This window comes from Arachis ipaensis, chromosome B3, assembly GCF_059453495.1.
Source record: "Arachis ipaensis isolate K30076 ecotype BB chromosome B3, ASM5945349v1, whole genome shotgun sequence".
NCBI classification, from domain to species: Eukaryota; Viridiplantae; Streptophyta; class Magnoliopsida; order Fabales; family Fabaceae; genus Arachis; species Arachis ipaensis.
The window spans coordinates 103101612-103173700 of record NC_142438.1 but is presented as its reverse complement, the minus strand read 5'-3'; the positions used below and the strand labels follow the sequence as shown (position 1 = coordinate 103173700).

The 72089-nt window shown below is 39.0% G+C and overlaps 1 protein-coding gene and 1 non-coding gene across 2 annotated transcripts; both read left to right on the top strand.

The window, feature by feature from the left end:
• The first annotated feature begins 42121 nt into the window (after positions 1-42121).
• Positions 42122-51209, top strand: LOC148571855 (uncharacterized). The gene is made up of 3 exons (XM_088507327.1): positions 42122-42480; positions 42751-43020; positions 51104-51209. Exons 1-3 carry the CDS (start codon positions 42122-42124, stop codon positions 51207-51209), a joined length of 735 nt encoding a protein of 244 aa, XP_088363453.1.
• A 9927-nt stretch (positions 51210-61136) lies between these two features.
• Positions 61137-61243, top strand: LOC148571854 (small nucleolar RNA R71). The gene has a single exon (XR_015908623.1). It is a non-coding gene; the product is annotated as a small nucleolar RNA R71 (small nucleolar RNA).
• The last annotated feature ends 10846 nt before the right edge of the window (positions 61244-72089 follow it).

Below are 72089 nucleotides of genomic sequence, written 5' to 3'. Positions count from 1 at the left end.
GGAAAAGGGAGAGTGCCTCTGACATGGACCCTGGCCATATAATATCGGATGAAATGTGGAAGATACAGGTCCTTACCCTCCATCACACACCAGATGAGGGTGATCATAGCAACGGGCAGCTCTGTCTCATGAGTGCTCGGCATCACATAGTTGCTCAGAATCTGGTGCTAGAGCCGAGCCTCATCATTCAAATATATCAGCTTGATTCCCTTAGGCATCACTGTATTCTTTCCCATGACCCATGGGACAGTAGGATCAAGGGTTAGTCTCTGCTTGACAGCATCCCAGTCAAATATCATAGATCTCATATCCTTTTCAGCCTTTTGGTAGCTGTCAGGCTGATCGGACTTAGGATGAAGGTGGAGGATGTCCTCAATAGCTTCCTCAGTGACCAAAATCTATTTTTCTCTGAGGTGCACTGCATCCAGGGAGGTCTTGAAATAGTTACAGTAAAATTCTCTAACCCAGGAAGCATTGACCTCCGTCAAGTTTTGTTCCAAGAAGAACCGGCCTCTCTGTTTTATCTGTTCGGACGTGTACTACTGTAGTTCTTCTGGAATTTTTAGAGTTCTCTCCAAGTACAGGTTCTTGGAAGTGGCAAATACTAGATACTTGAGCTCACAGTATCTGTTTGCAAATTTGACTTGGTCTGTGGCGGTGAGGAGCTGGTCAGCCTTTTTCTGTGGGGTAAAGTTCTTTTCCTACCAGGAATCATCATGCAAAATGTCGAGGATGGTCATAGAGGATTCGCCTCTTTTCCTTTTGCTAGTGGTTGCTTTGCCCTTTCCTTTGCGTTGAGGGTCAGACATCCTGAAAAGCAGAAATTCCAGGATATAATTGAAGAACAAAAGCAGAAAAATAAGTAGGCAAATAGAATAATAGCAATATAAGCACAGAGTGGCAAAAGAGCAAGGGAAGCATGAAATGAGTCAAATATATGTGCATTTTGGATTGTGTTCAAGTGGAAAAGTCTGAAAATAGAAATCACAATCCAAAATATATGATAAGTGGAATTCAAGTTAATAAGGAAAAACAATGATCACGCCCTGAGTTAGAAAGTTAAGGTAGTCATGTAAAAAGAGAAGTCAGAAAGTTGAAATGTTTAAGAAGTGAAAAGGGAGCTAGAAAGTTAAAGCAGTGAGTTAGTAGAAAGAAAGTTAAAGTAAGTGGCATGATAATCGTTTTCCTAGGTAACAAGTGATTCACAAATTTAAAGAACAATCAACTCATATTCAAGCAAGGATATCAGGTTATTGATGATAATTCATATAGATACAAGAGTAGCAAAAATTAAAATGAAATAATCAATAATGCAATTTATTAACCAGGGAATCGAAAGGAATAAGAATGCTATCCCGTGCATGCATGAATTGGTTAGGTTGTAGCCAGGGAGTGCAAAATTCAAAATTGCCAAAACCAATACATGAATGGAAAAATGAAACAATTTGCAGAAAATTGGGCGGCATTTTGGCTAAAATTGGGTGTTCCCAGGAAATAAACATTAGGAAAAATCAGTTCATATAAAATTAATTACAGCTGCAAAGAGACACAAATATCATGAACATGAAAGAACAGTGTAACAGCAACATGAAACATGGAAGAACAATATAGGAACAATATGATCATCATAGCAAAATTGGAATCGCGAAATAGAGAAAACAAGTAGCAGGAACAGCGCAATTATCAGGCCTAAATCTACTAACCACATCCTAGCTACCTAACCACCTAGAATCCACTACAAACATGCATCTCTAACTATCCTAATTTGAACAGAATCTGAAAAATATGCAACTAACTAACTAATGAACTGGTAAAGGGAATGGTGTTCGGTGGAACCTGGTGTGGGTAGGATCAGAATATGAGACAGAGAGGGGGGGGGGTAGTGGCGCTGGTGGCTGTACGGCGGTGGCACGGTGGTGGTGCGGATAGGGGCAGTGGTGGAGGGTTGTGTTTGTGTTGGGTTAGGTTTAAGGGAGGGGTGAGGAAGAAGATTGGGGGCGAAGGTATTGGGCTGTGATGGTGGTCGGCGGTTCTGGGCAGGTGGTAGAGTGGTGGCGGTTCGGAGATGGGGCAGCAGTGGGTGAAGGGAGGGGGAGAAGAAGAAGAGAAAGAAGGAGGGGGGGTTCCGGCGAGGGTGGCATGGTAGGGTTGGTTGGGGATGGTGACGACGGCTTGGTGAGGGTGGTGCGGTGGTGGCAGGGGAGAGGAGGAGAAAGTGCAGAGGAGGTTGGGGGTGGTGTTTGGGGGACGCGAAATGGTTAGGGTTCGCGTGGGTAGGGGTTAGTGTATTTGAATCCACGCGAACGCGTGGAGCATGCGATCGCGCAATAGGGGCAAAAGGGAACTGACGCGGCGGCGTCATTGACGCGATCGCGTGAATTAGGTAAAAGATACGTGATGCGGATGTGTGATATATGCAAACGCATCGCTGTAAAGTGTGCTAGACGCACAGTTCCGGCGTCGTTTTGGCACAACTCTCTGTTCACTCTATAGGGGCAAAGATTTTCACGCAACGCGTATGCGTCGCCCATGCTTTCGCGTGGTGTGTATGAATTGTAAGTGACGCGTTCACATCGTTGACGCGGATGCGTGGGCCCATTTGTGCTAAACTCACACTAGCCGCATGATTCCAGCCCAACTTCTTGGGCGTTGGATCATTACGCCGATTTCCAATCGACGCCCACGCATGGACTGCTCGCTCGCGTGGGTTGATTTTTTTATGCAATTATGCAGTATGCAATATGCAATGCTAATGTAAATGCTATGAATAATATCCAGGTTCAATGAAAATAAAATAATATAAAAACAAACAAAACGAAATAAAATTGAAAAAGGAACGATCATACCATGGTGGGTTGTCTCCCACCTAGCACTTTTAGTTAAAGTCCTTAAGTTGGACATTTGATGAGCTTCCTGCTATGGTGGCTTGTGCTTGAATTCATCCAAAAATCTCCACCAGTGTTTGGAATGCCAACAGCCTCCGGGGTCCCAAACTAGGCATGTAAAGCCCTCAAGCAAGTTAAAGCAAGTGATTAGGCTCCAGGAATATTGATTGTTAGAATGAATTCCGGGGTCCCAAACTTTGTTTTTATAACCGTCTTTGTCTTGATCCACATTTTTCCAGCTGGACGGTACGTAATTTGTATTCTTACCAAGATGACCAAACGCCTTCCGAAACCCATTCAATTGAACTTGATACCAATCCTTGCACTTCAAATTGAAGCGTGGAACCTTATTGAATCTTGCACGCCAGCTCTGAGTACGAGCCATTTCCCTCTTACTCTTAAAGCTGCAAAGAGCTCTAAGCTGGCCCTCTGTTTCAAGCAAACCATATTCAAGTGGAAAAGTAAAGATAAAGGTTAAGGATTGTACCCACTTGAAGCTTGTATTGGGCGGTAATGGCCTTGGGGTAGGTGTTTCCAGTGGTTCTGCAAGCTCTACTCCCTTGTATTCTTCTGTGAATTCCTCCACTTCTTTGCAAACTTCTTTAAATTCAACCATGTCTTGATTAAAGTCCTTGATTTCTTCCTCATCATCACTCAAGTCATAAGTTGGAGGTTGAGAAAAATCTACCTCAGCATCATCTTCGTATTCACTCGGGGAAGATTCTTCCATCTCAACGAATTCACTTGCGGATGCAAGTTCATTACTTAAGAGAACCTGATTTGTGATTATCATCATCAAGGAAACTTGCGTCTTGGGTTATTCCGTCCAGTTCTTCATAAAATACCTGCTTTAGGGGTTGTGCACTATCCTCCTTGGCATTAATTTCGAACTTCTCAGCGGAATCCTTTACAGTTCTCGATTCCCATGGATGTTCAGCATCTCCTAAATCTTCAACCACTTCTTCCTCTGCAACTATTATGGCTTCCTCCACTTGTTCCAATACAAAGCCATGCTCCTCATTGTCCACCGAAGTTTCTAGTGTCTCCTTCATACTACGCTCTTCTTTGGAAGGCTAATTTATTTACTACCCCAGTTAAGGCAATAACGAGTTCCAGTACGTCCCTTTGCATCTTCGCTTGTCCTTGAAGAAGAACACAATGGGTGTCATTCATTGGAGATTAGGGTGGATATGAGGGGTCATTATTTTGGAGGAAAGGTTCATCATAAGAATGTGGTGGTTCTTGGGAGTAATTGGATTGGAGTCGGGGTGGATATGGATTAGGGTCGTAGGGAGGTGTTTGGTTGTAGGGGGCTTGTGAGTGTGGTGGTTCAAAGCTATGTTGAGAGGGTGGTTCAATAGCACAGAGTGGGACTTGTTGGTAACTACAAGGGGATCCACCATATCTATTGCCTTGGCATGCATTGTAGAATGGTCTTCGTCTGTGGTACTGTGGAGGGTGTTGTTGCCTAAAGGGTTGATCAAGTTCTCGTGGCTCCATCCATCTTTGACTGTTCTGACCTTGATGCATGTTCCTGCTATAGCTTCCATTCCCTTCAACAATATTAGAACCAAACTCAAAGCGAGAGGGGTGAGAATTCATAGTAAATAATAAAAATTAAAAATAAAAACAAATAAACAGGTAAAAGAAAATATTTACAATAACCAATAATAAGGCACACAGTTGCAACTCCCCGGCAACGGCGCCATTTTTTGACGATCTGATTTCTATCGGTAAAGAATTTTCACAAATATTGTCGCGCTGTAAGTATAGTTTCTAAACCAACAGAGAATCCTTTCGTATAAAAGTTTTGGTTTTCACTTAAGCAAACCCAATAAAATTTATAACCGAAGTATTTAAACCTCGGGTCGTATCTCAAGGAATTGCAGGGAAGTACGATTTATTATTGGTTATGGAAAACAGTATTTTTGGGTTTTCGAAAAAGGTTTGAATGAGAAAAAACAGATTGCAGGAATTAATAAATCAATAGCTAATAAAACTCTTGGAACGGTATGAAAATTAGAAGTCCTATCTGATGCCAGGGCATTTTGGCCAGTTTCACTGACCTTTTCTTTACTGTTTTTAGGGTAGTTTCATGCATTTTCTTAGGAAATAAGCTAGTTTTGGGTAGATATTCACTTACACCTGGATTCAAGCATACATTGTGCATTTTACATGATTTCATGAGGATTTTGCATGAGTTTAGTGACAAATTGTATGCTGCATTACCCATGACTTGGACTAGAACTTTGATGCACTCTATTGCCTGATTTCAGGACCAAAAGAAGCAAGGAATGGGAGGTAACTTGCAAAGTTAATGAGAAAAGTGACTGCCAATAATGCTCTCGAAGCCATCATTACCTACGTTAAGAATCACGTTAACTAAGTTAACGTGAACTCTAATGTGAAGAAGGAAATTTGAGCCAACGTTAGTGACACTTAACATTATCACCAACGTTAGCCAATGCTCATAAGTGGCCACGTTAGAGTCCACGTTAATTTAGTTAACGTGGCCTCTAATGTTAAAAGGGGGAAAGGAAGCAAACGTTAGTGACATTCAACATTGTCACTAACGTTGGCCTAAGTGCACAATGCCACGTTAACTCCCACGTTAACTTGGTTAACGTGGGAGCTAACGTGAAGAGGCAAGGGTGGTCGACAACGTTAGTGACACCCAACATTGTCACTAACGTTGGAAGCAACCACACAACCCCAAGGAGTTACGTTGACTTCCACGTTAACTTAGTTAACGTGGAGGCTAACGTGAAAGAAGAAGGTGATGGCCAACATTAGTGACACTCAACATTGTCACTAACATTGGAAGGAGCCACACAAGCCACTATGAGCCACGTTAACTCCCACGTTAACTTAGTTAACGTGGAAGCTAACGTGGATGAGTAAAAGATGAGCCAATGTTAGTGACACTCAACATTGTCAGTAACGTTGGGGATGGCTAAGCAATGCCACGTTAAAGAGCCACGTTAACTAAGTTAATGTGGGCTCTAACATGAGACATGGGGGCACATTGGAACGTTAGTGACAATGTTAAATGTCAATAACGTTCTCGAAGGATGGCAAGCCCACGTTAAAGAGCCACGTTAACTAAGTTAACGTGGGCTCTAACGTAGGAGCAATGGGGGCTTTTCAACGTTATTGGGAAAGTTAAGCCCCAATAACGTGTGCGAAGGACCTAGAGGCAACGTTAGTGGCAACGTTTGTGCCACTAACGTTGAAGTTAATGTGGCTTTTACTTAGGAACGTTAGTGAGAAAGTTGATTGTCACTAACGTTATCGAACTCATATTTTTACTAAACGTTAACACCCCTAACGCCCTGAGCTAAAGTCTCTGCCCACTTCACAGTTTCTCTCTGCAAGTAAAGCCAAGCCCAAATGAAGAAAAGAACTGCTTCAAACTCAAGATCCAAAGGCCCAAGACTTGAAGAGCCAACTAGAAGATGAGAAGAGTAGTATATATAGGAGTAGCTTTGAATTATTTTGGGAGTTCCGGGAGTTGGAAAATAGCATAGAACTACTTCCTGTATTTACTTTCTCTGCACTTCTAGTTTTCATTATGTATTCTCCATCTTAGTTTTCATTTTCCAGAGCTATGAACAACTAAACCCCTTTCATTAGGTTAGGGAGCTCTGTTGTAATTTGATGGATCAATACTAGTTTTTATTATTCTTCTTCTATCTTTTCTCTTGATTTTACTTGAAAGCTTTCGATCTTCATCCAATTGGGTAGTGATCTTGGAAAAGAAACTATTCATACTTGGATCTCTTCTGAACCTTGGAAGAGGAATGAAGAGATCAAGCTAGAAATGCTTTCTCATGCTGGACCAAATTGGGTTTGGATGGATATGTGACTATAATCCTCTCAATACTTGATTTGGGAAATGCATGTGGTATAATCAATGACTATACTTCATCTCTTCTCATGAGCAATTGACCAAGGAATTGGCTATTGATCAAGATTTGAGAGATTCAATTACAAGAAATTGTAATTCAATTACTTAAGATTGCCAAGGAGATCAATGAGTGCATTGATTGAGGAAGAGATGTAAATGAGATTGATCCGGAGAATGCAATATCTCCTAAGCCCAATGAACTCCCCATTTCTGATCTTACTCATTCTCTTTAATTTCTGTCATTTACATTTATGAGCAATTCCCCCATTCCCATTTAAGATTCTGCAATTTACTTTCTGTCATTTACTTTCCCGCATTTAACTTTCTGCAATTCTCAACTCAATTTCTGATTCGCTCAACTAGAACATTTCTCTAATTAAAGTTGCTTGATCAATCAATCCTTGTGGGATTCGACCTCACTCTATTGTGAGTTTTTACTTGACGACAAATTTGGTACGCTTGCCGAAGGAAATTTGTTATGAGACAAGTTTTCCGTGCATCAAGTTTATGGCACCGTTGCCGGGGATTGATTGTGCATCAACAATGATTAGATTGGAGGATAACTAGATTGAGCATTTTATTTTTTTTTTATTTAAATTTCTGTTTGAGTTATTTACTTCCTGTTTTAGTTAATTTCTTCCCTTCCCCCTACTTTTTCTTTGTTATTTACACTTCATCGCACTAATCCACTAACTGTTTGATATATTGCATCACTCACACTAACAGTAATTCTGACAGATATACTTTCTGCACCTATTCTCTTTGCTTGTACTTGTTGGTTGTATGACAGGGAGAAGAAGCGGGGCTTCAACTTCCTTTGATTCTGAACCTGAGAGAACCTTCCTTAGACTAAGGAGGGAGGCAAGAGAAAAACGTGTAGTAGGTGGTGAAGAAAAGGAGGAACACTTTGAGGAATACTTTGAACCAAACATGGAAGAAAACATGGAAAACCATCATGAAGAAGAGGCTCACAACCATGGCGGAAGAGGTCGAGCAAATCATGCTGGGGAGGATAGAAGAGTTTTAGGCTCTTACATCAATCCAAACCCAGGAAACTGTGGAAATAGCATTCAAAAGCTAACCATCCATGCCAACAATTTTGAACTGAAGCCACAGCTCATCACCCTTGTGCAGAACAACTGTTCGTTTGGAGGAAGTGTCCAAGAGGACCCAAATCAAAACTTAACCACCTTCCTGAGAATATGTGACACAGTGAAGTCTAATGGTGTTCATCCTGACGCCTATAGACTGCTCTTATTTCCATTCTCACTCAGGGATAAGGCAGCCAAGTGGCTGGAATCTTTTCCAAGGGAAAGCTTGACAACTTGGGAAGACGTGGTGAACAAATTCTTAGCAAGATTTTACCCTCCTCAAAGAATCAATAGGCTGAGAGCTGAGGTCCAAACCTTCAGGCAACAAGATGGTGAGACTCTATATGAAGCATGGGAAAGGTTTAAAGACCTAACAAGGAGGTGTCCACCTGACATGTTTAACAAATGGGTGCAGCTGCACATTTTCTATGAAGGGCTCTCTTATGAGTCAAAGAAGGCCATAGACCATTCATCCGGAGGATCTTTGAACAAGAAGAAAACCATTGAGGAGGCTATAGATGTCATTAAAACAGTAGCAGAGAACGACTACTTCTATGCTTCCAAAAGAGGGAACATAAGAGGAGTAATGGAGCTAAACAATGTAGATGCTCTGTTGTCCCAAAACAAGCTCATTACCCAACAGCTGGCTGACCTCACCAAGAAGATGGAGAGGAACCAAGTGGCAGCAATCTCCACTTCATCAACAACCCAAGAAGGAGTGAATGAAGAAGCAGAGGGTAGTCAGGAGCAAGCCAACTACATTGGGAATTCACCTAGGCAGAACCATGATCCTTACTCCAAGAATTACAACCCTGGATGGAGGAATCACCCAAACTTTGGGTAGGGAAATCAACAAGACCAAAGCCTTGATCAAAGACGCCCAAATCTAAACAATTTCACATCTAGACCATATCAACATCCCAATAACAACACCTCTCCACATTCATATCAAGGCCAGAACAACCCTCCTCAACCTAACCTATCATCATTTGATGAAAGAATCTCAAGGATTGAAAATCTACTTGAAGGCATATGCAAGGATATCCAAGACAACAAGGTGTTCAAGGAGGAAGTGCGAGCCAGTTTCAAGAACCAGGGAGACACAATCAAGAGGTTGGAATCTCAAGTAGGATATCTCTCTGAGCAAATTCCCAAACCCACAGATGAATTCCCAAGTGACACAGAGAAGAATCCGAGAGGTGAAACAAAGAAAGTAAGATGGGAAGATTGCAAGATGGTCACTATAAGTGATAAGGAGACTGAGGACAAGCCAAGCAAGCTGTCAGAACAACCTGAAGATACCTCAACAGAGAAGGAGGAAAAAGAATACCAAGAACCAGAAATATCAAAACAGGAGCTGCTGAGACTCTATGCACCTTTTCCCCAACTGCTCAATGGTGCTGTGGAGAAGAGAATATACTCAAGATTTCTTGACTTGTTTGCATCTTTGCATGTGAACATACCATTCATCAAGACTATCCAACAAATGCTTGCATATATCAAGTATATGAAGGAGCTGCTTCCTAGGAAAAGCTCACTCAAGGGAGGCCAGACTATAGTGATGAACAAGGGGTGCAGTGCCCTCATTCAACCACAGTTGCCTACGAAAAGAAAAGATCCAGGGAGTTTTCATGTCCCCTGTGCCATAGGAGAAACAATGTTTGATAGAGCACTCTACGATTTGGGAGCAAGGATCAACTTAATGCCCTTAGCCCTGGTGAAGAGACTGCAGATCAATGAGATATTGCCCACAGATGTGGTCATCAGGCTGGCTGACAAAACTCAAAAACAAGCAATAGGGGTGGTGAAAAATGTGTTGTTAAAGGTTGGAAAATACTTTCTTCCCACAGACTTTGTCATCTTGGACATGGAAGAGAGTCACACTCACCCAATCATATTGGGAAGACCATTCCTAGCTACAACCAGAGCACTCATTGATGTGGAGCGAGGGGAGCTAATATTGAGGATCCATGATGAACAACTCAGCTTCAATGTCTTCAAACTCTCCCAAGAAGCTGACCAAGAAAATAAAGAACCAAGTACAGATCGTAACAAAATGCTGATAGAGGAAGCAAACATTGAAGCACAACCAGCCCAACTGGGAAAGCCCTTGGTTGATGAACAAGGAAATAAGCAGCTGTCACAGCTCAAGGAAAAGCTAGAGGAACCTAAACCACCAGAAACATGTGAAGACAACAACAAAATTTCCTTAGAAGAAGAAGCTACAAAGAGCAAGGCAACATCAAAAGGGACAAAGAAGAAAGTACCAAGGGGGTGGAGGAACAAGAAGATCCCTACGGAAGACCTCTCTCCAAGAGATAAAGTGATCTCAGCTTACTTCCCAGATATCCCCCCTAATCTCCCGACTGTACCATCTCAGTTACCTAAGGTCTTCACTATTAACAGAGTCCTCTCCTTGGAACATGTGGAGATCATTGATACAACCAATGGATATAAGTCCAAGGCAAGAGGGGAGGACTTGAAGAATTATCAACCTCCCTGATGAAGAAGAAACGTCAAGCTAGTGACGCTAAAGAAGTGCTTCATGGGAGGCAACCCATGTTTTATTAGCTTTTACTAATGAATAAGTCAATATTCATGAATTCCAACCCAAACTTGGTGAAGTCCTTATATTGCAGTATATAGTGAAGAACAAGTTTGGTGTTCAAAGCGTACCAAGAAAGCATGAATGCAACAGAGAGCATGCTAGTCTTGGAGCTTTGAACAAGACTTTTGATCACAGTGCTCCAAACTAAGTTTGGTGTCACCCCATGGTGCCACCAAAATGCATATAAGAATACACAATTAGTTAGTTAGTTGGAGTTCATGAATAAACAATCTCATCTTTTTATCTCTTTATTATTTTAGCCGTAAAAATTTAAAGTGCTTTCTTTTTGTGATAATTCTTACTTTTCTTATTTTATCTTTATAGGGAAAGGAAAGGAGCATTGAAAGAGATTGATTGGATAATTTAATGGGAAAGGTTCGGCCACTTCATGAAGAGGGCACTACCCACGTGCCTCAAGGGGAATGCATTGGGAATGGTTGCCATGCAACATTGGAGGAAGAACAAACTTGGAAAGCGAACCAACTCCATCATAAAGTTGAGAATCCTCGTGCTTACTCCATATAAAACCCCATCCGTTCATCATACACTAATCCCATCAATCCACACCTTTCATCTCTTCATCACTTCCCTATATAAGTGAATCAAATCCACACCATCTCCACATTCGAAATTTATACCACTTGCACTTCACTTTCCAGCAACCAATTCTTCAACTTCTCACTCTCTAAATCCCACACCTCTTCCCTTCACTACACCCTTTTTGCTTTAACTTCATTCATGGCATCATCAAACTCCAAGAGGCAGAAGAGGAAGGAACCAACGGAGAACATTCCCTTTGACGAGAAGAGATTCAAGACTGCCTTCCATGAACGAGAATTTGAGCGGATAAAGCTCAAAAAGATACTGCCCGAGTTAACATTCCAAATTAATGAAGACGAATTCCCACAGATTCGGGAGAAGATTGAAGAAAGAAGGTGGCAATTGCTCACCAATCCAGAGGGGAAGATCAATGCAAACCTCATCAAAGAGTTCTACGCAAATGTGGTCAGAGAAGACAAAACCAGAGCCTCAACCTTCAAAAGCTATGTAAGGGGAAAGGAGGTAGACTTCAGTCCAAATGCTATAATAAGAACTCTTCACCTGAAATCACCATACTTTGATGAGCCTAGCTATCATACAAGGATAAGTAAAAGCCAAGACAATGATGAGCTCACTGAGATAGTGACTGACATCTGTGTTATAGCAGCTGACTGGGAGAGGTATGGAGATGGGAGACCCCGGTTCATCAAGACGGAAGACCTTAGCCCAGAAGCCAAGGGGTGGTTTGAACTCGTGAGGAGGTCTATTCTCCCAGCTGCAAATAATTCAGAGGTAAATATTAATCGAGCAACTATGGTACATTGCCTAGTACAAGGTGGAGAAATCAACGTGCATGAACTTATAGCTGAGGGAATTCAAGATTCAGCTGAGAAGCTTGAATCAGGTACCAGGCTTTGGTACCCCAGCACCATTCTCCGATTGTGCACAAAGGCCAAGGTGGTCTTTGAGGATAGTAATCCAGACTGGGTTAACCCAGGGAGGCTAATGACAACCCAGCGTATGGCCTATACTACACCTGCTCAGCAACAAAGAAGGCCACAAATAGGGAAACTAAAAGCAAGGGAAGGAACTCACCAAGAGGAGTCTCATCAGGAAGAATATCAACAGGGAGAGCATCCTTACCCAGCTGATCTGAATATGAATCACTTTCTAAGAGCTATTGAAGATTTGGGGATGAGACATATGGAAGGACAAGAGCAAATATTGAACTGGATGAGCCAATAAGAGGAGTGGAAGAAACAACAAATGGAGCAGCAACAGGAACAATACTCCCAGCTCACTCAAACCATCCACCAAGTTACCGAGAGGCAAGAACGTCAAGATAAGCATTTGCAGGAACTCAATCAGCGACAACTAGCCCAGATGAAAGCATTCAATGAGTTCACTGTACTTAATGAAGGACGATAACTATATCGGGAGGAGTTCAACGTCAACACTCAAGCCAAGTTGAACTACATGTCCAGTAATATGCATCAGCTACACTATGCCATCCCTACATATGATGAGGTCCAAAAAGATTTTGTAGAACAAGAAGAGAGGAAAGTGAAACAGCAAAAAGAGACACTCAAGAAGAAGATGGAAGATGGTGGTTTCTGGAAGAAGCTGCTTGGAAAAGGCAAGGGAAGTGGGAGCACAAGCAATCAAGAAGGAGAGCATGGACATCCACAAGAGTAAAAGGTGGTGGAGTTCCTTCTTTGGTCCATCTTTCTCTATGTTTTAAATAAGAAAGATCTTGTATGAAATAGAACTTGCTTCCATTTCAGTTTAAACATTTCTAAATTCCTTCTTTTAAGTTCTTGTTGAAGAGGTTTATGATATCTAGTCCTTATGTCACTGCATCTTTACCGTGCTTACTTGTATGTTTGTCCCTTTAAATCAAATGAAAAAGAGAATGAGTATGTTTTAAAAAAACCAGAGTGGAGCTCATAATATGGAAGTGCATTCATGAGTTTTTGGTGTGATCATAAGTTAGCTAAGTTGGTTCAACCACAAGGTGGGAGGACAACTATCTGTCATGAATACTATGCTTGAGACACACCCCATGAGACTAGCTAAATAAGAAGATCCTAATAAGAAAAAGGGAAAGAACAATCAAAGTTGAGGAATAAGAGAAAAAGACTAAGCAATAAGGCTAGGCACCAATGGTTTTAAATCTTGAGGCATGTGTCTGTGGTGTTCCTGTGTGAGGGATCTACTTGGATGAATAAGCTCTTAGGGGTGCCTTATCACTTGGTAACTTGGGTTAACTAACTTGGGATTATCAGCTGAAAGTCCACTATCAAGAGTAACCCTCACCACAGAACATTTAGTAACCCAAAGAGGTGCTGGACACCAAGGCCTCAAGAAAAGAATAAGAATAAACTATATGCCTGTGGTGTGCATGTATGGGGGAGAGACTTGAGGGAGTAAGTCCTTAGGGGTGTCTCAACACCTAGCACCTTGAACCAACTGGTTCGAGAGTGTTGGCTGAAAGCTTATCTTAAAGAGTTGCCCCCTTACAGAACACTTAGCCTGAAGAACACCAATAAGCCCTGAAATGACAATAAAAGGATCAATGAATAAAAGTCTCATGGGATGTAAGCAAAGTGAGTATTGTAGGGCATGATAAAGGTCTAAAAGCCAGGAATGAACCTAAGTTGCTATGTATGAAACCACCATAAAATCAGTGACATGACTTCCACAAGAATGACTCATTTCTCTTGGCATTTCATTCATCATTCTCTTGTTCCAGTACTTGCTTAGGGACAAGCAAGCTTTAAGTTTGGTGTTGTGATGCCAGGGCATTTTGGCCAGTTTCACTGACCTTTTCTTTACTGTTTTTAGGGTAGTTTCATACATTTTCTTAGGAAATAAGCTAGTTTTTGGTAGATATTCACTTACACCTGGATTCAAGCATACATTGTGCATTTTACATGATTTCATGAGGATTTTGCATGAGTTTAGTGACAAATTGTATGTTGCATTACCCATGACTTGGACTAGAACTTTGATGCACTCTATTGCCTGATTTCAGGACCAAAGGAAGCAAGGAATGGGAGGTAACTTGCAGAGTTAATGAGAAAAGTGACTGCCAATAACGCTCTCGAAGCCATCATTACCCACGTTAAGAGTCACGTTAACTAAGTTAACGTGGAAGCTAACGTGGATGAGTAAAAGATGAGCCAACGTTAGTGACACTCAACATTGTCACTAACGTTGGGGATGGCTAAGCAATGCCACGTTAAAGAGCCACGTTAACTAAGTTAACGTGGGCTCTAACGTGAGACATGGGGGCACATTGGAACGTTAGTGACAATGTTGAGTGTCACTAACGTTCTCGAAGGATGGCAAGCCCACGTTAAAGAGCCACGTTAACTAAGTTAACGTGGGCTCTAACGTAGGAGCAATGGGGGCTTTTCAATGTTATTGGGAAAGTTAAGCCCCAATAACGTGTGCGAAGGACCTAGAGGCAACGTTAGTGGCAACGTTTGTGCCACTAACGTTGAAGTTAACGTGGCTTTTACTTAGGAACGTTAGTGAGAAAGTTGATTGTCACTAACGTTCTCGAACTCATATTTTCACTAAACGTTAACACCCCTAACGCCCTGAGCTAAAGTCTCTGCCCACTTCACAGTTTCTCTCTGCAAGTAAAGCCAAGCCCAAATGAAGAAAAGAACTGCTTCAAACTCAAGATCCAAAGGCCCAAGACTTGAAGAGCCAACTAGAAGATGAGAAGAGTAGTATATATAGGAGTAGCTTTGAATTATTTTGGGAGTTCCGGGAGTTGAAAAATAGCATAGAACTACTTCCTGTATTTACTTTCTCTGCACTTCTAGTTTTCATTATGTATTCTCCATCTTAGTTTTCATTTTCCAGAGCTATGAACAACTAAACCCCTTTTATTGGGTTAGGGAGCTCTGTTGTAATTTGATGGATCAATACTAGTTTTCATTATTCTTCTTTTATCTTTTCTCTTGATTTTACTTGAAAGCTTTCGATCTTCATCCAATTGGGTAGTGATCTTGGAAAAGAAACTATTCATACTTGGATCTCTTCTGAACCTTGGAAGAGGAATGAAGAGATCAAGCTAGAAATGCTTTCTCATGCTGGACCAAATTGGGTTTGGATGGATATGTGACTATAATCCTCTCAATACTTGATTTGGGAAATGCATGTGGTATAATCAGTGACCATACTTCATCTCTTCTCATGAGCAATTGACCAAGGAATTGGCTATTGATCAAGATTTGAGAGATTCAATTACAAGAAATTGTAATTCAATCTCTTAAGATTGCCAAGGAGATCAATGAGTGCATTGATTGAGGAAGAGATGTAAATGAGATTGATCTGGAGAATGCAATATCTCCTAAGCCCAATGAACTCCCCATTTCTGATCTTACCCATTTTCTTTAATTTCTGTCATTTACATTTATGAGCAATTCCCCCATTCCCATTTAAGATTCTGCAATTTACTTTCTGTCATTTACTTTCCCGCATTTAACTTTCTGCAATTCTCAACTTAATTTCTGATTCGCTCAACTAGAACATTTCTCTAATTAAAGTTGCTTGATCAATAAATCCTTGTGGGATTCGACCTCACTCTATTGTGAGTTTTTACTTGACGACAAATTCGGTACACTTGCCGAAGGAAATTTGTTATGAGACAAGTTTTCCGTGCATCACTATCCTAGTTATCCTTATCAATGGTGATGAGAATTATATTTTGCTCCCCACTAAGTCAACCTCTAACTATGAAGGTAAGTCAAGTGGATAAATCAATTTAACACCTAAAGTCCTAGTCAACTCTTAAGGAAAGACTAGAGTTATAGGAATTTAAATCAATCAGCAAAGATAACAATTGTCAATCACGATGAGTCTGACAACTCAAGAGTTACCAATTAATCAACCAAAACCAAAAGGGAAAAATCTAAATTATTTAGATAAATAAAGGAAAGCAATCATAATTTTGAAATATCTCAAATTGCATTAATAAAAGAAAATCAATCCAAACATAAAGAGTTCATAAACTAAATTGAGAAAATAAATAAAAGGAATATTAAACCTGGAAATTGATAAGAAGAAATCCTAATTCCTTTAAGAGGAATCCTAATCCTAAGAGAGAGGAGAGAACCTCTCTCTCTAAAAACTACATCTAAATCTAAAATTCTGAATTGTGAATGTATGATAAGTTGTCCTCTTTTTTTGATTCCTCCATTCTCTGGCTTATATTCTGTGTTTCTGGATTCAGAATTGGGCTGAAAAAGGGTCCAGAAATCGCTGGCGGCGTTTTCTGCAGATTCTGGTATGTGGCGTCTGTCACTTGTTTACGTCATCTGGGAGTTTTCCTTGTCACGCGTACGCGTCGGTCACGCGTACGCGTCATTTGCGTTCTGCTCAAGGCACGCGTCCACGTCAGTCACACGTGCGTGTCGATGCCTTTTCGCGCTAGGCACGCGGCCACATCGTCCATGCGTTCGCGTCGGTGCCTTTTTTTCAAAACTCCATTTTTGTGCTTTCCTTCCATTTTTGTATGTTTCATTTCTGTCCTCTAAGCCATTTATGCCCTATGAAACCTGAAAATACTTAACACACAAATCATGGTATCGAATGGTAATAAAGGATAATTAAAAATTAATATTTTTAAAGCATAAGAAAACATGTTTTGACATATATCATAAAGTAAGGAAGGAAAAGTAAAACCATGCAATTTACATGAATAAGTGGGTGAAGGATTGAGTAAATCACTTAAATTGAGCACAAAATACATCATAAAATATGGGTTTATCAGTGCGCATGCACAAGCGCTGCGAGCACTGCGAACAGAGCGTATGAAAATAGGTTTGCGTACGCATACGGCTGTGCGCACGCATAGATGGGGAAATATAGGGGAAGTGTGCATACGCACAAGGCTGTATGCATGCACAGAACCCTTTTTTTGCAATATTTTTAACGCCTCTAAGGCACCAACCATGATATTAATCAAAGGATTTCAACCCCAAAACACATCACTCTTCAAAAACACATGATTAAACATAAAATACAACTAAATCAAGCCTAGAATGCAATCAAACTATGCTAATCAAAGAGACAAAATTCAATAAACACAAGCTAAAAAAAGAATGGTTGAAAAGATATTACCATGGTGGAGTGTCTCCCACCTAGCACTTTGGTTTTATGTCCTCAAGTTGGACTTTGGTTGGAGCTCACATTAAGGAGGCTTGTGCTTCCATCCATCCTTGAGCTGCCAACCATGCTTGCTCTTCAAAAATCCTCCGGGATCCCAAACGAAGTACATTAAGCTCTCAAGCAACCTCAAGGAAGAAATTGGGATCCAAAATTGTTGGTTGTAGAGATGTATGCCTGGATCCCACACTTTGGTTTCTCTATCATCCTCTTGTTGACTTTCACTTGTACCCTTGGATGAAAAACCTCTCCAAGCATTTTTGAAGCACCCACTTGAATCTTGTGATCCTCCAAAGTGGACCTTGCACCATTTATACTTTGAATTTCTTTGACAACCAAAGTCCACTCCTTCACCATTTAACACTCCAAGAAGCACCTCAAGTTGGTGATCCGTTGATGAACTAAACTTTGTGTGGTTTATAATTCACAAATGAAAGCTCGTTGCAATATAGTTTCTAAACCAAACAACAATCCTTTCATACAAAAATTTGTTTGTCACTAGTACAAACCCCTAAATTTATAAACCGAAGTATTGAACCTCGGGTCGTTCTCCCTAGGAATTACAAATAAGTGTTCTTGTTATTGGTTATGGAGTATGTTTGGGGTTTTGAGATTTTAGACAAGAAATATAAATGGCAAAGAAAATAAACTAACAACTAACAAAGCTCCTGGCTAGATATGAGAACTAGAAGTCCTATCCTGGTTATCCTCCTCAATTGTGACCAAAATTATCCATTGCTACCACTTAGTTAACCTCTAACCATGGAGAAAAGTCAAGTGGATGAATCAACTTGATTCCACAAGTCCTAGCCAACTCCTAAGGGAAAGACTAGCTTTAGTGGTATCTAAATCAATTAGCAACTTCTAATTATCAATCAACAAAGGAATTAGATAACTCAAGCGTCACTAATTACTCCACCTAAGCCAAGAGGATAAAATTATATACTAAAACCCAACCAAGCATTTCATCAAACACTTGGAAGGCACAAAAGGAAAACATAGTAAATTGATAACAAGAATATAATCTAACAACAATTGAATGTAAGAAATCAACAACAACAATCTAAGAAAACAAGATCTACATGAATTACCTCAAATTGCATTAAAAGAAAATAGAATGAACAAAAGTAGATCTACAAACAAAGTAGAAGAAAGTATAACAAACAATAGAAGAATCATAAATGCAACAACAAAGAATTAAGAAGAAGAAGAAGTAGAAGAGAGCATGAATTAAAACTTAGATCTAAGAACTAAACCTAAACCTAATCCTAATCCTAATCCTAATCCTAGAGAGAAGGGAGAGCTTCTCTCTCTAAAACTAAAAACTAACCTCAAATGTGTGTATGAATCTTGTGATAATGCCTTCCCCTTCATTCCTTGGACTTTTTATCCTTTTCCCGCCAAAAGCTCAGCTCCAAATGGGGCTAGAAACCCTCCAAAATTGCCAAGCATGTGTTCCTCTTTAAAAATCACGTCCGGCCTTCGGCGCGTACGCGCATAGTGCGCGCTCGTCCCTGGAAAATCTCTTGATCTGCGCGTAAGCGCATAGTGCGCGTGTGCGCCCATGAGCTTTTCTAAATTTTTGGCTTTTCATGATTTCTCCACTTTTTATGCTTTCCTTTCACTCCTTTGATCCCTTCCTAGCCCTTTTCAACCTGAAACCACTAGCAAACACATCAAGGCATCTAGTGGAAATCAAAGGTGGATTAAAACCATCAAATTAAAGGTCTAAAAAGCATATTTTCACATCTAAGCACAAATATAGAGACAATCACAAAATCTTGCTATTTCATTGAATAAATGTGAGGAAAGGTTATCAAAATGCTCTAAATTCAACACAAGATAAACTCTACAAAGGGGGTTTATCAACCGTCTCCAAGAGAGCATATTGGTATGGGCCTATGAAGCTCATGGAAGAAATTATTACCCACTCAAATTGCCCTTGGGTTGGAGTCACTCTTGTAAACTCTTGCATGAAAACTCCCACTTCTTGGGTGATTACCTCTTCCTCGCCACCCTTTTCAAACTCTTCCATTTCTCTTTCAAACTCAAAAGTGGGAGGCTCCTCAAGATCATTGAGGGGGTTGACCAAGGTGGACAAAAAATTGTTGATGATGGAATCCACTTCTTGATCAAACTCCCTTAAGTCTCAATTCACCTCTTCCATTTCACAAGTTCTACCTTCCTCCTCCTATTGCAATTCTTGTCCTAAATCTTCTTCCTTCCCTTGAGGCTCCATGTCCTCCTCTTCTTTACACTCCTTACTTGATCCTCCACCTTCTTCAAGGGGGATGTCTTGAGTGGTTGAGCGTAGTGAGGCCAAGCGGTTCACCGCTTCGGCTATGGTAGCAATGAACTCCCCTTGCTTCTTTCGGAACCCTTTTTGCTCTTGGAAGAATGCTTTAAGGTCTTGTTGTTCATGGGACAAGGGTTGGAAAACTTCATCTTTGGGTGGGAAAAAAGGTTTAAAGGTAGGGAGAAAGGTTGTAGAGTTGGAAGGTGTGTTATGTGGGTGAGGGTATTGAGTTGGTGTGTAATGTGGTGATGGTTCATATGGTTGGTGGCAAGGTGTATAAACATTGGAATTCCATGAGGGTGGATGGTGTGGTACTTGAAGGTTTGGTGGTTGGGGGTCATGTAGGGGGTATCTTTCATATTCTTGGATTTGGTATTCACATAGGGGAGGTGATAAACCCCGATTTCGTAATTTATCTTGTGCTTATTTTGGGGAATTTTACCACCTTTTTCCACATTTATTCAATGAAATAGCATGGTTTTGTGATTCTCCCTTGAATTTTGCTTAAGTGTAAAAACATGCTTTTTAGGCTTTAAATTGGAAATTTTGATTCACTTTAATTCCATTCGATGCCTTGATGTGTGTGTTGAGTGATTTCAGGTTTATAAGGCAAGTATTGGATGGAAGAAATGAGTAGAAAAGCATACAAAGGGGAGAATGCATGAAGAAACAAAGATTGGGAATGCATCAAGGGACGCGCATGCGCACAAGGCGCGTACGCGCAAAAGTGGTCTCGCCAATAGACGCGCTCGCGCAGATGGAAATTCGCCAATCGACGCGCACGCGCCAATACTCTTACATGGTCTACTTAAAGGCAAAATGCTGGGGGCAATTTCTAAGCTGCCCAGGCCTAATTCCAACTTATTTTTGAGTGTATTTCATGCAGAATTGAAGTCCAAGCAAAGGGGGAGCAATTGTTTGTAGCATTAGCATCATGTAGGTTAGTTTCTAGAGAGAGAAGCTCCCTCTTCTTTCTAGAAATAGGTTTGGTTAGCTTAATTCCATCTTAGATCTAGGTTCAACTACATGTTTTCATCTTGTTTCCTTTATGATTTCTTGTTCCTACTACTTGATTCTCTTAGTTTTCATGTCAATTTCTCTTTTATGTTCATGGATGATCTTGTTGGATTTGATTTACTCTTAATGCAATTTAATGTTTGATGTTCTTTTATTGTTAATTTGAGTTGTTGATCTTGTTTCCTTGCAATTTGTAGTTGGTAGATTTTACTATTTCTTGTCATTTATTATGCTTTCCATTTGTTAGCTAATATTGTTTCCATTGACGCTAATCTTTTGCTAATTTAATTAGTGAGTTGATTAGGACTTTTGGATTATTAGACTTTCTCTCATGGAAGATAACCTATATCTTCTTCCAATGTTGGAGATGACGTAATAAGATAAATTCTTGTTTATTATTGTAACATGATTAACTAGTCTTTTTTGACATTCTCCCTATGTGAAGATGACATGATACCTTCTTCCGTTTGTTGGAGTTGACTAAATAAGATGAATTAATCAATGTATGACTAGGATAGAAAGCCAATGATCTCAATTCTTGCCATGAATGTCTCTCTTTATTACTTGCTTTCTTTAGTTACTTGCTTGATTTACTCTTCTTGTCATTAAATTCTTGTCCATTTACTTCCTTGCCCCTTTACCAATCAAAACCCCTTACCCCTTCATAGCCAATAGTTTACCATTTCATTACAATTCCTTGTGAGACGACCCGGAGTCCAAATACTCCGGTTAATTCTTATTTGGGGTTTGTACATGTTACAACCTAAATTTTTGTATGTGAGGACTCTTTGTTGGTCTAGAACTATACTTGCAACGAGAATTCAATTGAGAAATTCTATATCAACAAAAGTTCAAACATCAAAAAATGGCGCCGTTGTTGGGGAGTTGCAATGGTGTTATATTATTGGCTATTGTATATATTGTGAATAGCTTGATTTTTGGTTTGCTTGTTGGCTTTTGCTAGTTGTAAGACTTTGTTTTCTTTGTTTCTTGTTAGTTTTGTTTTTGTCTTCTCTTATCACCATGAATTCTCATCACTTTGGCTATGAGTGTGATTCAAACTATGTTGTAGGAAATGAAAGCTTTAATGAGGATGTGCATCAAGAATTTGGAAATCAAAGATGGGAGGAGCCTCAAGCCTATGGACAACCTTCTTGGCAACCACCTCCTCTGGTTTCTTATGGGTACAATTCAAATCTTGATGCATGCCAATCTAATGTATGTGATGACCCTCATTGTGGTTGTCAACCACAATCATCATATGCATATGAACCCCCTCCTCAACATAGCCCTCCACCACACTCACAAACCTCATACCACCATTCACCTCCACATGATCCTAAACCATACCCACCATACCAACCACCATATGAATCATACTTAGAGCCACCACCATTCCAACACCAATACTCCCAAGAACCACAAATTCCACATACACCACCTCAAGAATTTCACCAATATGAACCACTTTCTGACTATAATATCTTTCCCTCAAACAATCAACCCTCTCTTCCACCACAACCCTCCGATGAAGCCTTTATGCTAGAATTAAGGGATCTTGAATCTCATATCTTAAGGCAACACAAGGAGAATGAAAAGAAATTTGAGGAGTTAAGAGCAAAAATGGCTATCATGGTAGAAGCCATTGGCAACATAGTCTCATCCCGCCTAAGCCTATGCTATCAAGGTACTTCCATTGTGGAATGTGGAGAAGTAACCAAGGAGCTTAGTGAGGGAGTGAACTTGAAGCTCCAAGGTGAAGAAGAGGAGTTAAAGCAAGAAATGCAACAAGAGGATGAGGTAGAGATTATTGAACAAAAGGAAGTAGTGGATGGAGCCTTAGGATATGTTGAGTACATAGAGGAAGCACAAATTGAAGAGCCTTCTTCTATGGAGTTCGAAGTTGATGTTGAAGAGGAGAGTGCACAACCTCCAAGGCACAATGTAATTGAAGAATTGGAAGAAGTGTTCCAATCAATAGACACTCCTATTTATGATGACTCCGCATCAACATATGATCCTCTTGAATTTGAAGAATCCTTCCCCACTATGCTCGGAATTGATGATGAGGTAGATTTCACTCAACCTCCTATGTATGATTTGAGTGATGGAGAAGAGCTAGAGGACATTGGTGAAGAAGAATGTAAACTTGAGGAAGCTTGGCAAGAGGTAGAGCATGAAGTATCTTGCCAAGTGGTGGAAGCCTTCCAAAAAGGATGGACGGGAGTTGAACGTGTTTTGACAAGACCGTTGGGAACTCCTCCACCTAGGTTGTCATCTAATCCTTCATTTGAGTGGGTAAAACTTCTAACTCTTAGCTTTATTATCCCACTTGAATATGGTTTGTTTGAAACGGATGGCCAACTTAGAGCACTTTGTGGAATTAAGCGTAAGAGGAGGATGTTTAGTGGTTGGCGTTGTAAGTCTAGGCTCATTATGGTTGAAGCTTCAAGGACTAAAGGTTGGACTAGTGCTCAATTGGATGGGTCTAGGAGGATAGTTTGGTGCTTCCATGAGAATTCATCTCTCTTGCCACCCGGAAGAAATCACCATGATCAACTCAAGGACGGGTGTGAAAACAAGGTGTGGGATCCCGGATCACACAAGAAAAATCAACTTTGGGAGCCCACGGTTTGTGAAGAACTCCATCAAAGCTTGGAGTTATTAACCTTGATTGATGAAGCACAATGGAAGTCCAAGTATTGGTGGATGTTCAAGGATGGATTCAAGCACAAGCCACCTTGATGAGGAGCTCCCCATAAGTCCAACTTAAGGACAATAAACAAAAGTGCTAGGTGGGAGACACCCCACCATGGTAACATCTTTTCATTTTTCTCTTTTGTACATATTGGTAAAATAAGTTTAATTTCATGTTTTGTTTGATTAGTTGAGTTTAATTGGGAGTCTAGTAGGTTAAATAAGGTTTTATGATGTTTTGGTAGCTGTTTGGAGGTTTGGAATGCTTGGTTTGGTGCAAAAGCATAGAAAAATTTTGAAAAAAATAGAGCACCATCCACGTGCACGCGTGCTTCACGCGTACGCGTGAATCAAGCAATTTCAGCCATCCACGCGCACGCGTCATGTACGCGTATGCGTGGATTGAATTTTTCCACTTCCCATACATTCACTCGAGAGTTGTGCCTGAAGTGTGCCAACTTTGTGCCCCAGGGCACGCGCCTTGCGCGTACGCGTTGACTTTCTGCTTTGCCATGCACGTGTACGCGTCAACCGCGCGTACGCGTCGCTTCCATTTCACCATTCCACGCGCACGCACCAATGACGCGCACGCGTGGGCTGTTCTGCATCAACCACCTTCTTTTCTTCTCCTCTTTCCATTTCTTTCCTTCTTCTCTCTGCTCTTCTTTTCTTTCCACCCTTCAAACATCATCCAACACTACCAAATATCATGTAACACCATTTCTTTTAGTTAGTTTAATTTTCGTTTAACTTTTGTTTTCCATTATAAGTGTTGGATTACTAATCTTGTTTACTATTTACTGCTGCTGCTTATTGATAGGATGTTAGTTTAACATCATTGTTGTTAATTGTACTTGTTGGATTTCTTTGTTGGGGTTGTATTTGGTTACTTAGTTTGGAATTTTTCATGCTTAACACTTTTGAATACCAAGTACTTGTTACATTGCCTTCATGCATCTTACCTCTTTGAATTGCATGTTTTGGCCACCATGCATTCATCACCCACTGCTAGGCAATTGTATATTATCATTGCATTTTTTTAGGTGATGCTTGTTTATGGTTTACCCTTATTCACATAACTTATTTCATGCATTGAGATTGTAGAATTGTGAAATTGGATCAAAGCTTACGTAGCAACATATTTTGAGCTTTCTAAGCTTTGTGGACCATGCTTGCTATGTGATTGATTTTTATATCCTTTTTTCTAAGTTCCATAGAATCCATGTGTTCCACCTCTATGTCACTTAGGTGTTGCAATAACTTCAATATGTATCATTAATTGTTGTGTGAGTTTCATATACCATTTTGTTCACTAAGTCTACCTACACATCAATCAATGTCCATGCATTATCCAATTTCACAATTGCTTGATTAATTGCTTGAATGCTTTTATGCTTCTTCACTACTTGTTTGGTTGCCTTAACCTACAAGTCTTTTAAGGTATCTCAAGCACACTAGAATGAGTGAAATGTGTGTCTTCTTTTGTATAATTGTGACATGATTTTTAAATACTAGGGTGTGAGTTCTAAACCACATGCAAGTTAGAACCCACACACTTACTTTTCATTATTGTCACACCAATTCACTCACTCAATTCTAGTGATTTTCCTCATTCCAACAATCTATGCTTCCCTGCTTGTGCATTTACTTGTCTTATTATCTCCTGTTTACTATGTTCAGGATGAATCATCATAAGCAAAAACGGAAGTGGGAGAAGAACACGCAGCATCGGTTGACCTACCAACTGAAGGTAGCAACTAGGAAAGTCGCCGTACCCCCTTGTTCATCTTTGGATGAACTGAGGACGGTGCAAACTTTTAAGTGTGGGGAGGTCGTCCAACCGCTCGGCATTTTTGGGTGACAAGTTTCTAATCCCAACACTTTTGCATTTCATTTTTAGGTCTTTTAGGATCTTTGGTTGCATTGCATATGTACATATTAAGCTTAGTCAAAATCATGATATTTTCCAAGGATTTTATCTATAGGGCACCCCAATTGAAAAAAAAATCTTTTTTTTAGAACTTGCTTGAATTATATACTTTGTGGAACATGATTTTTGAGCTAAGAACACAAGCATGTGAGATTTGAGCCTAATTATGTGGTTACATCATATATAACTACTTATTTTCATTCTTGTGTGCATTATTCTCTTTCTATGATTGTAATCTTTGATTTGTTTAATTCTATATGTCTATTATTTTGTGTATATATGCATTTATATGATTGAGGCCATTGTTCAAATAGCTCACTTACCCAAATAAGCCTATCTTTTATCTTCCGTTGATAACCAATTTGAGCCTACGCTTAACCCATTTGTTCTTAATTGTAGCACATTACAAGCCTAAGTGAAAAACAATAAATATCCCTTAATTTGGATCTTTGATTAGCTTAGGCTAGTGAGAGTGTTTATCATTTGATTTTGGGAGAGTTGGGAACATTGGGTAGAGATAAAAGTGTATTTTTGTACTTGTGTTGAGAATCTTGGGAATTGGGTACATACTCATGTATTAATCATGTGTAAACCATATGCATTGATGCTCTTGTACATATATTTTAGTTTGAAAAGAAAGAAATTTTAATGATAATAATAATAATAATAATAATAATAATAATAATAATAATAATAATAATAATAATAATAATAATAATAATAATAATAATAATAGAGAAAAAATGATGAAAATAAATAATAGAAATAGAAAAAGAAAGACAAAGAATTGCAATAAAAATGGGACAAAATGGCCCAAAGCAAGGTTCAATAAAAGTCAATGCATATGGGTGTTGATCAAAAAGAGAATACATGAGTGTGTGAAAAGTGAAGAATGGATATCTAGGTTTGTTTAGAATTGTTTAGGTTTTCATAGGTTAGGTGGGAAGTTTAAGTTAATCAAAGATTTAAATTTCAAGCTCACTTGACCATATGCATCTTACCTTGACCCTAGCCCCATTACAACCTATGGGAAGTCCTCTTGATATTTGTATGCGTGCATAAAATAATTGTTGATTGTTAGATGAAAAACAAATCTTGGAAAGCATGATTAGGAGAGAATTGAGTGAATCAACCTCATACACTTGAGTGCCTAGAGCGGATACACATCCGGTGAGGGTTCAATCGCTTAATTACATGTTTCCACCTATGATCATCTTTTCTTGCAAGTTTGTGAACTCTTTCAATGATTCAATCCAATTGTGGTTTGTTTGATTGCTAATACCTTAGCCTTTGTGCTTGTATGTATATTCTTGGAAATTGATTTATTTTGACTAAACCATTACATCATGAAAATAGATTGCATTTAGTTAGTTGCATTGAATAAATGTTAATACCCTTTGCTTCTTCTTGATTTTAGCATGAGGACATGCTTAGTTTAAGTGTGGGGAGATTTGATAAACCCTGATTTCGTGATTTATCTTGTGCTTATTTTAGGGAATTTTACCACCTTTTTCCACATTTATTGAATGAAATAGCATGGTTTTGTGATTCTCCCTTGAATTTTGCTTAAGTGTAAAAACATGCTTTTTAGGCCTTAAATTGATAATTTTGATTCACTTTAATTCCATTCGATGCCTTGATGTGTGTGTTGAGTGATTTCAGGTTTATAAGGCAAGTATTGGATGGAAGAAATGAGTAGAAAAGCATACAAAGGGGAGAATGCATGAAGAAACAAAGATTGGGAATGCATCAAGGGACGCGCATGCGCACAAGGCGCGTACGCGTAAAAGTGGTCTCACCAATAGACGCGCACGCGTACATGCCACGCCCGCGTGGATGGAAATTTGCCAATCGACGTGCACGCGCACATGGCGCGCACGCGCCAATACTCTTACATGACCCACTTAAAGGCAAAACCCTGAGGGCGATTTCTGAGCTGCCCAGGCCCAATTCCAACTTGTTTCTAAGTGTATTTCATGCAGAATTGAAGTTCAAGCAAAGGGGGAGCAATTGTTTGTAGCATTAGCATCATGTATGTTAGTTTCTAGAGAGAGAAGCTCCCTCTTCTCTCTAGAATTAGGTTAGGTTAGCTTAATTCCATCTTAGATCTAGGTTCAACTACATGTTTTCATCTTGTTTCTTTTATGATTTCTTGTTCCTACTACTTGATTCTCTTAGTTTTCATGTCAATTTCTCTTTTATGTTCATGGATGATCTTGTTGGATTTGATTTACTCTTAATGCAATTTAATGTTTGATGTTCTTTTATTGTTAATTTGAGTTGTTGATCTTGTTTCCTTGTAATTTATAGTTGTTAGATTTTACTATTTCTTGTCATTTATTATGCTTTCCATTTGTACCCACCAAGTGTTTGACAAAATGCTTGGTTGGGCCTTAGAGTAGATTTTGAGAATTCTTGGCTTGGAAAGAGTAATTAGGAAATCTTGAGTTATAAAAACCCAACTCATGTTGATGATATAGAGTTGTTAGCTAATATTGTTTCCATTGACGCTAATCTTTTGCTAATTTAATTAGTGAGTTGATTAGGACTTTTGGATTGAGATTAGCTAGTCTTGTTAGACTTTCTCTCATGGAAGATAACCTATATCTTCTTCCAATGTTGGAGATGACGTAATAAGATAAATTCTTGTTTATTATTGTGACATGATTAACTAGTCTTGTTTGACATTCTCCCTATGTGAAGATGACATAATACCTTCTTCCGTTTGTTGGAGTTAACTAAATAAGATGAATTAATTATTGCATGACTAGGATGGAAGGCCTATGATCTCAATTCTTGCCATGAATGTCTCTCTTTCTTACCAATCAAAACCCCTTACCCCTTCATAGCCAATAATTTACCATTTCATTGCAATTCCTTGTCAGACGACCCGGAGTCCAAATACTCTGGTTAATTCTTATTTGGGGTTTGTACATGTGACAACCTAAATTTTTGTATGTGAGGACTCTTTGTTGGTCTAGAACTATACTTGTAACGAGAATTCAATTGAGAAATTCTATATCAACAAAAGTTCAAACATCAGGAGGGTTTGTCTCGTTGTAGTATAGAGGAGGTGTTTGCCATGAGTGCTGCTCATATGCAATTGGTTCCTCCCTAAATTGATTCTCCCACTCCATGAAGCAATCCCAATTTGAATTCATCATACTCAACAAAATACTCACAACCAAGCTCCAAGCAACAAGGGTAATAAGTCATAGAGAAAGTAAAAATTAAAAGCAAAAGACATAAGTAAATAAGAAAAACAAACACCTAAGTATTAAAAAAAATAACCAAATAACCAAAAAGTAAGATATTTACACTATCAACATATTCACAACAACCAAAAGATAGCCCTCAATTACGTCCCCGGCAACGGTGCCAAAAATTTGGTGAGAAGATTATTGTCGATCTAGAATTTCACAAAATATAGGTTCGTTGCAAGTATAGCCTAGACCAACAAACAATCCTCTCAATCAAAGTTTAGATATTTTCAATTCAAAACATATAAACCGAGAGTCTTTCAACCTCGGGTCGTTCTCCCTAGGATGCAATTGGAAGTGTTACACTTTTGGTTGTTAGGGCAAAAAGGGGTTTTGAATCAAAGAACAAAATATTAAAAGAACTAAGAAATAAAAGAACTAAGGAATGATCAAAATTGGAAATTAATGCAATAAAAGGAAGATAAGGTCGAAATTAGTGAAAATGTTATAAATACAATAAAGAGCCTTGACTTGAGAATAAGAGGGCCCAAGGAATCCTATTATCGCCATAACCACAACTATGATAACTATAATGAGTCAATCTCACCTAGTCTACCCCTAACATCGAGGAGTAAGTCAAGCAAGCATAATTGACCTTAATCCATAAGTCCTAGCTAACTTATCAAACTAGTTGATAAAAAGCTAGTGTCAATGGGAACAAGAGTTAACTAACTACCCAAGAATTACCATTAAATGTCGGACATTATAACTCTAGTATCCTAGAAACTCAAATCCCAAGCCAAGGTGTGAAAATCTACTCAAAATCCATAATTGGCATTTTCACAAACACCTTGTGTGCATAAAACCAAAACATAAGAAATGGTAAAAGAAAATGAAAACTATAACCAAACTATTCAAATATCCACAATTAACATTCAATCAAACATAAAGAAAGCATAAAACATGAAATTCATCAATCAAAAATTCAAGATACCAAAATTGCATATATAAACAAAGTAACTTGAACCATAAGAACATAAAAGCAAAAGTAGTGAAATTAAAGAGAAAATTGAGAGTACTTACAAAAGATGAGCAAAAATCCAAAATCAAAGCTTGCTATAAATGCTACAATGGAGATGGAAATGAAACCCTAAGAGAGAAATTCTACACTACTCCTACTCCTACTCTTATGGAAGCTTCCTGATACTAATGAAAACTCAAACTAAACCTAATAAAACCTAGTACTACCTAATGCCGTTATATGTGTTGATATCCCCTTCATATAGCACTTCAATTTCAGCATTGAGCCTTCCAAAACTAGGCCAAAAGCCCCCAAAATCGCGGATCACGTGTTTCATTAATGAAACCACATGCAGGGACCTGTGCGTATGCATAGATGTGTGCGTACGCACACTTTGCTGAATGTTCTCCTCTGCGTACGCATAGAGTGTTGTGCACATGCACACATGCTAATTCCTTCCTGTGCGTACGCACAGATGCTTATGCGCACGCACACATGTTTGTGTGTGCTTTTCCTTGTTTTCTTCATGTGTTCTCCCTTGTACATGGTTTCTTCCACTTTTGCTATCCATTCTTGCCTTTATGACCTGAAATTATGATGGGTGAAAATCAGATTTCCACACAAAACTCACCGGCAAGTGTACCGGGTCGCGTCAAGTAGTAAAACTCACTTAGAGTGAGGTCGATCCCACAGGGATTGATGGATCAAGCAACTTTAGTGAGGTGATTAGTTTAGTCAAGCTAACAGTGTTGAATTGGATGAAATTGAAGCAACAGAAAGTAAATTGCAAGAATTATAAAATGTAGAAAGTAAATTGACTGAAACTTAAAAAGCAAGGAATGTAAACTGCAGAAGCTTAAATGACAAGAAAGGTAAAGTGCAGTAAATGTAAAGGAAATTGGGTGCAGGAAATTTAAAGGAAGCAGTAGATCCAAACTCAGAACAAGTGCAGAAGCTTAAAATTGCATGAAAATAAATTGAGAGAAATTGGAACAGAAAAGTAAAATTGACAGAAAATGAAATTGTAGTAGAGGATTGTAGAAATATAAATGAATTCAATATAATAGAAAGTGCAGAAAATTAAAAGTGTATTAAGGAGAGCTTTCTATTCTATCCTACTCCTACTCCTACTGCTGCCTATTACTACTGTAGCCTAACTGAGCTTCCCCCTTTTTGAAATGCAATTGATGCCTTTATATAGGCTTTACAAAATAAAAATGAAATTGCAAACAAATTACAAATCAAATGAAATTCCTATTCTAACTATCTCTTGTACCTTTGAGTGACGTTAATGGGCTCTGCTTGCTTTGGAGCTTCAATGGGCTTGGAATCAGCTAAAGTGAACCACAATTCTGCTCCCAGGAGAATGTTGCATTCATTTAGAGAACGGAGCGTTCTGGCACCCACGCGGACGCATCCTTGGTGCGTGCGCATCCCTGGCATTTTGGCTCATCGACGCGTACGCGTCACTTGCACGTACGCGTCCCTTGCAGCGTTCACAAAACGAACGAACGCTACCCCACGCGTATGAATCATGTGCGCTTGCGCGTGGGTGGAAAAATGTTGATTCCATGCTTCAGCACCACCCACGCGTCCGCGTGCTTCCTTCCAGATTCTCCATCGATGCGTGCGCGTCATGTGCGCGTGCGCGTCGGTTGCAAATTTCCAATTCCAATTTTGAAATTGCACGAAAGCGTTCACTTGTGCAACGTAGCGTTCTCTTTGCAAACGAACGCTAATTACATCCACGCGTCGCGTCATGCACGCGTAAGCATGGGTCTTCAAAATTCCTTACTCGACGCATGCGCGTCTTGTACGCATGCGCGTCGTGACGTTTTTGCGCCAGGAGCGTCCTCCCTTTTTAAATCATGGGCCACACTTTTAAAAGCGTGGCCTAAGGCTTCAAATGTGCTCAAACTTCAAAAGTATGTCCAGAATTCTTCTTTTGAGCTTATTTTATGCTTTCTGCTTCTTTTCCTTCATCTTTTCACCTATCATCAACCAAACAGATATAGCAAAGCCTTGGCATAATCATCAAATCTTGCATCATTCATATTATCAACTAAATCTTGCAAAAAATCTAATAAAAAATGCATAAAATTACCAATGTTTGATTGAATCAAGACAAGCATAAAATTATCACTCACACTTACTTATTGTCTGAAAATACATGAAAACTAAATAAAAACTAATGAAAAAGGATTTGAAACTAGCCTAAGATGACTTGTCATCAAATTACTCAACAAACATGTCGTGGCATCAAATGGAATAAAAGTGGAATTAAATTACTCATTTCAAGCATAAAATTGCATGTTTTCACAATTAGGCTCAATTAAGGGGCAAAACACAAAAGTATGCTATTTTGGTGCCTAAGTGTGAGTTTATGTGATGAAATCCATCCAAATTAAGCTAAAATATATCGGAAAATATGGACTCATCAAAAACCTATTTATCTTTTCTTGCCACGGGATTCAAAATTGTTGTTTTACATGACAAGAAAAATACTTAATACTGTCAGATATACCAACAGAATGCATTTGACGGTATAAACTAAACCAGAAAAAGGTTACATGTGGATTATTTTATCCGACAGTAATTACCAGCAGATTTTGCGTCGGAGTTTGCAATAAATACAACGAAATAAGTGGTTACTTACTGGTGGATATTTTCGACGGTAATTTTTGGCATTGATGAGTCCATATTTGATGGTATATTTGACTCAATTTGGATGGATTCTAGCACATGAACTCACACTTAAACACCAAAATAGCATACTTTTGTGTTTTGTCCCTAATTTGATCCTAAATGTGAAAACATGCAATTTTGTGCTTTAATAGAGCAATTTAATTCCACTTTTATGTTATTCGATGCTGCGATATGGTTTGTGAGTGATTTCAGGCCTTGGAGGCAAGAATGGATGGGCAAAAGTGGAAGAAAGCATGTACAAGGGAGAAAACATGAAGAAAACAAGGAAAAGCACAAACAGCGAAGTATGCGTGCGCACAAGCACCTGTGCGTATGCACAGGTCAATTTTCAGCCAAGTGTGCGGATGAACACGTTTGTGCGTCCGCGTAGGTCCCTGCACGTGATTGCATTAATGAAACATGTGCTGCACGAATATGGAGGTCTCTTGGCCCATTTTGGAAGGCCTGAAGGCTGAAATGAAAGGCTATATAAAGGTCTCTTGTGCTTAATTGTGAAAAATATGCTTTTCATGCTTAAATTGCCAATTTTAATTCACTTTTCTCCCATTCGATGCCTTGATATATTTTTTTGAGTGATTTAAGGTTTTGAAAGCAAGAATGGCTTGAGAAAGTGGAAGGAAAGCATACAAAGAGGAAGATTTCAAGAAATGAAGGATTTGGAAAGCTGCCAGCCCTGACCTCTCTGTACTAAATTGGTCATAACATGAGCTACAGAGGTCCGAATATGGCGGTTCCAGTAGCATTGGAAAGCTAACATCCGGGGATTCAAAATGATATGCAATTTGCTATAGTGGACATAAGTCTACCTGTGCGTACGCACAGGACAATTTTCAGTGTGTGTGCGGACGCACGTGTCTGTGCGTCCGCACAGGTCCCTGCACGTGAGCTCATTAATGCAAATCGTTGGGGGCAATTAGGGTTAGTTTTTATTATGTTTTCTCTTAGTTTCTAGAGAGAGAAGCTCCCCCCTCTCTCTAGAACCTAGGGTTTTTAGATTAATTTCTTTGTAATTTCTTGTTTTAATTCTTGTTTTCATTTACTTTTCCTTGTCATTTATTGTTATTGCATCTTTCTTCTTCTTCATTTCTCTTGTTATTTCCTTTATTTTGTCACTTTTATGTTTTATGAACACTCTTGTCATTTTAATTCTAATTAATGCAAATTTATGTTTCCAAGTCATTTATTACTTTCTTGAGTTGTCATTGTCACTTTCTTGCTTCGGTCATTTTAGAATTTATTTTATTACAATTTAATATTATTTTATTCTCATGCACACCAAGTGTTTGATAAAATGCTTGGCTTAGTTTTTACTTAGTTTTTATCCACTCTTGGCTTGAAATTGTTGACTTTGGTGATCTTTAAGTCATTAATGTCCATTCTTGTTTGATATATTAGAGTAGTTAGTTGATTTGGTCTCCCTTGACTCTATGTGACCCCTTAGTGTTGACATAAGACTTAGGGATTGAAATTAGCTATGACTATTTGACTTATCTTCGATGTAAGGTTAACTAAGTAGGATTAACTCTTCATAATCATCATATGTTTGTGGTCAATGACTGGGATAGGTAGCCTTAGTCCTCAATTACTTGCCAAGAGGTTTCTTGCTTTTGAAGTTTTATTGCTTTGACTTTTACTTGCTTTCATTTACTTTCTTGCATGTTAAGTTTCCTTCTTGCCATTTCTTTTCCTTGCATTTAATTGCTTTGACTTTTATTGCTTTTATGCTTAAATTCTTCCATGTTTAGTTTTCACACTCTTGGTTGAGATATTGGGTGTTTGGGTGGAATTGAGTTGTGGATGTCCATTCCGCATTGTGTGGGATTAGTTGATTGATTTGGTTTCCATTGACGCTAGTCTTTTACTAAGTAATTAGTGAGTTGACTAGGATTTATGGATTGAGATCAATTTTACCTTTGACTAATTCTCAAGGAGGATTGACTAATTTGTATTGCTTCTACACAATTGCCATGTTTGTGGTCCACAACTAGGATAGGAAGGCTAGATTACCCAATTCTTGCCAAGAGTTGCCATTTATATTCCTTGCTTGCTTGTTTCAATTCCTTGCTATTTACATTTCAATTTCTTGCTCTTGCTTTCATTCCCAATCCCCCATACTCTCTCTCTCATAGCCAATGACATTGCACTTTATTGCAACTCCTAGGAAAGATGACCCGGGAGCTAAATACTCTCGGTTATTTTGTTGGGAATTTATTATTTGATTGATGTTCAATTGTTGGGTTTGGACTATACTTGCAATGGACAAATTCTACTTTTAGTGTGAAAATCCAAACCCGTGCATTTGGGCTTCGTCAAATTTGGTGCCGTTGCTGGGGAGTTGCAATGGTGTACGTTATGGGCTATTGTATATATGTGAATATTGTAAATAGCTTTCCTTCTTGATTGTCTTTGTTGAGGGTTAGGATTGGGATCCTAAAGGACATTGGACATTCTAGCATTGTGTGGAGGTCAAGCACAAGCCACCATAGCAAGGGCTCTCCTAATTGTCTAACTTAAAGACATTAAATAAAAGTGTTTGGTAACATTGTTCTAACTCTTCTCTTTCTGTATATATTTTGGTTTATTGCATGTTTGTTTGATTGGTTAGCTTAAAATTAGTTCAATTTTGAATTAGTTATGTTAATTTTGGTTTGGATCATGAATTTGTGGGTTCTTGCATGTTTTGGTGTTTGGTTTTCATTGAATTAAGGGTTGGTACCTTAGAATTTTGAAGAAAAATTTTTGCAAAATAGGGCATCTGTGCATACGCACGTACTTGTGTGTGCGCACAGAATAGCTATTTTCTGGTTCCCGTGTGTGCGCACCGACCTGTGCGCACGTGATTTTGCCCTCTGTTCACAGTGCCAATACACCTTGTGCGCACGCTCAGCTACTTTCCGTGACCTGTGCGTGCGCACCCACCCGTTCGTACGCGCACATACCCTTTTTTGCGCTTCTTGTGCGGCCGCACAGATGTGTGCGTCCGCACGCCAACTTGCAACCACTCTGGTGAGAGCGTTGGCATAGCGTGTGCGCGTGAACCCCTGCCCCTTACGCTCTTGTGCGCGTGCGCACACATGATCCTTTCTTTAAAAAAAAGTCTTCTGTGCGTGCACACGCCTTGGTGCACGCGCACACTTCTTGTTCCCTCTTCTGTCCGCAGCGCCCGCACACTGTTGTGCGCACGCACAAGCCCCTTTTTCCGCCTAGTGTGCGTACGCAAGCATGCCTGTGCGTACGCACACCCCTGTTTTCTCCTACTTTACTTCTTTTCTCCTCCTTTCTTTACTTCTTCTTTTCTTCTCTCTTCTACGCTTCTCTTCTCTTACTTTTGCCCTCTTTTCTACTTATTCTAGTTGCTTTTCATTGCATTTCATTTTTTTATTTTAGTAAATTTATATTAGCTTTGATTTAGTTATTTGTTAATTAAATAAATTGCAAGTATTTGTTGATGATTATTGGGTTGCTTCTTGTTTAAGTTTTGGTTTAATTGTTGATGAATATGTGCACTGAAGATTAACTATCTGTTTAATTACCTAGATGAATTGTTAGTTTGATTCATATGTTGTCATGACCATATGCATTAAACTTTATCCTTGTTTGGCATTATGAATTGTGCAGTTTTACTTTAGTGAATTGAGTTGAGCTACTTAGTCATCATGGTTCTTAAGTGAATATAATCACATAACAAGGTATTTGTTTCTTGTTAATGCTTTGCATTTTTTTGAGTTGACTTGACTTGATTCTTATCAAGACTTGTCACTTTTTGTAACAAGCACCTTATACATGTGATTATTTCCTTATTCCTAAGGGTGAATACATAGTCTCTTTTCATCATCGAATTAGTCGTTGTTGATTGTGCCATTTTCTATTCACCAGGTGCTTTCACTTGCACGATTTCAATAACCAATGTCTTACATATTCAATTCACTTTAGTTGTGGTTGCCTAGGGTTATTTGTGCCTTCACTCTTGCTTATGCTTTACTTGCAACCTAGGCCACTTAATTGAGGAATCAACCCGGAGCCCCGGTGCCCACCAGCTGAAGGTGGAGCCTCACATCTCTCAACCCCCGGATTGTGTTCGTGCATGGAGGATCGTGCAACCTTTAAGTGTGGGGGAGGACTCGTCATTTTAGGGTGTAAACTTTCTTCTCCCAAACACTTTGCACTTTATTTTTATTTTTTTAGTAGGCTTTTTGTATATATTTGGAGTATTTTTTATTGTTGCATTATATTTTCTTTTAGTATATATATCTTAGCTTATGCATAGTTTATTTCTAGTTATTGCATGTTGCATTCTTGCATCTTTTCCTTAGTATATATTTAGAAGTTGTGATTGGATGATGTGAATAGTATAATGCTTAGTCAATTTTGTCCTAATTGTTCATGTTAATTTTTGCTTGTTGAAAATTAGGAAAAGAACTAGAAAATTTTTGAAAAATTACATCCATCACAACATACATACATACATACATACATACATACATACATACATACATATAGTAAATAAGTTTTGGTAAAACAACAAAGAATTTTCAAGAAATCTCTTTTTGGGCACTCCATTGATTAGATTTGAAAACTATTTTTATACTTGCTTGAAGTATCTTTTTATGGAACATAGAAAAGAGCTTGAACAAATACCAAGTGAGATTTGAGCTTTAATTGTGTGGTTGCATATTTTCAATCACAAATTTTGTTCTTGTGTGTTATAAACTCCTTTTATGAATGTGATCTTAGATTTGCTTTATTCTATATGTCCTATATTTGTTGTTTTGGATTGCATTTAGTATGATTGAGGCCATTGTTGAAATTAAACTCACATAACCCATATGGCCAACCCTTACATCTACCATTGTAAACCACTTTTTGAGCCTTTTAATTCTCCTTTGTTCTTATTTTAAGCACATCATTTACCCTAAGTGAAAAACCATTAATGTCCTTGAATTGTATCTCTGATTAGCTTGGGTTTGAGTGTGTGTGTTAATCAAGTGTGTGGAAATTTGTGGGAAACATTGGTAGAACGTTAGTTTGGGTGTTCGTTGAGAATATTTGGAAAAATGGGTAAACACTCATGCATCTATTAATTAAAACATATGCATCTCTTTTTATTGATAATAAGAAAAGAAAAAAAAAGAAGAAAAAGAGAAGAAGAAAAGAAAAAGAAATGATAATAAGAATGTAAATAAAGGATGCATATGTGTGTGAATTGAAAAAAGAAAGATGCATGAGTGAACATGAAAAAGGGATAAATGGGTAGTTAGATTATTTTGTCATGTATATAGGATGATGTAGGATTAGGTGGAATACTTGAGCTAATCAAAGATCCAATCTATTAGCCCACTTAACCATATTAATCCTACCCTTACCTAAGCCCCATTACAACCCTCAAAAGTCCTCATGATATTTGCATTCATTCATCAAATATTAGTTGATTGTTAGATGACTTGAAAATCTTTTAGAAACATGATTAAAGGAGGATTGAGTGATTAAACCCTACATACTGAGCGATTAGAGTGTAAACACATCCAGTGAGGGTTTCAATTGCTCAATTCTATGTTTCCATTGATTATCTTGTATCTTCTTGCAAGTTGTTGAACTTAATTTTGAAAAATTCAAATAAAATCTTTGGGCATTGATGATATTGCTATATTTTCTTTGTCCTAGCCCCAAGATTTATTTTAGATTGATTGAGATTCTTTTGTTTGTTTTTGCCAAACTCAATAGGAATCATAGTGTAGATATATAGATAGCATTTAGTATAGTTACATGCACGTAGGTAGTTGCATTAATAATTACCCCTTCATTTACCTCCTTTGGTTGGTTTAGCATGAGGACATGCTTGGTTTAAGTGTGGGGAAATTGATAAATCCATATTTTACGATATATTTTGGTTTGATTTGAGTGGATTTCATCACATAAACCCACATTTATTCGCCTAAATAGCATGATTTTGTGAATTCTTTCCTAATTGTGCTTAATTGTGAAAAATATGCTTTTCATGCTTAAATTGCCAACTTTAATTCACTTTTCTCCCATTCAATTTCTTGATATATTTGTTTGAGTGATTTAAGATTTTGAAGGCAAGAATGGCTTGAGAAAGTGGAAGGAAATCATACAAAGAGGAAGAATACAAGAAATGAAGGATTTGGGAAAGCTGCCAGCAGTGACCTCTCTGTACTAAATTGGTCATAACTTGAGCTACAGAGGTCCGAATGAAACGGTTCCAGCGGCATTGGAAAGCTAACGTCCAGGACTTCAAAATGATATTCAATTTGCTATAGTGAACATAAGTCTACCTATGCGTACTCACAGGTACTTGTGCGTCCGCACAGGTCAATTTTCAGCATGTGTGCGGACGCATGCGTCTGTGCGTCCGCACAGGTTCCTGCACGTGAGCTCATTAATGCAAATCGCTGGGGGCAATTAGGGTTAGTTTTTATTATGTTTTCTCTTAGTTTCTAGAGAGAGAAGCTCCCCCCCTCTCTCTAGAACCTAGGGTTTTTAGATTAATTGCTTTTTAATTTCTTGTTTTAATTATTGTTTTCATTTACTTTTCCTTGTCATTTATTGTTATTGCATCTTTCTTCTTCTTCATTTCTCTTGTTATTTTCTTTATTTTGTCACTTTTATGTTTTATGAACACTCTTGTCATTTTAATTCTAATTAATGCAAATTTATGTTTCCATGTCATTTATTGCTTTCTTGAGTTGTCATTGTCACTTTCTTGCTTTGGTAATTTTAGAATTTATTTTCTTACAATTTAATATTACTTTATTCTCATGCACACCAAATGTTTGATAAAATGCTTGGCTTAGTTTTTACTTAGTTTTTATCCACTCTTGGCTTGAAATTGTTGACTTTGGTGATCCTTGAGTCATTGATGTCTATTCTTGTTTGATATATTAGAGTAGTTAGTTGATTTGGTCTCCCTTGACTATATGTGACCCCTTAGTGTTGACATAGGACTTAGAGATTGAAATTAGCTATGCCTATTTGACTTATCTTTGATGTAAGGTTAACTAAGTAGGATTAACTCTTCATAATCATCATATGTTTGTGGTCAATGACTGGGATAGGTAGCCTTAGTTATCAATTACTTGCCAAGAGGTTTCTTGCTTTTGAAGTTTTATTGCTTTGACTTTTACTTGCTTTCATTTACTTTCTTGCATGTTAAGTTACCTTCTTGACATTTCTTTTCCTTGCATTTAATTGCTTTGACTTTTATTGTTTTGATGCTTAAATTCTTGCATGTTTAGTTTTCACACTCTTGGTTGAGAAATTGGGTGTTTGGGTGGAATTGAGTTGTGGATATCCATTCCACATTGTGTGGGATTAGTTAATTGATTTGGTTTCCATCGACACTAGTCTTTCACTAAGTAATTAGTGAGTTGACTAAGACTTATGGATTGAGATAAATTACACCTTTGACTAATTCTCAAAGAGGATTGACTAATTTGTATTGCTTCTACACAATTGCCATGTTTGTGGTCCACAACTAGGATATGATGCCTAGATTACCCAATTCTTGCCAAGAGTTGCCATTTACATTCCTTGCATGCTTGGTTCAATTCTATGCTATTTACATTTCAATTTCTTGCTCTTGCTTTCATTCCCAATCCCCCATGCTCTCTCTCTCATAGCCAATGACATTGCACTTCATTGCAACTCCTAGGGAAGTCGACCCGAGAGCTAAATACTCTCGGTTATTTTGTTGGGAATTTATTATTTGTTGATGTTCAATTGTTGGGTTTGGAGTATACTTGCAACAGACAAATTCTACTTTTAGTGTGAAAATCCAAATCCGTGCATTTGGGCTTCGTCAGATATCAACACATTTAGATTCATTAGGTTTTATCTCACTTAAATAGTTTTAGAGAGTAATTAGGAGTAGGAGTAGGAGTATTGTAGCTTTTCTCTCTTAGGGTTTAATTTCTATTTTCATTGTAGCATTTTATAGAAGCTTTTCACTTGGATTTTGCATCTCTAATTGTAAGTACTCTTAATTTCCTCTTTAATTATAGCACTTGTACTTTCATTTTCTTTTGGTTCAACTTACTTTGTTCATATTGCAACTTTGTAAATAGCAAGAATTGAAACAAGCATGCAAGGAATCGAAAAGAAAGCAATTAAAGGACACTTGGCAAGAAGTGGGTAATCTAGGTTTCCTATCCTAGTTGTGGACCACAAACATGGCAATTGTATGGAATCAATCCAAATCAATCAATCCTTCTTGAGAATTAGTCAAAAGATGTAATTGATCTCAATCATATGTCCTAGTCAACTCACTAATTACTTAGTGAAAGACTAGCGTCAACGAAAACCAAATCAATTAACTAATCTCACACAATGCGGAATGGACATCCACAACTCAATTCCACCCAAACATCCAATTTCTCAACCAAGAATGTGAAAATTAATCATGCAAGAATTTAAACATCAAAGCAAATAAAAGTCAACGCAATAAAAGTCAAAGCAACTAAATGCAAGTAAAGGAAACTTAAAATGCAAGCAACCTCTTGGCAAGTAATTAAAGGCTAAGGCTACCTATCTTAGTCATTGACCACAAACATATGATGATTATGAAGAGTTAATCCTACTTAGTCAGCCTTACATCAAAGAAAAGTTAAATAGGCATAGTTAATTTCAATCCCTAAGTCCTATGTCAACACTAAGGGGTCACATAGAGTCAAGGGAAACTAAATCAACTAACTCACTCTAATATATCAAACAAGAATGGACATCAATAACTCAAGGATCACCAAGTCAATAATTCTAAGCCAAGAGTGAATAAAAACTAAATAAAGACTAAGCCAAGCATTTTATCAAACACTTGGTGTGCATGAAAATAAAATAATATTAAATTGCTTTAAAAATAAATTCTAAAATACCAAAAGTAAGAAAATGACAAGGACAACTAAAGAAAGCAATAAATGACATAGAAACATAAATTTGCATTAATTAGAATTAAAATGACAAAAGTGCTCATAACATGAAAATTGCCATAAAAGAGAAAATAACAAAAGAGATGAAGAAGATGAAGACAAGAAAGCATAGAAACATAAATGAAACTACATTAAAACATGAATTAAAGACAGAAATTAAAGGAAATTAAACTAAACCTAACCTAATTCTAGAGAGAGGAGGGAGCTTCTCTCTCTAGAAACTAAGAGAAAACATAATAAAAACTAAACCTAATTGCCCCCCTTCATTCTTCTTCACTTTGACCTTAAATAGCTTCAGAAAATAAGTTGGATTGGGTTTTGGAGGCCCAGAATTCGCCTCCAGCGATTTGCATTAATGAGCTCACGTGTAGGGACCTGTGCGGACGCACAGATGCGTGCATCCACACACATGCTGAAAATTGACACACTAGTATCTTTGCGCACGTACAGGTCGACTTATGTCCACTATAGCAAATTGCATATTATTTTGAAGCCCCGGACATTAGCTTTCCAATGCCGCTGAAACCGCCTCATTTGGACCTCTGTAGCTCAAGTTATGACCAATTTAGTACAGAGAGGTCAGAGCTAACAGCTTTCCAAATCCTTCATTTCTTGAATTCTTCCACTTTGTATGCTTTCCTTCCACTTTCTCAAGTCATTCTTGCCTTCAAAACCTTAAATCACTCAAAAAAAATATATCAAGGCATCGAATGGGAGAAAAGTGAATTAAAATTGGCAATTTAAGTATGAAAAGCATATTTTTCACAATTAAGCACAATTAGAAAAGAATTCACAAAAGCATGCTATTTAGGTGAATAAATGTGGGTTTATGTGATGGAATCCACTCAAATCAAACCAAAATATATCGTAAAATATGGATTCATCAATGCTACACAACACGTAAGGGTGAGAAGTAATCCTCTCAAGGGTGTAGCAGAAGCATCCCCTTCCAAGACAAGCTTAACCAAGGCGCTTGGGGACATGACCACTATCCTCACGCAGATACAAAAAGATCAAAAAGAATTCTACTCTATCCAAGCCATCCAAGCCCAACCCCAAGTTGCTCAACTTGAAGGCCCTCCTAGAATTTGTGGTTTGTCCATGTCCTCCTCCAACAACAATACAAACCAACCCTCAAGCTCTTCTAATCTTCCATCCCAACCTCTTCCAAACCCCAAGGGCGGCCTCAACGCCATCACTCTACGTTCGGGAACTACATTGGAGGAGATACCTCCTAGGGTCATGAAAGACATTCATGAGGAAGAAGTGGTTGTTGAAGCTCCACATGAAGAAGAGGAGGTAGACAAAAGGCATGAGGGAGAAGGAGTAAGCCTTAAGGAACCCAAGAGGAAAGCTATAGTGGATGAGTCCATTCCTATCTCATTCCCTTCAATGGTGAAGAAGGCAAAGAAGACTCTGGAGTTTGATTTAAATATGCTTCAAGTGTTTAAGAAGGTGGAGGTCACCATCCCACTTCTTGACGCCATCCAACAAATTCCGAAGTATGCAAAATTCTTGAAGGACTTGTTTACACACAAGGATATGATAGGTGAGTTAGAGACATTATCCTTGGGTAACTCTATTTCTTCCTTAATGAAGCCTATTTCTAAGAACTATAGTGATCCTGGACCTTGTTTGGTGTCTTGTCATATTGGTGGAATTGCTTTTCATGACTGTATGTGTGATCTAGGGGCTTGCGTAAGCATCATGCCATTATCTATCTTTGTGCGGTTGAATTTAGCTCCATTAAAGAGGTCGACGACAAAATTTGCCTTAGCCGACAAGAGCATAATTACTGTTGTGGGAATAGCGGAGGATGTACTTGTGGCGATCAAGGATTTGGTATTTTCAGTTGACTTTTACATCCTTGAAATGCCCCCAACAGAGAATAGAAGCTCCTCCTCCGTTCTACTTGGTAGACCCTTCCTAAAGACCTCTAAATTCAAGCTAGATTCCTTCACCGGCACATACTCCTTTGAGATTGGAGACAAGACTATCAAGTTCAATTTGGAAGAAGCCATGAAGCACCCTCCCGAAGAGCATTCCATTCTCCAATGTGATGTAATCGATGAAGTGGTAGCAGAAGTACGAAGAGAAGACCACAACAAATTGTGCTACCCTATTGTTGAAGAGACGGATAACCAGGAGGGTGAACAAGAGGAAGTCATTGAGAGTGAACTCCATGAGCTTGATGAAAAAGAACCTCAGCTTGAGGCAAAGAGTGAACTGAAGCCCCTTCCATCTCATTTGAAGTATGCTTTCTTAGAGGACAACCAAAGGTTTCCGGTCATTATTGCTAGTGAGCTTTTTAGTGAAGAAGAAGGAAAGCTCCTAGATGTTCTAAAAAAGTACAAGAAGGCAATTGGTTGGAGTCTAGCCAATATTGTGGGGATTGACCCCCGCAAGTGCACACATCGTATTTTTCTCCAAGAGGGAGCTCGGCAGGTTAGGCAACCACAAAGAAGGCTCAACCTAACCATCCTTGATGTGGTAAAGAAGGAGGTCACTAGGCTACTTGATGCGGGTATCATATACCCAATTTCTGATAGTGAGTGGGTGAGCCCGGTCCAGGTCGTTCCCAAGAAATCGGGCATCACTGCGGTTAAAAAGGATGATGGTGAAGTGGTCACCAAGAGAGTTCAAAACGCTTGGCAGGTGTGCATCGTTTATAGAAGGTTGAACGCTGCTACAAGGAAGGACCACTACCTTTTGCCCTTTATCGATCAGATGTTGGACTGGTTAGCGGGTAAATCCTATTATTGCTTTCTTGATGGATTCACTGGTTACTTCCAGATTCACATTGCTCCTGAGGATCAAGAAAAGACCACATTCACTTGTCCATTTGGCACCTTTGCTTACAAAAGGATGCCATTTGGACTATGTAATGCACTTGCTACTTTTCAGCGGTGTATGACCAGTGTCTTTTCCTATCTAATGGAGACTTGTCTGGAAGTCTTTATGGATGACTTCAGTGTTTATGGAACTTCATTTGATTGTTTCTTAGAGAGCTTGGCCAAGGTCTTAGCTAGATGTATTGACACTAACCTTGTCTTGAATTTTGAAAAATGTCACTTCATGGTACGACAAGGTATAGTGTTAGGACATGTAGTATCTGATGAAGGCATTTAGTAGACCCGGCCAAGGTCGATGTTATCACCACTTTACCTTACCCCTCATCTGTGAGGGAGGTCCGCTCGTTTTTGGGACATGCAGGATTTTATAGGCGCTTTATTAAGAATTTCAGCAAGATTGCTTTGCCATTGTCGTGCCTACTCCAAAAAAATGTGGACTTTGAGTTTGACAGTGCATGTGTGAATGCGTTTGAAGAGTTAAGGAGAGTTCTTACCACAGCACCGATTGTGCGAGGCCCCAACTGGACGCAACCATTCGAGATAATGTGCGATGCGTCAAACCGTGTTGTAGGTGCCGCAGTTGCACAGCGCGATGGTAAACTCCCTTATGTTATTGCTTGCTCTTCTAAAACACTGGATGCGGCACAATCCAACTATACCACTATAGAAAAGGAACTCCTAGCTATTGTTCATGCTTTAGATAAATTTAGATCTTATTTGTTAGGGTCCAAGATAATGGTATATGATGGGTTGAAATCGAATTCCAACACCTAAACTCACCGGCAAGTGTACCGGGTCGCATCAAGTAGTAATTACTCACATGAGTGAGGTCGATCCAACAGGGATTGATGGATTGAGCAATTTTAGTTAGGTGATGAATTTAGTCAAGCAAACAGTTGATGATTTGAGTGAAATTTGAATAACCGAAGCTAAATTGCATGAAAATAAAAGGGAGAGGGGAAATTGACAAAAAAAAATAAAATGCAGAAGAGTAAATTGCATGAAACTTAAATTACAAGAAAGTAAAAGAGCTGAATCTTAAAGAGCAAGTAACGTAAATGACTGAAGCTTAGATTGCAAGAAATGTAAATAGCTGAAGCTTAGAGTGCAAGAAATATAAATTGCTTGAATAGTAAAGGGATGTGGGAGCTGGAATTTAGAATTTAATAAAGAGAATGTAAAGAGAGATTAAGCAGAGAAGTAGAAGATGAACTATGTTGATGAAGATCTACACAGAAAAGTAAAATTGCTTGAAGAACAAAACAGGAAGTAAACTTAGCTCAATTGCAAAATCTAAAAGAGAAATTAAAGATCCAAGAGGAGCAATGAGATTAGAACAAGGATCTAGATCTCAATTACGCCCTTGATCAAATAGAAAATAAATTGCAGAAGAAAGTAAAATTTCAAAACAGCAGAAAAGATTAAAACCCAATCCTTAGATCAATTGAGAGGAAGAGTGACAGATGATTCTCAGAATTTGAATCAATAAAGCTCTTTAATCTCAATTCAAGATCCAAAACAGAAAATAAAAACTTGGTTTGAACCTTGGTTGGCTCTATTTTGGAGCTGTGCATTGCATTTTCTTCTGAATGGAGCCCGATAAAGTTACTTTAGTTAACTGAGCGCTATTGATTTTCTTGGGTTCCTTGGGCGCTCAGTTAAGAAAGTTCACTTAGCGCCATGCCTTTGCTCCCCTGGCCTTTGATCTAGCGCTCAAATAGAGAGCGCTACGCTCAATTTGTGAGCGTTATGCCTTAGTCTCTTGATGCACAACGCTTTTTCCTTCCTTGGGCCACGCTTTAATAGGCATGCTTTCCTTGTTTCTTTCTTTTCTTCACCTACAAGTAATTAAAACAACCAATCAAAGTATCACCAAATTCACAAGGTTTATAATTCATTCAAAAACCAACTAATTCTAGCTTAAACCTCATGATTTTGTGTCAAATAAAGGATGGTTGATTGATTCAACAAAACCATGCAGATCCACTCCAAATCACTTTCTTACAATGCAAGAAAGTGCATAAACCTAACGAAACAAGTGAAAATGCTTGAAAAGCTAGCATAAGATGATTTGTCATCACAACACCAAACTTAAACCTTGCTTGTCCCCAAGCAAGCACTAAATATAAGAGGAAATGAAATGAAACAGAGAAGTATGCATGTCCTTATTTAGCAGATAATTGAACTTGGTTCATTATGCAGACAAATGTAGCTCATCTATTACTTGCTGAAAGATAAGAAATGTTTCCTTAAAGATTCACTAGAGTTGCTGTTATAATTCCTTACTTTTGCTTGATCCCTTGCTCGCTTTTCATTTCTTTACTTTGCTTAGGAAGCTTATTTATTAATGAAGGCTTGGTGGAAAATGTTGCAGCAACCCTTTTGGCTAAATTTTGCTCAACATTTTTTCACCACAGACACATGGCTCAGAATTTCTTCCTAGGAACATTGATGCCCAGCATCTCTTTGGATTACTAAATGCTCTGTAACTATGTTGCTCTTGATAGTGGACTTTTGGTTGGCAATCCCAGATCAGTTGATCCAAGTGGCCAAGTTTTGAAATACTCATCAGAACTTACTTGTCCAAGCATATCCTAGTACAAAAACACCACAGGCATATGTCCTAGGGTCCAAGCTATTGGTGTTTAGCCTTATTGTTTGTTTCTTTGCCCATTCTTGGCTTTTCTTTTTCTTTTTCTTTCTTATTTGGCTTTATTCTCAAAGGATATTCATTGATGACAGACTTTATAGCAGCAAAATAATTCACACTTCAAGGGACATGTTATTATGCAGCTTTTGTTATTTGAGCTAACCATTAAATCAAACAAGCACCACCACTGAATTATCATTCTAATTTCTACAACATTAGACATTCACTTTCTATATCAGACATTTTTCTTTTATTTATACAGAAGGGAAACAAAACAGAATTCAAGCTAATGAGTTATGACAAGTATAATATGCAGGCTAGCATTCTTAGCAAACATCTCCACTTACACCTAATTAAACACTTCAGCAAGACATATAGGAATTTCCAAATTAAAATACTTCAAAGCAACAAGGATTAAGTGTCAATACAACCTGTTGGGACTGTCTCTCATCTTTCCTTCTGTTGCATCCCCTTTTTTTTTTGTGATGATGCAGACCTTCTTCAAGGGTTGAGTGTCTTCCTGGATAATCCTCAGAAGTTGCTTGTTTCTCAAGCCCTTGAGCAAATGGTTAGCATGCATGAATTGATTGTGGCTTTTGAACTTACTTTGGTGTGTGAACACCAAACTTAGTCCCTTGCCAATGTTTCTCATGCATCAAATTAACCATATGTGAAACCCTTTTGTCTTTGCTGAAGGTTATAAAACTAAAAACTAGAAGACAGACAATGGTTCAATGGTTTATCTGATTGCTTGGAGCTAGCAACCCTTTATGCAGACGGTGAGAATGTATTTTTAAATGAGAATTTCGTGGAACACCAAAATTAGCATCCTTCACTCTTCCTTAAATTTTTTTGGTGTGCAACACCAAACTTAGCTCCTTGCAATACAGATAAAACCACTCAGCCTTTCTATTGAAATAGCTATGAAAAGAAAACTACCTCAGGTTGGGTTGCCTCCCAACAAGCACTTCTTTATTGTCATTAGCTTGACATTTTTCATTCTTGCTCAGCTCAGGTTCTGAACCTCTTTTTCTTTGTCCCATTGACCTCCCAAGTAAGGCTTTGCCCTGTGCCCATTTGTTGTGAAATGGCTTTTGGTTGCTTCGTCTAACAATTCAAGGCTTCCATAAGGGAGAACCTTTGTCACGAAGTAAAGACTAGTGCATTTGGATTTGAGCTTGCCAGGAAAAACTTTGAGCCTAGAGTTATATAGGAGTACTTGCTGTCCTGGTTTGAACTCCTTCTTTGAGATCTTCTTGTCATGCCATCTCTTAGCCTTTTCCTTGTATATCTTAGCATTTTCATAAGCTTCTAGTCTAAACTCATCCAATTCATTTAGTTGCAGTAGTCTCTTCTCCCCTGCTGCCTGAGAATCAAGGTTGAGGAGTTTAGTGGCCCAGAAAGCTTTATGCTCAAGTTCTACAGGGAGGTGACAAGATTTGCAATATAGCAGCTGAAAAGGGGATTTTCCAATAGGAGTTTTAAATGATGTCCTGTATACCCAGAGTGCATCTTCTAGCTTTCTGGCCCAATCTTTTCTAGTGGCTCCCACAGTTTTCTCTAAAATCCTCTTCAACTCCCTATTTGCAAGCTCAGTCTGGCCATTAGTCTGAGGGTGGTATGGTGTGGCTACTTTATGAATCACTCCATATTTGTGAAGGAGTTTTTCCATCTGCTTGTTGCAAAACTGACCACCACCATCACTGACAAGTCCCTTAGGCACTCCATATCTAGTGAAAATGTGCTTCTTCAGGAATTGAAAAATAATTTGTGCATCACATGTGGTTGTGGCTATTGCTTCCACCCACTTTGAGACATACTCCACTGCTACCAAAATGTATTTGAAAGAGTAAAAAGGAGGAAAAGGCCCCATGAAATCAATGCCCCAAAGATCAAATAGTTCCACTTCAAGAATGAAATTTTGAGGCATCTCATTCCTTCTTGTCAACCCTCCAGCTCTTTGGCATTCATTACATTGGTGAACAAACTCTCTGGCATCCTTGAAGATGGTTGGCCAATAAAATCCACTATGCAGTATTTTAGCAGCTATTCTCTCTGGTCCAAAGTGTCCTTCATAGGCTGAACCATGACAATGCCAAAATATATCTTTCATTTTATTTTAAGGGACACACCTCCTAATCATTCCATCAGAGTATCTCTTGAATAAGAAAGGTTCATCCCACAACTTCCTTGCTTCATTGAGCAGCTTTTTCACTTGTTGCTTAAAAAATTCTTGAGGTATCTTCCTTTCCACTTTATAGTTTGCTATGTCAGCAAACCAAGGTGCTTGTTGAACTTGGAAAAGGTGCTCATCAGGGAATTTTTCATTCACTTGCTGTGGTATATCTTGATTGACTTCTTGTGGCACTCTTGATAAATGATCTGCTACTTGATGCTCACTCCCCTTCCTATCTCTCACTTCAATGTCGAATTCTTGTAGCAGCAGCACCCACCTAATAAGCCTTGGCTTTCAATCCTGTTTAGACATTAGATACTTGAGAGCAGTATGGTCAGTATATACTATAACCTTTGAACCAATTAAGTATTGTCTAAACTTATCAAATGCATATACAATTGCCAAAAGCTCTTTCTCAGTAGTGGTATAATTTTTCTGTGTTTTATTTAACACCTTACTAGCATAATATATGACATGGTGCAGCTTATCTTTCTTTTGCCCCAACACAGCACCAATTGCAAAGTCACTTACATCACACATAAGTTCAAAAGGTAGTTTCCAATCAGGGGGTGTGATAATTGGTGCTGTAATGAGTTTTCTCTTTAAAGTTTCAAAGGCATGCTTGAAACTATCATAAAAAATGAAAGGGCTATCAATCATCAGCAAATTGCTCAATGGTTTTGCTATTTTTGAAAAATCTTTGATGAACCTCCTGTAAAAGCCAGCATGCCCAAGAAAACTCCTTACTGCTTTCACATTAACAGGTATAGAAAGCTTTTCAATGATTTCTATTTTAGCTTTATCAACTTCTATACCTTTTCTTGACACTTTATGCCCAAGAACTATCCCTTCAGGAACCATGAAATGGAATTTCTCCATATTCAATACCAGGTTAATTTCTCGGCATCTTTTCAAAACAAGAGTTAAATGATGCAAGCAAGTGTTAAATGAATTGCCAAAGACAGAAAAATCATCCATGAAGACTTCTAAAAATTTTTCCACCATATCAGAGAAAATGGAAAGCATACACCTTTGAAAAGTGGCTGGGGCATTGCATAGCCCAAATGGCATCCTCCTATAGGCGAAAACTCCAAATGGACAGGTGAAGGAAGTCTTTTCTTGATCTTTGGGATCCACCACTATTTGATTGTACCCAGAGTACCCATCCAAGAAGTAATAATAGGCATGGCCAGCCAATCTTTCCAGCATCTGGTCAATGAATGGGAGAGGGAAGTGATCTTTCCTTGTAGCATCATTCAATCTTCTATAATCTATGCACATCCTCCATCCAGTCACTGTTCTGGTGGGATCAACTCATTCTTCTCATTGGTGATGACTGTCATTCCTCCCTTTTTTGGTACAACTTGAACCGGACTCACCCATGAGCTGTCAGAGATTGGAAAGATTATCCCATCATTCCATAGCTTCATCACTTTTTTTTGAACCACCTCCTTCATGGTTGGGTTAAGACTTCTTTGGGTGTTGAACCATAGGTTTTGAATCTTCCTCCAATAAAATTTTATGCACACAAATTACAGGGCTGATGCCTTTGATATCCTCAATTGTCCAACCCAAGGCTGTCTTGTGAGCTTTTAACACTTCAATCAACTTTGTTTCTTCTTCCATGTTCGAGGAGGAGTTTATGATCACTGGCAGGTCCTCTGCTTCTCCAAGAAACACGTATTTGAGATGAGGGGGAAGAGGTTTTATCTCTTATTTTGGCTTCTCCTTTTCCTTGTCTTCAATGGAGATCTCTAACACTTCCTCTACTTGTTCCTCCTGGTTGTCATCTTCTAGTAACTCCTCCTCCACTTCTTCTTGCTATTGCTAATGGAAATTGACTTCTAACATTTCTTCTATCAAACCTTCTATCATATCCAATTTCATGTAGTTCTCTTGCTCAGGAGGATGTTGCATTGATTTGAAAACATTGATGATCATTTGCTTATTGTGCACCCTGAAGATCATTTCTCCCTTTTCTACATCGATAATAGCTCTTGCTGTAGCTAGAAATGGTCTTCCCAGGATAATTGAGTTGTTTCCTTCCTCCTCTGTGTCCAAGATCACAAAGTCTGCAGGAAAGATGAACTCTCCAACCTTCACTAATAGATTTTCCACAACTCCATTGGGTGTCTTGATTGATCTATCAGCCATCACCAAAGACATCCTGGTAGGTTTGATTTCTTCTATGGCAAGTTTTCTCATCATTGAGAGGGGCATCAAGTTGATGCTAGCACCTAGATCACAGAGAGCTTTCTCTAATGTCATCTTGCCTATGTGCATGAAACCACAAAGCTTCCTGGATCTTTGAGCTTTGGTGGAATACCCATTTGGATCACAGTATTGCATTCTTCAGTGAGCATAATGGTTTCCTTCTCATGCTAACTTCTCTTTTTGTTGATCAGCTCTTTCAAGAATTTCGCATATAGAGGCATCTGCTCTAATGCTTCAGCTAGGGGGATATTAATCTCTAGCTTCTTGAAGACTTCAAGGAACTTGGAGAAGTGTTGATCCTTGGTTTCCTTGTTGAACCTTTGAGGATATGGCATGGGAGGTGTGAAAGCCTTCTCCAACTGCTTCTATCCTTGAGAGGGTTCCTCCATTACTTGCTTCTCTTTCCTTGATTCTTGTGACTGCTCATCTTTCTTTTTAGGCTTTTCTTGATCTTTCTTGTTAAGTACAGCTTCTTCCTTGTTGCTGGCTTCATCATGCTTGCTGATGGCTTTGTCATTATCCTTCGGCTTCTTATTGGCTTGAGTGTTACTCACCAAGGTTTTTTCATTCCTCAGTTGGATGGATTTGCATTCTTCTTTAGGATTTGGAATGGTATCACTTGGGAGTGAGCTTATTGGCCTTTCAATCATTGCTTGCTTGGACAGTTGTCCAATTTGCCTCTCTAAGTTTCTCATTGAAGCCTCATGATTCTTGCTTGTTAGTTCCTGATGTTTCATCATCTTCTCCATTAGTATCTCCAGGTTTGAGATTCTTTGAGTATCTTATGATGTTAGTGGTTGGTTGTGGGGTGTAGAGGGTGAATGATAGGTGTTTTGGTTAGTGGTTGGGTTATTTGGTGGATAGTAGCTGGAATTTGGGTAGTTATTTTGGGGTTTTCTATATGGATTGGCATTAGTGTTTTGCTGGTTGTGATTCTGCTTGTTTCTTGAGTTGTTTTGGTTTGAATTTCTTTGCCATGGCTACTGATTTTGATTGTGGTTATCTCCCCATCTGAGATTTGGATAGTTCTTCCAGGATGGATTGTAGGTGTCACCATAAACCTCATTTTGGCCTGCCCCTTGGTTGTGCACATATTAAATTTGTTCCTGCTGTTGATCTTCTTGGTTTTCTTCATTTTGCCCCCCATGTGGGTGGTGGTTGGCTTGTATTCACTGCTGCAACTTGGAGGCTATCAATCTTCTTAGCCATCTGCTCAAATTATTGTTGGATTTGCTGCTGCATCACCTTGAGTTGAGCTAGGATAGTGTCCACTCCTTCCAACTCCAGTACTCCCTTTCTTTGAGCTGGTTGGCGTTGCCTTTGATGAGCAAAGAAGTATTCATTATTTGCCACCATATCAATGAGGTTTTGGGCTTCCTCTGCTATCTTCATTAATTGCAATGAGCCTCCTGCTGAATGGTCTAGTGCTTCTTGAGCTTTCAGAGTTAATCCTTCATAGAAGTTTTGAAGGATGTCCCATTCATTGAACATTTCAGGGGGATATTTTCTAATCAGGGCCTTGTATCTCTCCCATGCCTCATAGAGAGATTCTGCATCTATTTGTGTGAAGGTTTGGACTTTTGTCTTGAGTCTGATGATCCTTTGTGGTGGGTAAAACTTGGCTAGACACTTATTTACTAGATCCTCCCAGCTAGTGATGCTTCTTTGTGGGAAGGCTTCAAGCCATTGAGCAGCCTTGTCCCTCAATGAGAATGGAAAAAGCAACAGTTTGTATATGTCTGGATGCACACCATTGGACTTCACTGTGTTACAAATCCTCAGAAAGGTGGATAAGTGTTGGTTTAGATCTTCCAGAGGGCTTCCTCAATATGAGCAATTTTTTGTACTAAGGTGATGAGTTGGGCCTCCAATTCAAAGTTGTTTGCATTGACATTTGGGGTAAGGATGCTACTCCCACAATGCCTTGGATTAGCAAATGTATATGAAGCCAAAACTCTCCTCTGGGGCTGACTATTATTGTTGGCCACTCCCTGACGTTGGGATTTTTGCCAGAAAAGAATTTCATAAAAACATTCGCGTTGTAGATATAGTCTCTAAACCGACAGAGATCCCTTCATACAAACGTTTTGGTTGTCACAAGTAACAAACCCCTTAAAAATTGATAACCAAAGTATTGAAACCTCGGGTCGTCTTCTCAAGGAACTGCAGGGAAGTATGTTCTTATTATTGGTTATGGAGATTGTAGAATTGGGGGTTTTAAGAATGAGGGACAAATATGACAATTGATTTAAATAGCAATTAAAATAAATAAACAAATATTGTAAAGCAAACTTTTGGTAAGGTATGAGAAATTGGAGGTCCAGGCTTAGTTATTCTTATCAACAACAATGAAAGTCGAATCTTAATTCCACTTAGTCAACCTTTATTAAAGCAAAGGAAAGTCAAGGGACTAATTAGCTTGATCTTCGAATCCTATTTATTTCCTAAGAAAAGGTTGGAATTATTGAAGTTCAATTCAATTAGCAAAGATAACAGTTATCAATTATGTTGAGATAAGATAACTCCTGAGTTACTGCTTTCTTAACCAAAACCAAAAGAGGAAAAAGTAAAATTGTTGGAATAAAAATGCCTTCAGATGTAAAGCAACAATAACATAAATTAAAGAAACCAATCATGAATTGAAATACCTCAAATAACATTAATAAGTGAAATTGTAATCTAATATGAAGAGTTCATAAACTAAATTGGAAGAATAAATAAAAATAAAGAACCTGGGATTGAGAGTTACTCCTAAAACTAAGAGAAGTCCTAAATCCTAATCCTAAGAGAGAGAGAGAGAGGAGAGAACCTCTCTCAAAACTAGATCTAAAATATGAGAAGTGGAAATTGGCGAGCTCTCTTTGAATGGATGCATTCCTTCACTTCATAACCTCTGGTCTATGCCTTCTGAACTTGGATTTGGGCCAAAAAGGGCTTCAGAATTTGCTATGAGCATTTTCTACAATTTCTGGTGTGCAGCCTCTGTCACGCGTCCGCGTGGGTCACGTGGTTGCGTCATTCGGAGCTTTTCCTTGCCAGGCGGTCACGTCAGTCATGCGGATGTGTCGCTGCTGATTCGCACTTGGCACGCGATCGCGTCGTCTATGCGATCGCGTGGATACCAGTTTCTTTAAGGACTCCATTTTGCGCTTTCCTTCCATTTTTGTATGTTTCCTTTCCATCCTTTGAGTCATTCCTGCCTTAGAAGATCTGAAACTACTCAACACACTAATCACGGCATCGAATGGAAATAAAGGTAATTAAAATAATTAATTTTAAAGCATTGTGATGCCAGGGCATTTTGGCCAGTTTCACTGACCTTTTCTTTATTGTTTTTAGGGTAGTTTCATGCATTTTCTTAGGGAATAAGCAAGTTTTGGGTAGAATTTCACTTACATCTTGATTCAAGTATACATTGTGCACTTTACATGATTTCATGAGGATTTTGCATGAATTTAATGACAAATTGGATGATGCATTTCCCATGACTGGGACTAGAGCTTTGATGCACTTTATTGCTTGATTTTAAGACAAAGGAAGCAAGGGAGAACCACGTTAGTAGCCACGTTAGTCTAACTAACGTGACCTCTAACGTGGAATGGGAGCTAACTTGCAAAGTTAATGAGAAAAGTAATCGCCAATAACGCCCTCGAAGCCATAATAGCCCACGTTAAGAGTCACGTTAACTAAGTTAACGTGAACTCTAACGTGGAAGAAAGAAATGAAGCCAACGTTAGTGACACTTACCTTTGTCACTAACGTTGGACCAAGCTCACAATTGGCCACGTTAACTCAGTTAATGTGGACTCTAACGTTGAGAAGCAAAAGAGAAGCCAACGTTAGTGACACTTACCTTTGTCACTAACGTTGAGCTAAGCCACAATGAGCCACGTTAACTCCCACGTTAACTTAGTTAACGTGGAAGCTAACGTGGAGGGAGCAAGAATCGCCAACGTTAGTGACACTCACTTTTGTCACTAACGTTGGAATAAGCCAATGTGAGCAACGTTAACTCCCATGTTAACTTAGTTAACGTGAAAGCTAACGTAGATAAGGGAATGATGAGCCAACGTTAGTGACACTCACCTTTGTCACTAACGTTGGAAATGGCTATCATTGCTACGTTAGAAGCCACGTTAACCTAGTTAACGTGGACTCTAACGTGGGAAGTAGGGGCACATTGGAACGTTAGTGACAAAGGTAAGTGTCACTAACGTTCTCGAAGGATTGGCAAGCTTACGTTAAGAGCCACGTTAACCTAGTTAACGTGGACTCTAACGTAGGGGGAAGGGAAGACTCTCAACGTTATTGGGAAAGGTGAGTCCCAATAACGTGTGTGAAGGACCAAGAGGCAACGTTAGTGGTCACGTTAGTGCCACTAACGTTGAAGTTAACGTGGACCATCCCTGGGTGAGGAACGTTAGTGAAAAAGGTGATTGTCACAAACGTTCTCGAACCCACACTCTCACTTAATGTTAACGCCACTAACGTCCTGAGCTAAACACCCTGCCTACTTCACACTTTCTCTCTGTAAGTAAAGCTAAGCCCACTGCAGAAGATAACTGCTTCAAACTCAAGATCCAAAGGCCCATATCCAAGACTTGAAGAACCAACTAGAAGATCAGAAGAGTAGTATATATAGGGGTAGTTTTGAATTAGGAAAAGAGCTTTTTGGGGGATTGAAAATTGGGAACTACTCTCTGTATAATTTACTTTCTCTGCACTTCTAGTTCTAATTTTCATGATGTATTCTCCATCTTTGTTTTCTATTTCCAGAGTTATGAACAACTAAACCCCTTTCATTGGGTTAGGGAGCTCTGTTGTAATTTGATGGATCAATACTAGTTTTCATTACTCTTCTTCTATCTTTTCTCTTGATTTTACTAGAAAGCTTTCAATCTTCAACCAATTGGGTAGTTATCTTGGAAAAGAAGCTATTCATACTTGGATTTCTTCTGAACCTTGGAAGAGGAATGAAGAGATCATGCTAGAAATGCTTTCTCATGTTGGACCAAATTGGGTTTGGTTGGATATAGTGACTATAATCCTACTAACACTTGATTTGGGAATACATGTGGTATAATCAGTGACCATACTTCATCTCTTTTCATGAGCAATTGACCAAGGAATTAGCTATTGATCAAGATTTGAGAGATTGAATTGCCAAGGAATTGGAATTTGATCACTTAAGATTGCCAAGGAGATCAATGAATGCATTGATTGAGGAAGAGATGAAAATGAACTTGATCCGGAGAATGCAACATCTCCTAAGCCCAATGAATCCCCATCTCTGATCTTACCCATTCTCTTTAATTTCTGCAATTTACTTTTATGAGCATCTTCCCCATTCCCATTTAAATTCTGCAATTTACCTTCCGCCATTTACATTTAGCTCTTTACTTTCGGCATTTACATTTTCTGCTATTTACTTTCTCGCTATTTAATTTCCTGCAACACTCAAACCAAATTCTGCTTCGCTCAACTAGAACATTCCTCTAATTAAAGTTGCTTGACCAATCAATCCCTGTGGGATTCGACCTCACTCTATTGTGAGTTTTTACTTGACGACAATTCGGTACACTTGCCGAAGGAAAATTGTTGAGAGACAAGTTTCTGTGTGTATCAAGTTTATGGCGACAACACCAAACTTAAAGCTTGCTTGTCCCTAAGCAAGTACTGGAACAAGAGAATGATGAATGGAATGCCAAGAGAAATGAGTCATTATTGTGGAAGTTATGTCCTTTGGTTTTATGTTGGTTTCATGCATAGCAATTTAGGTTCATTCCTTCACTGGCTTTCAAACTTTTATCATGTCCTAGAACACTCACTTGATTGCATCCCATGAGACTTTTATTCATTGATCCTTTTTGTTATTTCAGGGCTTGTTTGTGTTCTTAGACTAGGTGCTCTGTGAGGGGGCGACTCTTTAAGATAAGCTTTCAGCCAGCACTCCCGAACCAGTTGGTTCAAGGTGCTAGGTGTTGAGACACCCCTAAGGACTTACTCCCTCAAGTCTCTTTCCCCTATACATACATACCACAGGCACATAGTTTGTTTATTTTCTTTCTTGAGACCTTGGTGTCCAGCACCTCTTTGGGTACTAAATGTTCTGTAGCAAGGTTGCTCTTGATAGTGGATTTTCAGTTGATAATCCCGGGTTAGTTAACCCAAGTTACCAAGTGATGAAGCACTCCTATGAACTTATTCATCCAAGCAGATCCTTGGTACAGGAGCACCACAAACACATCTCTCAAGTTTCAAACCCTTGGTGCCTAGCCTTATTCTTTATTAACTTTTCTTTCTTTTTCAACTCTTATTGTTCTTTTCCCCTTTTTCTTATTAGGATCTTGTTATTTAGCTAGTCTCATGGGGTGTGTTTCAAGCATATGATTCAGGCCAGATAGTTATCTTCCCACCCTTGTTGGTGAACCAACTTAGCTAACTTATGATCACATCACAAACTAAGGAATTTACTCCACAATATGAAATACCCTCTGGTCTTTGATAACAAACATTCTCTTTTTTATTTGATTCAAAAAAAAAGAGACAAACAACACAATAAGCAGGATGTAATTGAAAACAGGCAACTTGACTAGTAATCATAGACCTAAGCAATGAAAAGCTTAAAGACAGAATTGAAAATTTCTAAACTACCATGGAACATGTTCTATTTCATACATGATTTTCCTTATTTAAAGCTTGAAAAAGATGGAACAGATAGGGAACTCCACCACCTTTTACTCATGGGATTGCCCATGCTCTCTCTCTGGCTCGTCTTCGTTGTGTCTACTTGTTGTGCTTGAGCTCCCACCTCCCATCATCATCAGGGCTCCTACTTACTCTTGCTTGATAACCGAGCTCATCAAAATGTGGTGATTTCAACTGAAGAGTCCTTGTTATAGCATTGGGGCTGAAATCCACCTCTCTCCCTCTTACGTAACTTTTGAAGGTGGGGGCCTTGGTTTTGTCTTCTCTGACCACGTTTGCATAGAACTCTTTGATGAGGTTTGCATTTATCTTCCCCTCCGGGTTCGTAAGCCTTTGCCAACCCCTTTGTTCAATCTTCTCTCGAATCTGTGCGCACTCATCCTCGTCAATTTGGAACGTTAACTCATGCAGTATCTTCTTGAGCTTTATTCGTTCAAATTCGAGTTCATGGAACGCAGTTTTGAATCTCTTCTCATCGAAAGAAATGCTCTCTACTGGTTCCTTCCTCTTTTTCCTTTTGGAGCTTGATGATGCCATGAGTTTGAGTTTTATGTGTGAAGAGGGTGGAAGGTACGGATAGATGAGGAATTCGGTTGGTTAGGACAAGGTGTGATGAAGGAATTTGGATGCAGAAGGTGTGAAGAGTGAGAAATGGCACTTTGGGTGTGAAGGGGAAGTACGGACTAGGACTCACTTATATAGGGAAGTGAGGAGGGAATGAAAGGTGTGGATTGCCGTGGTGGTTGTTTGATGGACGGTTGGGGTTTTGTGTGGAATAAGCACAAGGATTGCCAACTTTATGATGGGGTTGGTTTAGTTTCCAAGTTTGTTATTCTTCCAATATTGCATGGCAACCATTTCCAATGCATTCTCCCTTGAGACACGTGCAAAATATTCTTCCTTTTGTGTTATCCGAACCCTTCAATGCCCCATCAATGATCCTACAAAATAAAAAATGATTAAAAACACACTTGTAGGAAGTGACGGCAAAATTTAAAGAATAACTACTTTTTAAAGTTTTTGTTTTAACTAACTAAGTGTCATTCATTAGTGAAAACCAACTGACTAGCTCAACATCCATGTGTACAACATTTGCAACACCAAACTTAGTTTGGTGCCGTGTGATGTAAAAGAATTATTCAAGGCCTCTAAGAGTGACATGATATGGGTTACATTGATTTTCTCTTAGTGTGCCTTGAACACCAAACTTGTTCTTCACTATATGTTGCACACAATGACTCATACAAATGCATATCAAGTTGATTTGAAATTCATGAACCTTGCATTATTAAGTAATCTAAAAACATATAAAACATGGGTTGCCTCCCATGAAGCGCTTCTTTAGCGTCACTAGCTTGACGTTTTGCCTTTATCAGGGTGGTTGGTAATGCTTCAGATCTTCCCCTCTTGCAGTAGACCTATATCCATTGGCTTCATCAAGGATCTCCACATGTTCTAAGGAAAGAACTCTGTTAATGGTGAAGACCTTAGGTAACTGAGATGGGATAGTGGGGAGATGAGGTGGAATATCTGGAAAGTAGGCTGAGATCACTTCATCCCCCGGAGAAAAGTCCTCTGTAGGGATCTTCTTGTTCCTCCACCTCCTTGGTGCCTTCTTCTTTGTCCCTTTTGATGATGCCTTACTCTTTGTGACCTCCTCTTCTAAGGAAATTTTGTTGTTGGTCTCACATGACTCTGGTGGTTTAGGTTCCTCCTGATTTTTCTTAAGCTGTGACAGCTGCTGAGTTCCTTGTTCATCAACTAAGGGGTTTCCCAGAGGTGTTGTTTGTGCTTCAGTGCTTGCTTCTTCCCTTGGTATCTCATTATGATCTTTGCTTGGTTCTTTGTTCTCTTGATCTGTTTCTTGTGAGAGTTTGAAGACATTGAAGCTGAGCTATTCATCATGGATCCTCAAATTTAGCTCCCCTCGCTCCACATCTATGAGTGCTCTGGCTGTAGCTAGGAATGGTCTTCCCAATATGATTGGGTGAGTGTGACTCTCTTCCATGTCTAAGATGACAAAGTTTGTGGGAAGAAAGTATTTCCAAACCTTTATTAACACGTTTTCCACCACTCCTATTGCTTGTTTTTGAGTTTTGTCAGCCAGCCTGATGACTACATCTGTGGGCATTATCTCATTGATCTGCAGCCTCTTCATAAGGGATAAAGGCATTAAGTTGATGCTTGCTCCCAAATCGCAGAGTGCTCTATCAAACCGTGTTTCTCCTATTGCACAGGGAATGTGAAAACTCCCTAGGTCCTTCCTTTTTATAGGCAACTCTGGTTAAATGAGAGCACTGTATTCTTTATTCATCACTATTGTTTGTCCTCCCTTGAGTGAGCTTTTCCTGGTCAGCAGCTCCTTCATATACTTGATGTATGAGGGCATTTGTTGGAGGGCCTTGATGAATGGTATGTTTACATGGAGGGATGCAAACAGGTCAAGAAACCTTGAGTATATTCTCTTCTCTACAGCACCATTGAGTAATTGGGGAAAAGGTGCATAGAGTTTCAGCAGCTCCTTCTGTGTCAGCTCCTTTTGTAAAGTTTTGGGTTCTTGGCAATCTTTTTCCTGTTTCTCTGCTGATGTCTCTCCTAGTTGTTCTAATGGCTTATTTTGCTTTTCCTTAGTCTCCTTATTACTTGTAGTAACCATCTTGCAATCTTCCCATCTGACTTTCTTTGCCTCACCTCTCGGATTTTTCTCTGTGTCACTTGGGAAGCTATCATTAGGTTTGGGAATCTTTTCAGATAAGTATCCCACTTGAAATTCCAGCCTCTTGATGGTGTCTCCCTGGTTTTTGATGCTAGCTCGCACCTCCTCTTTGAATACCTTATTATCTTGAATCTCTTTGCATATGCCCTCAAGCATAGTCTCAATTTTGGAGAGTCTATCTTCAGATGAGGGTGAGTTGAGAGTGGAGGGGTGAGTTGGGTTATTCTGGTTTTGGTATGGATGTGGAGAGGTGTTGTTAGGGTGGTGTTGATATGATCTTTGTGTGGAATGTTGGTGAGCTGCATGGTTGTTGGGGTTGTGACGTCTCTGATCTTGGTTTTGATCTTGTTGATTTCCCCACCCAAAGTTTGGGTGATTCCTCCATCCAGGGTTGTAGGTTTTGGAGTATGGATCATGGGTTTGCCTGGGTGAGTTTCCAATGTAATTGGCTTGTTCTTGCTCCTCCTCTGGTGTTCTTCACTCCCTCTTGGGTTGCTGATGAGGTGGTGATCGCTGCCACTTGGTTCCTCTCCATCTTCTTGGTGAGGTCATCCAGCTGCTTGGTAATAAGCTTATTTTGGGCCAGCATTGCATCTACATTGTTCAGCTCCATCACTCCTCTAGTGTTTCCTCTTTTAGAAGCATAGAAGTAGTCATTCTCAGCTACAGTTTCAATGACATCTATGGCTTCTTAAATGGTCTTCTTCTTGTTAAGAGATCCCCCGGATGAATGGTCTACTACCTTCTTTGATTCATAAGAAAGGCCTTCATAGAAAATATGTAGTTGCACCCATTCATTGAACATATCTGGTGGACACCTTCTTGTCAGGTCCTTAAACCTCTCCCATGCTTCATATAGAGTCTCACCATCCTGCTGCCTGAATATTTGCACCTCAGCTCTCAGCCTGTTAATCCGTTGAGGAGGATAGAATCTTGCCAAGAATTTGTTTACCACATCTTCCCAGGTTGCTAAACTCTCCTTTGGAAAGGATTCTAGCCATTTAGATGCCTTGTTCTTGAGTGAGAAAGGGAACAGAAGTAGTCTATAGGTGTCAGGATGAACACCATTAGACTTCATAGTATCACATATCCTCAGGAAGGTAGTTAGATGTTGATTGGGGTCTTCTTGGACACTCCCTCCGAATGAATAGTTGTTCTGAATAAGGGTGATGAGCTGTGGCTTTAGTTCAAAGTTGTTGGCATGTATAGTTGGCCTTTGGATGCTACTCCCACAGTTTCCTGGGTTTGGGTTGATGTAAGAACCCAGAACTCTTCTCTCTTGCCCAGCATGATTTGCTAGACCCTCTCTACCATGGTTGTGAGCCTCTTCTTCATGATGGTTCTCCATGTTTTCATCCATGTTTGGTTCAAAATACTCTTCCTCTTCCTCAGCACCAACTACTCTCTTTCCTCTTGCTTCCCTCCTTAATCTAAGGAAGGTCCTCTCAGGTTCAGAATCAAATGAAGTTGAAGCCCCGCTTCTTCTCCTTGTCATACAACCAACAAGGCACAAGCAAGGAACTAGATGCAGAGACTATTCTTGTTAGAAATGCTGTTAGTGTGAGTGATGCAATATATCAAACAGTTAGTGGGTTAGTGGACTGAATCGTAAACAACTAAGAAAATAGGTAGTGGGAAGGGAAGAAAATAACTGAACAGAAAGTAAATTACTCAAATGAACTTAAATCAAACAAAAGAAAAAAAAAATGCTCAATCTAGTTATCCTCCAATTTAATCATTGTTGATACAAAATCAATCCCCGGCAACGGCACCATAAACTTGATGCACACAAAAAATTGTTGAGAGACAAGTTTCCATGTGCATCACATAGGAAACATGTTTTTCACATACATCACATAATAGGGAAGGGAAAGTAAAACCATGCAATTAACATGAATAAGTGGGTGAAGGATTGAATAAATCACTCAAACTAAGCACAAAATACATCATAAAATATGGGTTTATCAACCTCCCCACACTTAAACAATAGCATGTCCTCATGCTAATTCCAAGGTAATAAGTAAGGTTAAAGTGATGGAATGTCATGCAATGCAATCTAATCTAAATGCAACTACCTAAATGAATGATGCATCATGCAATTCTAATTTATTCACTCATATATAAAGCTTACAGGTAGTTAAATTAATTTACATTCTCAAGGAGTCATATATATATATATATATATATATATATATATATATATATATATATATATATATATATATATATATATATATATATATATATATATATATATATATATATATATAGCCAAGCCTTAGATAATCAATAAGCACTTTTACAGTTGAGATGGGAGAAAAAGCATTTTATGAACTTGCAAGACAATTAGATAATTCAAACAGAGATAAATGTTAATGAGCTATTGAACCCTCACTGGATTTGTGTTTACTCTCTAGTCACTCAATGTTTATTGGGTTAATCACTCTATTCCTCTTTTTATTCTTCCTTTCTATAACTTTGTTCTTTATCTAACCAATCAACAATTATAGAATACAGTCATACCAAAAATCATGAGGTCTTTAATTAAGGTTGTAATGGGGCAAAGGTAAAGGTAAGGATATATGTATAAGGCTAAGTGAGCTAATAAGTGAATCCTTAATTAGACTAAGATCTCACGTAACATACATACTTAGTAAAACAAAACTTCTTTACCTATTTTCTCATATTTTCCCACTTGATGTTACATGCTCATGTTTCAATTTTTTATTTTTTATTTTTTATTTTTTTAATCCCATGTGCATTGCTTTTATTTTGCATTTGGGGAATTCTTTTTGTATCCCCTTTATTAAATACTGAAAAATAACTTTTTTTTAAATGCACATGGTAATTTAATCACTTTGATTTCTCATGAGCATGCTTCCCAAAATTTCTTATTTGAGTTATTTTTATCCTTTTCAATTTTTCTACCTCTTGTTTTTATCATCCATGTTCCCAATAGGTTTCCCACATTTTAAACTATTCATAATTTTCTATCTTAAGCTAACCAAGGATTCAACTTGGAATTTTATTTTATTTTTCTGCTTAAGCCTAGTAGTGTGGCTAAATAGAATAAAAGGGGTTTAAAAGCTCAAGGGGGCTAACAAGGATGATGTGAAAGGTAGGTTATTTTTGGGATAAGTGAGCTAAAATCAAATAATGGCCTCAATCATTCTTTTGGTATCTATATTCTATATTCTATAATTGGACATATAGATTAAAACAAAGTAAAGAATACCAGAATATAAAAGAAGGACGGAACACACAGGAATAAAAATTATGGTTTAAATGTAACCATACAATTAAGCTCAAAACTCACAGGCTATGTGTTCTCTAGCTCAAAAATTATTTATCACTTATGTATGTCATGCAGGTTTAGTTAAAAATTTTCATTATTCTCAATGTAAAAATTATATTGAATGGCTTTAAAGTTCTAGTGTTTCTCCTTGATGAAGTGTTGTTAACTTAACTACATGATGTAATGCTATATATACAATGTTTATGGATTTAAATTTGTTATGTTCAAGTTCCTAGCTTACTTCCTTTTTATATTTTCAATTTAAACTAAGCTATCTTATGATAAAAAGGGTAAACTATACTAAATAATCCACTAATAAGTTAGAATTGCAAACTAAACTAAATAACTAAGATATGAACTAAAGTGCAAGATGCAGAAATAGAGTAAAAATACATAAAAGCAATGTATAAGTACTCAGAAAATAAAAAATAAAAATAAAGAGAAAAATACAGAAAAATATCCAGAATAAAAGAAAAAGAGTCTGTAGTGGTTCACCAAGATAATACGCCAGAGATGGCGACCTCCCCATACTTAAAATGAAGCATCGTCCCTGATGCTCACTCACGCAGGGTGTGAAGGGGTGTCATCACTAGAAGGGATGGTAGCTAGTGTCTTTGTGGTGGCTGGCTGAATGTTCGGCTGCTGGAGAGGGGGGACTGTCTGAATGGGGATCTCAGGATCTACAGCCTGGATCTGCTGGGGTGCTGCCTGCTGGGTGTCTGCCTGCTCCTCCTCTCCCTGGGGATGGGTCTCTGCCTCGGGCGCATCCGCCTCCTCGTCAGATGCCTCAAAAGGTGTGTCAGGCTCGGAGGGGATGTCGCCGGATCGTATCATCAGCTTCGGGTGCTTATAGCGTCGCTTGTTGCGACGCTCCATCTGGTCAAGTCGTCAAAACAAGCGGTGCACCAGATGATAGACAGGCTCTGTGGCAGGTGGAGGTGCAGTGGTGGTGGCAGGGGTAGATGGTGCAGCAGTGGAGGAAGAGGGACTGGCAGATGGTGTAGCCGTATCATCAGCAGTGGCAGTCAGGAATGGGGGTCTGTAGCCTAAGGCCAGGAAGTTCCTGCTGTGTGGGATAAGCTTCTTGCACTCTGCAGCAGGTGGCCTCTCATCAGCATCCTCCCATGGCACGTCAGCTCGATGGCCCAGCTGTGTAACCAGATAGGGAAAGGGGAGAGTGCTGTGGACGTGGACCCTGGCCATGTAGTGCCGGATAAAGCGTGGTAGGTATAGGTCCTTGCCCTCCATCACACACCAAAGGAGGGTGATCATAGCGGCTAATATCTCAGTCTCGTGAGTACTCGGCATAATGTAGTTGCTGAAGATCTGATGCCATAACCGAGCCTCATCGTTCAGGTAAATCCGCTTGATCCCTTTGGGCATGGTGGTGTTCTGACCCATGATCCAAGGAACGGACGGGTCAAGGGCAATCCGGGCCTTGACTGCATCCCAGTCAAACTTCATGAAGCGCATATCCTCCTCAGCTTTCTGATAGCCATCTATCTAATCAGTCTTAGGTAGAAGTCTCAGAACCTCTTCTATTGCCTCCTCAGTAACCAATATCTGCTTCCCTCTGAGGTTTACTGCATCTAGGGAAGTTTTGAAGTAGTTGCAGTAGAATTCCCTAACCCAAGATGCATTAACCTCAGTCAGAGGTCTCTCCAGAAAGAACCAGCCTCGTTGTTTGATCTGATCAGAGGTGTATTGCTGGAGTTCTTCTGGGATCTTCAAAGTACGCTCTAGGTATAGGTTCCTAGAGTTTGCAAACACCGGATACTTCAGTTCACAGTATCGGTTTGCAAACTTTACTGGGTCAGTGGCAGGAAGTAGCTGGTCGGCCTTCTCCTGCGGGGTAAAGGCTTTCTCCTGCAAGGAGGCGTCATGCATGAGGTCGATGATAGACACGGAGGCTTCACCTCGTTTCCTTTTGCCAGTAGTGGCCTTGCCTTTGCCCCGTCTCTGGGAATCAAACATCTTGAAAAACAGAAAACCAGGATATAATAAAAATAGGAAAGCAAATAGGCAAATAGTCAAAGAAAACATAAAGTGGCAAAGGAGCAATAGGATAATGAATATGAGTTAAGTAGAATGTGCATTTAGGATTGTATATGAGTGAAAAGTCTGAAAAGAAGAAATCACAATCCAAAATGTAATTGAATGCAAGTTAAATGGAAAAAATTAACATCATGCCTGGGTTAGAATGTTAAAAGAAAGTGAAAGAAAAGCAAGAAAAGAAGTTTGAAAAGGTTAGGTTGGTTAGAGTTAAAATTAGTGAGTTAGTGAAAAATGGGTTAAAGTAAGAGGCATAATGAAAATAGACCAAGTAACAAGTAATCACAGGTAGAAGCTATAGGTAACTCATATTTAAACAAGTAAAACAGTTTGATGATGATTAAAATAGAGATAAAAAAAGCAAAAATAGGAATCAAACATCAAAATTGCAGTTTATGAACCAGGAGATCAAAGAAAATAAGAATGCATACCTAAGTATTCATGAATTGGTTTGGTGAAATTGTAGGAAAGCACAGTTGAAAATGCCAAAACCAAGACATGAACAGAAATATTTCACAGAAATTTGGGCAGCATTCCGGCTAAAATAGGACTTTCTCGGGAAATAAATAGCAAACAAGCAGTTCATATGAATCCAAATTAAAGCTTGCAATTACATATACAGAATATAAACATGAAAGTTCAATGTAAAGAGCAGCAAATGCATGAAAGTAGAGCATATGAACAAGATCACAGCAGCAACAGATTCTCAAATTTGATAAAACAGAAACAAGAACAGTGCAAATAAACAGACCTAAATCCACTAACCACATCCTAGACTACCTAACAACCTAAAATCCACTACAACATGCATATCTAACTATCCTAACATGAACAAAAATGGAAAAATAAGAATAAACTACGAACGGATAAAAGGGATTGCGTGTTGCGGAACCTGGAAGGCGAAAGAAGGAGGTTGGGGTCCAGAGGTGGCTGGGGTGGTGTTGGTGACGTCCGGCGCGGCGGCTGGCGGCGGTGGGCACGGCGGTTGCTGCTGTTAGGGGGGGGTAAGGGCTTTGGGAAGGGTAATGGGGGAAGTAGGGGAGAGGGTTGGGGGTTGCGGGTGGTGGTGGGAGGTGGCGTGGTTGGGACAGTTGGCGGCGATGGGTGGTGGCGCGGAGGGGAGCAGTGGCGGAGGAGGAGGGAGAAAGAAGAAAGAGGAAGAAAGAAGGGGGAAGGAGGGAGGGGGTAGGTGGCGGCAGCGTCTGGGTGGCAGCGGCGTCTGGGTGGTGATGTGGTGGTGGCTGGGTAGTGGTGGTTGAGGGTTGGGGAAGAAGAGAGGGAGAAGAGGAAGTGGGGGGGGGGGTGCGCGAATGTAGGGTTTTGTGTGACTGAGGGGTTATATTTTTGAATCCACGCGGCCGCGTGGGGCACGTGGTCGCGTGGTTGCGGTGAAAATGGGGTTGACGCGATCGCGTGGGGCGCGCGATCGCATGGAGGGGGTAAAAGAAGGGATGACGCGATCGCATGGGCATGCGATCGCGTCGCTGGAAATTGTGCTAAACGCACGAATCCAGTGTCGTTCCAACGCAACTCTCTGTCTCCTATTGGGAATTGTGCAATCCATGCGACGCGATCGCGTCACTCACGCGGTCGCGTGGGATTGGTTGTGTGCATGTGACGCGATCGCATGGGGCATGCGATCGCGTGGGCCATTTTTGTGCTAGACGCACAACAGCCGCACGATTCCAGCCTAACTTTTTGGACGTTGGATGTTGACGCCGATCTCCAGGTCACGCGACCGCGTGGATGACGCGATCGCATGAGTGATGCGGTCGCGTCGCGCACCCTCTTTTTTTTATATGCAGAATGCGGAATGCAATATGCAGAATGCAGTGCTTGATGTGAATACTGTGCATGATTCCAGGTTCAATATAATAAAATAAAAAAACAAACAAAACTAAATAAAATTAAAATTGCAAAAGGAACGATCATACCACGGTGGGTTGTCTCCCACCTAGCACTTTTAGTTAAAGTCCTTAAGTTGGACATTTGAAGAGCTTCCTGTTATGGTGGCTTGTGTTTAAATTCATCCCGAAATCTCCACCAGTGCTTGGAATGCCAATAGCCTCCGGGGTCCCAAACTAGGCATGTAAAGCTTCTGAGTAGCTTCAAACAGATTTTCAGGCTTCCGGGGTGACGAATGTCAGAATAGATTCCAGGATCCCAAGCCTTGGATCTAAATTCGCCTCCGTCTTGATCTATATTTTTCCATTCGGGTGATTTAGAAAGTAGATTCTCACCATAGTGACCAAACATTTTCTGAGATCCATTCAATTGAGCTTGATACCAATCCGTGCACTTCAAGTTGAAGCGTGGAACTTTATTGAACCTTGTACACCAGCTCTGAGCACGAGCCATTTTCCTCTTACTCTTAAAGTCGCATAGAGCTCTAAGCTGGCCATCTGTTTCAAGTAAACCATATTCAAGTGAATAAGTAAAGTTAAAGGTTAAGAATTGTACCTACTTGAAGCTTGTATTAGGCGGTAATGGCCTTGGGGTAGGTGATTCCAATGGTTCTGTGAGTTCTACTCCCTTGTGTTCTTCTGTGAATTCCTCCACTTCCTTGTAAGGTTCTTCAAATGCATCTAAGTCTTAGTCAAAGTTTTCTATGTCTTCCTCATCACTTGAGTCATAGATGGGAGGTTGAGAGAAATCTACCTCTGCATCATATTCGTATTCATTTGGGGAAGATTCTTCGATCTCAGAGAATTCACTTGCGAATGCAAGTTCATTACTAAGAGAGCTTGACTTGCGACTATCATTATCAAGGGAATTTGTGTCCTAGGTTATTCCGTCTAGTTCTTCATAAACGACTTGCCTTGGGGATTGTGCAATATCCTCCTTAGCATTAACTGTAAGGTCCTTGACGGAGTTCTCCTCAGCTCTGGATTCCCATGGAGGTTCAGCGTCTCCTAGATCTTCTACCAACTCTTCTTCTTGTACAATGATAGCTTCTTCTACTTGTTCGAGTATGAATTCCTGCTCTGTTTTGTCCACTGGAGTTTCTAATATCTCCTTCATGCTACGCTCTTCATTAGATTGTCCACATGGGGCTGTGGTTGGTCCTTGAATGTTCGCGCATCTAGAAACTAATTGAATTACTGCTTGCTCCAGTTGTCGAATAGTTGCTTGAAGTTTATTTACTTTTGCCTTGAGGCGAACCTCTGATTCTCGGGGTGATGGATTTGGGCATGAGACATAGGGAAGTGGTGGTGCTTGGGAGTGATTGGGTTGGAACTGGGGTAGGAAAGGATCATACGGTGGCGAATGGTGAAGAGAAGCTTGTGAGTGTGGTGGTTCGAGGTTATGTTGAGAGGATGGTCTATAGGCACGGGGTGGGGCTTGTTGGTAGTTACAAGATTGTCCACCATATCTATCAGCTGGGTATGCATTGTAGAATGGTCGTTGTCCATGATATCTTGGAGGGTGTTGTTGCCTATAGGGTTGACTAGATCCTCTTGGCTCCATCCATCCTTGATTGGTCTGACCTTGATGCATATTCCTGCTGTAACTTCTATTTCCTTCAACAAAGTTAGAATCAAACTCAAAGCGAGAGGGGTGAGAGTTCATAGTAGCAAATAAAATTAAAATGAAAAAACAAAAATAAATAAACAAGTAAAAGAAAAATATGTACAATAACCAATAATAAGGCACACGTTAGAAGTTCCCCGGCAACGGCGCCATTTTGACGTTGGGATTTTCGCCAGTAAAGAATTTCATAAAAACATTCGCGTTGTAGATATAGTCTCTAAACCGACAGAGATCCCTTCGTACAAACGTTTTGGTTGTCACAAGTAACAAACCCCTTAAAAATTGATAACCGAAGTATTTAAACCTCGGGTCGTCTTCTCAAGGAACTGCAGGGAAGTATGTTCTTATTATTGGTTACGGAGATTGTAGAATTGGGGGTTTTAAGAATGAGGGACAAATATGACAATTGATTTAAATAGCAATTAAAATAAATAAACAAATACTGTAAAGCAAACTTTTGGCAAGGTATGAGAAATTGGAAGTCCAGGCTTAGTTATTCTTATCAACAACAATGAAAGTCGAATCTTAATTCCACTTAGTCAACCTTTACTAAAGAAAAGGAAAGTCAAGGGACTAATTAGCTTGATCTTCGAATCCTATTTATTTCCTAAGAAAAGTTTGGGATTATTGAAGTTCAATTCAATTAGCAAAGATAACAGTTATCAATTATGTTGAGATAAGATAACTCCTGAGTTACTGCTTTCTTAACCAAAACCAAAAGAGGAAAAAGTAAAATTGCTGGAATAAAAATGCCTTCAGATATAAAGCAACAATAACATAAATTAAAGAAACCAATCATGAATTGAAATACCTCAAATAATATTAATAAGTGAAATTGTAATCTAACATGAAGAGTTCATAAACTAAATTAGAAGAATAAATAAAAATAAAGAATCTGGGATTGAGAGTTACTCCTAAAACTAAGAGAAGTCCTAAATCCTAATCCTAAGAGAGAGAGAGAGAGGAGAGAACCTCTCTCAAAACTAGATCTAAAACATGAGAAGTGGAAATTGGCGAGCTCTCTTTGAATGGATGCATTCCTTCACTTCATAACCTCTGGTCTATGCCTTCTGGACTTGGATTTGGGCCAAAAAGGGCTTCAGAATTTGCTATGAGCGTTTTCTGTAATCTCTGGTGTGCAGCCTCTGTCACGCGTCCGCGTGGGTCACGCGGTTGCTTCATTCGGAGCTTTTCCTTGCCACGCGGTCGCGTCAGTCATGCGGCCGCGTCAGTCATGCGGCCGCGTCAGTCATGCGGCCGCGTCGCTGCTGATTCGCGCTTGGCACGCGATCGCATCGTCCATGCGATCGCGTGGATACCAGTTTTTTCAAGGACTCCATTTTGCGCTTTCCTTCCATTTTTGTATGTTTCCTTTCCATCCTTTGAGTCATTCCTGCCTTAGAAGATCTGAAACTACTCAACACACTAATCACGGCATCGAATGGAAATAAAGGTAATTAAAATAATTAATTTTAAAGCATAGGAAACATGTTTTTCACATACATCACATAATAGGGAAGGGAAAGTAAAACCATGCAATTAACATGAATAAGTGGGTGAAGGATTGAATAAATCACTCAAACTAAGCACAAAATACATCATAAAATATGGGTTTATCACTCCCACTGTTGGATTTGTTGGATTTGTTGAATGTTCCTCCATTTCTTAAAATTCTTCTTCAAAAGGCTCTTCTTATACAACAATTCCTTTCCCTCTTACTTCTCTTCTTAGTCTTCTAAGAGTCCTTTTGTCTTGGTCACAAAAGGTAGGAATCTCTCTCCTTGCCTCTGACATACAATAGCACGAAAAATAAACACAGAACTAGAAAACAAAAGCAATTCACTCTACTGATAGAGTGAAGTTAGTGTTAGCTTAAGCAAAAATTCAAACAACTAATATCCTTAGTAAAAAATAAAAAGAAAAAGTGCTTAATCTAGACCACCACCTTACTTAATCATTGTCAATCTATATCAATCCCCGGCAAGAGCGCAAAAAACTTGATGGGTTGAAATCGAATTCCAATACCTAAACTCACCGGCAAGTGTACCGGGTCGCATCAAGTAGTAATTACTCACATGAGTGAGGTCGATCCCACAAGGATTGATGGATTGAGCAATTTTAGTTAGGTGATGAATTTAGTCAAGAAAACAATTGATGATTTGAGTGAAATTTGAATAGCAGAAGCTAAATTGCATAAAAATAAAAAGGAGAGGGAAAATTGACAAAAAAAAAGTGAAGAAGAGTAAATTGCATGAAACTTAAATTGCAAGAAAGTAAAAGAGCTGAATCTTAAAGAGCAAGTAACGTAAATGACTGAAGCTTAGATTGTAAGAAATGTAAATAGCTAAGCTTAGAGTGCAAAAAGTGTAAATTGCTTGAATTGTAAAGGGATGTGTGAGCTGGGATTTAGAATTTAACAAAGAGAATGTAAAGAGAGATTAAGTAGAGAAGTAGAAGATGAACTAAGTTGCTGAAGATCTACACAGAAAAGTAAAATTGCTTGAAGAACAAAACGGAAAGTAAACTTAGCTCAATTGCAAAATCTAAAAGAGAAATTAAAGATCCAAGAGGAGCAATGAGATTAGAACAAGGATCTAAATCTCAATTACGCCCTTGATCAAACAGAAAATAAATTGCAGAAGAAAGTGAAATTTTAAAACAGCAGAAAAGATTAAAACCCAATCCTTAGATCAATTGAGAAGAAGAGTGGAAGATGATTCTCAGAATTGAATCAATAAAGCTCTTTAATCTCAATTCAAGATCCAAAATAGAAAAAGCAAAAATTGCAGAAGAAGAGAAATGAAAACAATAATTGAAATTAGAATAATGCAGAAGAAGAACAAAGTTAAATTCCAGATCAAGAATTGAAACAGAA

Excerpts from the sequence above, each read along its gene's own strand:
- LOC148571855 (XM_088507327.1), top strand. The coding sequence starts at position 42,122 with ATGTCCTCCTCCAACAACAATACAAACCAACCCTCAAGCTCTTCTAAT. Across the intron at positions 42,481-42,750 it reads CAAGTGTTTAAGAAGGTGGA|GTTGAATTTAGCTCCATTAA; the intron begins GGTCACCATCCC and ends TATCTTTGTGCG. Across the intron at positions 43,021-51,103 it reads ATTGGAGACAAGACTATCAA|CTCTTTCAAGAATTTCGCAT; the intron begins GTTCAATTTGGA and ends TTTGTTGATCAG.